The 72,089-nt window shown below is 38.1% G+C and overlaps 1 pseudogene; it reads left to right on the top strand.

Moving 5' to 3' along the window:
- The first annotated feature begins 52,907 nt into the window (after window positions 1–52,907).
- On the top strand, window positions 52,908–53,156 carry LOC117015277 (TP53-regulated inhibitor of apoptosis 1-like; annotated as a pseudogene).
- The last annotated feature ends 18,933 nt before the right edge of the window (window positions 53,157–72,089 follow it).

Genomic DNA, 72,089 nt, shown 5'->3' with positions numbered 1-72,089 from the left:
ATAATTACTATTGTTGTTATTATTATTGTACCTTTGGCTCTTTTTTTCTACCACTATGCACATATTTTCAACCTGGGTATTTTCTGTTCTAAATTTTTCTTGACCTCTCACTCTTTCTTTGTTACCACATCTCTAGTTGCCCACAAAATAGTGATGTTCCACTTATCGTAAAATCTAACATTGAAATGATTCATTATCTGCCCCCCTCATACCGTCACTTTAGCCCACTTTCCTCATCGCTGTCAAGAGCTTCAATATCCTTCTAGTCCACACCCTTATCCCTAAAGACATGGAGCCACCTCTCCTCTGTTTTTCTACCTACAACCAGCTCCGCACAATTCTTTCTTACATTGGTTCCTTTCTATCATTACCATCAAATCCTAGGAATTACTATCTTGGGTTTTAAATCACTTCCACAGCATGAACTATTAGGCTTTCTGTCTTCAATCTTCTAATTCATCCTGTATGCTGCTGCTCAGATCTTTTGCTTTTGAAGACTGATTTCATCATGTCACTGGATAACTCAAGAATTTTCAAAAACTCTCTGCTCTTTAATGCAAAGGTCTTAACTTTTCAGCCTTGTCTTTAGTTTCAAGTAGTGACAAAAATCATTCCCAATTTATCAGAGACAGTATTTTCAAAGGAGATGATTAGTCAACTATAAAAGAGAAACAACACACACACACACACACACACACAGATTTTTTTTTTTTTCTTGTTTAATTTTAGGAACACCATAATTTAACCTACTGCAAGATCTGAGCCTTGGATTTCTTTCCTTCCTTCACTTCTTTCCTGAAGTTGGCATGGCCTCTAGGCTGGTAGAATTCTCCATCTCTCTCAGAACCTGTTTATTGTTCGCCCCTTCTCTGGGTGTAGTCCCAGGGTCAACATCTCCTCAGATCCAAAGCTGGCTACACTTCAGCTCTGGCCAGTGAATTCCTCTGTTGGACCCGGTCAGCCTGTGTTCACCTCCTGTATGAGGAATATTCTGACCAGGACAGCCCACATCTCACTAGTACACGGTGCGCAGGGGAAGTGAGCACCACCATGTTACCAGAACATGTTCACTCCATGCTCCTATTCCACAAAGTCCATGCTTTGTAGGAGCTTCCCATTCTTTCCTACTTCTAGTCTGAGTGATGCTAAACAAAGGTGATAGACATGCCCTGATCCCAATAAATTACCATACTCTTCTAGTCTGTTTGAATGTCATCCACCTCTCCATGGACTCTCTAATGGGCTGTCCCTGGAAATTGATCTTAAATAATTCTACTTCTTACAAGCTATTCCGTTAACCAACACTGAGGAGCTCCTTTCTTTCTCTGTTCCAAAAACATAGTGACAGTGTCATTCAATTTTGACTTGACCCTACTATCTGCTGGCAACTTCTTAGCGACAGGTTACGGATGAGCTTTACCTAGCCCAGTCTGATTTCCCTTTATCTGCTTTCTCAGCTGGCGCCAGAGCCCTTATTTCTGTAACTTGCTGAGCCTTGTCCTGTGCTGGTTTCTGTAGCTGCTGCAGGGTCTCAGCTGCATGTCTTCCGCAACAATTACTGAGGAAGACAAGTATGTTTCTGCAAAAAGAAAACAGTTTGCAAATTTCAGCCCTGTCAAAATCACTGGGGGAGTAGATTCCCACAGTGACGCTAAGTGTCTCCATTCAGAATGGTGTTCAGGGATTTGTCCATGCTTCAACAAGTGGACTGAGCTTCTTCCACCCTTCATTTCTTTCTTTCCTTCGTTCCTTCCTTCCTTCCTTCCTTCCTTCCTTCCTTCCTTCCTTCCTTCCTCCTTCCTTCCTTCCTTCTTTCCTTCCTTCCTTCCTTCCGTCCTTTCCTTCTCTCTATTTTCTTTCTTTCCTTCCTTTCTTCCTTCCTTCTTTCCTTCCTTCCTTCCTTCCTTCCTTCCCTTCTCTCTCTCTCTATTTTCTTTCTTTCTCTCTTTCTTTCTCTCTCTCTTTCTTTCTTTCTTTTTTTAATTGCTATAGTAGTCCCCCACACCCATCACTTCAGAGAATAAATTTGAAGTTTGTGCTGAAGTTTCCAACAGGTTCTTTCACTGGAAATTTTTTAAATAACAATTTAATTCAGTTTTAATGTCATGAGTTCCTTTGAATTGTTTGCTGCTTCTAACTTGAATCAGGACCTCCAGTTTCTCAGCTTCCAGAATCCAGGTGAGATTCAGGCTGAGCAATGCTGTAAGTCACTAGCTAAGCCTCCCTACCCCCACTCTTTTTCCCACTTTGCCCTTTCCCTCTGCCACTTGTTGTACCTATTTTGCCCGTTTTCTTTATTCTTATAGGAGCTAAGCAAACCTGTTTTTCATTTCCCACACTCCCCTGTTTTTTCATTTCTTCTTCCGACTATAGTAGATTTTGTTTCTTCTCTAATCCCCTCTGCCAAATCTGTAGACCTTACTTCCTTCCAAATGTGGTTTGAAGCTGATATGTCTCAGGAAGATAATAATAACCACAGTGAATATTACTGTAGTGATGTGTGGTTCACAAAACACTTTTATGAAGTTATCAAATGAACCTCACCTAGCTCAGTTCATTCTTTTCTTTGGTGATACCTCAGGACTTAAACACTCAGTACTATTGTAATTTGCACATAGAGATGTTATTTGTTATTTTGCACTGCTATTTATTTTTGTGTGTAAACTCAATCATCCCACAGAAATGGTAAGTTTCCTGAGAACAGTAATTTTAAAATTTATTTTAGAAATGCCAACATTGAAAAAAGAAAAGAAATGCTACGTTGTTTTACTCAATTAGTATTTTTTTATTTATTTTTTTAAATGGGGGTAGTGAAGGGAGGTCTAAACAGGAAATGTGGCATCGGAGATTCTGAATGAGGATGGTATGACAGAGGGCTTGTGTCACACGGGGCGGCCTGCGGGGTCTCTGCTACCGCTCCCCACATAAAAATGCAGGACATGGTGAGGCCAAAAAGGAACACCCACGGAGCCATAGGTAGGGGAGTCATACTACTATATTCTCGCTGCAGCTGGGTTGGAGAAACAGGAAGCAGGAGCCACACTGGTCTCAACCCTCACTGTGCCGCTTGCTGGCTCAGCCACCATCTTCTTGCTAGCCCCCATTTTTGCTAGCCTAGCCACGGCAGTTATATTAGTGCCCAATGACTCACTGGTTACAGCTGACGGCCAACTAGCCACAGCTGATGGCCATGCAATCACAGTGGATGGCCATTTACTACCTGAGCCAGCACCTTTCTATGTGAGGCTGAGAGCCTGGAAACTGCTTTTTGGGGCTCTGTCCCCACAGCATGTGTGAGGGTCAGGAGAGAGGGATGGAACAGGCCGCAGTGAGCCTAGTCCCCTTCCTGCCCTAATTCCTGCCCTGCCTCCCCACCAATGCATCAGTTTCATTTGGAGGCCTGCTTAAAACAGACTGTGGAAACCCACCACCTGATTCAGCAAGTCTGGTTCCACCTGAGAATTTGCGTTGCCAATAAGTTCCAGGTGAGGCTGATGACGCTGCGTGGACCACACTTCCGGAATCACCGCGGATGGAGTAGGCGCTCAAGGTCAGCTCCCTTTAGTCTCTGACTAAGTTTTTCTTTATTTCTGTTTGTGTGTGTGTGTGTGTGTGTGTGTGTGTGTGTGTGTGTGTGTGTGTGAGAGAGAGAGAGAGAGAGAGAGAGAGAGAGAGAAAAGCAGTAAAAACAAAGTAATGAACCCAGTTACAGCTAACCTTATTTAATTAAGACAATTCCCAACGTTTAGTTTTCTACGACTTTTTTTCAGGAAAACATTTTTATTGACTGTCTGAAAGAACTTTAAATCTAGTTTTAAAGTGTAAATCTCATAAGTTTTTTTTTGTTTCTTTTTTTTTGTTTTTAAAAACGGACTTTAGTTTTTAGAGCAGTTTGAGGTTTATAGAAAAATTGAGCAGAAAGGAGTTCCCATAGAGAACTATCCTCACCTCTACCCCCAAACACACCCAATGTCTCGCGTCGGTAACATCTCACATTAGTGTGATACGTTTGTTCCACTTGGTGAGTCCACATTAGTATTGATATATTATTATTCACTAAAGCCCATAGTTTACATTAGAGTTCACTGTGTACATTCTGTGGGTTTTGCAAATGTATGACATGTATCCACCATGACAGTATCATACAGAATAAGTTTCACTGCCTTAAAAATCCCCTGTACTCCCCCTCTTCACTACTCACTCACTCATTCACTCTCTCCCTGCTCCTGAACCTTTGGCAACCACTAATCTTTTCATGGACTCTATAGTTTTGCCTTTTCCAGAATGAGATGTAGTTGGAATCATACAGCAGGTAGCTTTTTCAGATTGGTTTCTTTCATTTAGCAATATGCATTTCAGGTTCCTCCATGTGTTTTGTGGCTTGATAGTTCATATTTTTAATTGCTGAAAAATATTTTGTTATATAAATGTACCACAGTTTATCAATGCATCTATTGAAGAGCAACTTGGTTGCTTCCCAGGGTTAGCAATGCTTCCAAGTTTTAAACATTCCTCTGTAGGTTTTTGTGTCAACCTAAGTGTTCACTTTTGTGGGGACAGAGTCAGGAGAGCAGTTTCCAGGCTCTCAACCTTATGTGGACAGGTGCTGGCTTGGGTAGTAGATGGCCATCAGCTGTGACTAGTTGGCTATCAGCTATAATCAGTTAGCTATTAGCCACTGATATAACTGCCGTGGCTGCATTAGCAAGTGCGGATTGCAGTTAGCAAGTGAGGTTGGTTGGTTGGCAGAGAAGCGGACAGTAGGCTGCAGATCATGTGGCTCCTGCTTCCTGTGTCTCCAACCCAGCTGCCAGCTGGAATATTGTGGTATGACTCCCCTATCTATGGCTCCATTGGTGTTCCTTTTTGGCCTCACCATATCCTGCGTTCTCGTGGCGGGAGTGGGACCACAGTCCCGGCATGACAACTTTATTTGGGTAAATATCAAGGAACAACAATGACTTTTTAAATGTCTTTTTTTTCCCCAGGAAAAATAATATTTTTTCATCCTGTGTTTCTGACAGGGAAATGGTAGTGAGGGCATACAGTCCTCAAGCTGAGCACTGCTATTCCAGTGACTACTGCTCACTACTTTTTTATGGAGTAAATGAGTTTATTTGTATAAAGCACTCAGAAAAATGCTGCAATATTTAGCATTTATGAAAGACTATCATCATCGTCATCAGTACTATTACCAGGTTCCAGATCCTGTGCTAAGGGTTTCATGCCTTTTATCTCTTCTTTTCAAACAACTTGGCAAGTTAGGACTTCTTTTCCTTGCATTGTATGTGGATATTTGAAGCTTAGGGAGGGTAAGTAACATGTCCAATGTCACACAACTGAAGAGGGGCAGAACCAAGATGGAAACCTGGGTCTCTCTGATGTCAGAGCTTTACAAACACTTCCATGAGAGGGGGAAGAAGTTATACTAAAAAGGTTAGAATGAAAGGAAAATACTAATAATGAGCTAAATATTGGGATTTTTAAAAAAGGCATTATGAGGAAAAACAAAAATGGATTTTATCAACCCTTGTAAAGGATTATGCTATAATAACATGTCATAATCATGGGCCTAAGTATTGTAAATAACTCATTATGCATATTTGTACAAATTACAAAATGAGTGGTAATTATTCCCATGATATAAATAAATGATGTGACTAAATGCTACCTAAGAAACATACTAGAATGATTTTTCAAGTACATTATTCTTATTAAAGCAAAGGAATTCCATGTTTGTGGAATTAACTTCTACCTAATCCAAAGGTTAGCATTCCAGTCATAGCCATCCCTTTCTAAACTGCCTTGCCTATCTCTACCACTTCACGAGATGAATACGTTTGTTTACTAGTTTCTCTCACAGTCCAGGGGACTCTACCTTTAATATAGTGTCGTGATTAAATGCTTAGGCTCAAAGACAGAAGGATATCAGTTTAAATCCTATGTCTACCCCTTATTATCTGTATCTAGACATGGGACACATTACTTCTAGGCCTTGATTCTTCACATATGCAGTGGTGATAAAATGGTACCTGACTAATGGACGGTTGTGAAGATAAAATAACTCACATGCACACACACGTAGCTCATGATCTGGAAGATAAAAAGGATATGTTAGAACATGAAAGGATAGTGCATCTATGAAAATCTGGCTTTGTACAGCAATATGTACATATGGCTATCATACTGTTGTCAAGGCCAGATTTTCATAGATGCTCTTTAAATACTGAGCTAACCATTCGGTATCCTGGGGAAATTGGAGTGAACATGTATGAAAACAAGAAATATTTCATCTCATACCAGCTCAGTAGGCTGTCTGCTAAGTAATCTTATTCTTTTTTATTCATTAAACACTTATTAATCAAAAATGTATTTCCAGACATTCTGCACAGTTCTGGGGAAACATAAAAACAATAAGACAGCTCCCCTGCTCTCACAGAACTCACATTCTAGAGGAGGAAGATAGACATGTAAACATATAAATTGATAAATGATACCTTGAGTGCCATAAAAAAAGATACAAACAATGGGGTGCTGAATATTTTTGGTCTCCAGTGATCATAAACCATGTAAGAGCAATTCAACTTGCTTCCAGTCCCTTCATAGAGATCTGCAGCTGAATTCACATCAATGCAAAATGAAGCCTTTAGGAGCCAATATTCCACCCACATACCTGGTGCACATACCTGCAAATCCAGCTGGGAGTATGAATGCAAAAGCTGTGACATTGGTGCACACAAATGGGGTGACATCCAGGTCTGGATATGGCGTAACTCTACTTTCAGTTGCTGATGTTACTCACCAGAAAAGAGCACAGTATCAATTATCAACACTGGGTCTTATACCTTCAGAGCCACATTTCAACCCTCCATTAACCAAAAGAGCCACATGACTCCTGGCTACCTGAAAATATAGCCTAATAACTTGAAACAGAAATGAGAAGTTGACAACCACAGGCTAACTGGAAAAGATACGCATGACTCTCAAGAGATGGTGAGATCCTTATATAGACACCAAGCCTCCCTGTGAATTTCCTGGGAGCTGCATCCCTGTCTTATTCATCTTTGTGCCCCTCAGGTTCCTGTCACACAGATGCTTGTCAAAAATCTGTTGAATCTAAGTGAATTGAATTATCAGAATTTAAGATTTGTAAAATACTGACTTCGTTCATTAAAAATATTAATTAAAGCACAAGAGGCCTATGATATAGAAATAAGAATTAATGCCTAGGTAATTCAGTATTTTCCATGGACTGTACACTCTATTATAGACATTAGAATAGAATTAACACTCTATTATAGAAATTCCTTTTGGCTAAGTGCTAGTTACTGTGTTCATTAATAATACAGTAATTAATCATGTATAATAGTAGCATTCTTCCTTTTTTATAGGGATATAATGTAAACAACTCTCTGTTCATGGGAAAATGTTTTAATTTTTTTCTTCCAGAAGTGATGAATAGTGTATTGCTCAATTGCCTACTTTCTTGACCAGTTCTATTTATTTTTACTATGAATTTGTGTTATTTTAAATTTTTAAATTATAAAAATTACAAAAATTAATACTTGCCTGAAATAAATGTAGAAAGTGAAAAAAAGAAACTTTATTTTCCTCTACCTGCTGTTCTTGATTCTGAACTTTTGGTTTGAATCTTCCAATCTTCTTTCTATGTATGCATAAACCTGTATCTATAATGCATACTTTAATATTTAGTATATAGTATTTTAACACAAAACTAATCATATTATATATTTGTTTTTTGCAACTGAGAGGCCTTTTCTTAGGACTCAGTTTCTATACAGAAACATTATTATCACTATAAATTTATTTTTATGTTTACTTTGTTGTTTATCTTCCCCACCAGACTGTAAGCTCCATGAGAACTATTATTCTTCAATGTATACCCAGTGCTTAACACAGTTTTAGGCTCAGAATAGTCCCTTGATTACTATTGATTGAATAAATGAATGAAAAACATTTTCACCAACTTCACATGGTAGACTTCCTTCCAATGAGTGCTGCAAGCTCCCCTTAAGTCTTTCCAGAACCTGCAAGATTCTGTTACATGGATACATCACTAGATATTGGAGGACCTACTACCAATTCCTTGTTGGTGAGGGCCCACCCTCATTTTATTTTCACATTTTAAGCTAGACTTTTATAAAAATTAAAGTTTTAGCTAGGCATATGTCTTAGTCTGTTCAGTCTGCTATAACAAAATACCACAACCTGCCTGGGTGACTTATAAACAACAGAAATTTCTTGCTCACAGTTCTGGAGGCTGGAATTAAAAGATCAGGATGCCAGTATGGGATGTGAGGGCCCTCTTCCCTGTCACATTGTATCCTCACACGGTGGAAGGGGCTAGGGAGCTCTGTGGGGTGTCTTCTTTAAGAACACCAGTCCCATTTATGAGGGCTTTACTTCATGGCCTATTCACCTCCCAAATGCCCCACGTACTAATACCATTACCTTTAAGGGTTAGGGTTACAACATAGGAGTTTTGTGGGGATACAGACCTTCAGACCATAGCAGCATAGTAAAAGTATTTGAACCATAAGGAAAAATATGAAGTGAAAAATAATAGTTATCTTTCCCTACCCCTAATTCCATTTCTCAAAGAGGAGTATGGATAATACTTGTAACTGCTTCTGTTTTATATCTTTTGGTGCTTTTCTTTATAATTTAAATAAAAATGTATGATTTATAATTCAAAATTTACCATTTAGATGGCACCTTTTAATTCTTAACCATGAAAAATGAGGAATTTAGGACCTACAGTATCTCAACCACAATCTTTTCAATTTCCTGCCTTTAAAAAGATTTTTATTTTTCATGGACAAAGTTTATAACATTTATAATATGATCTTTTCCTCCTATCTTTCTAATGAACTTACACATAATTTTGGTTAGATCAATATTATATTTTGATGGTTATGACCATGTAAACTTTATTCAGAGCTCTCTTGTACATCTTTTTGCTCTTCCTGGAGTTATTCATTTTCTTTTTCATTTCAGTTTTTAAAATATATTTATCCTTTATTTATATACAAACTTTCCACTAATCATTTAAATATCCTTCTGATACGTATATTTGAGCACATGTGGAATGCTGTGCTCTATTTTGTGTTTCTGGAGAATTCTCTACTGGAAATTTCTGAACTTTCTCATTTGAACCTGTTTTTCCCTAAGATTTGTTTCATAGCTGTCATTCCAGGCTTTGTCTTTGCCATCATTTGTAGAATTTCCTAACCTCACTTGTGTTGAATTCCATGTTCCAGAATTTCATACATTATTCCTTATTACACTTACTCATTTTGGAGAAACACATCCTCCAGTAGCTTCCTAAGAAACACTACGTGGTATATAAGTTTAGACACCTAACATTTCTGAAAACATTTTTATTCTACCCTTAACTGATAATTAACTAGATTTGAAATTAATTCTGAGTTGGAATCCATTTTCCTCAGAATTTCTGAAGGCATTCTCTTCAGGTTTTCAGTTTTGTCATTAAGAAGTCTGATGCAATCTCAGTTCTTTTTCTTTTTGGAAACCTGTTTTTACTTTCTGAAAGTTTTTGTTTCCAGTGTTCTGATATTTATCCATAATGTATCTAATTCTAAGATAATTTTGCTCTGAATGCAAAGCATCCTAATTTTATTTTATTTATCTGAGAATGGTAATGATAGTATTTTTTCAAAGTTTTCTTTAACACCTCTGAGAATAGTGATGATAGTATTTTTCAAAGTTTTCTTTAAAACAGAATGTTTCCTCCAACTTTTTAAATTCTGGATATGGCTTTGATCTTTCCTATTAGGCTTTCTTCAGATATATATTGATTCTTGGTTTTATGCTCATTAAAAAATAGGGCAACAAAAAGCTGATAGAAAGCTTTGTGAACATGGTTGGGACTTTTTGCCTGTTGGCCTCTCAGCAGGAAGATCGACCAGGCAGTTTAATTGGAGAATCCCTGATGTCAGTATCCTTGGGTCTTTTCTTTGGGGCTCTTCTTATTTCCCAGAGAAGAATCTCCTAATGTTCCGCCTGGATGGTAAAACAAAAAAAAATTAAAAAAAAAATCACTAAAAATATTCTGGCATCCAGCTGGGAGCAGGGCAATGGGTCTCAAGATTCTACATGTACCTAGACTTTCACATCTGTTTTTTGTATGGTGACCCATCCCTCGGCCATGCCCTGTTCCCCCAGTTCAGAGACTCTGTTTTAATCTCAGGTATGCTAAGTCAGTAACCATTTATCTTTATGTGTCCATTGTCCAAAATTTTCTTCTTATAATCTCTCTTCTTGTTCTTTTTAATTCTCATTAGACTCATGTCTTTTATTTTAAAGCTTTTTACACCCATTCATATTTATTATGATTTAGTGATATGTTTGGATTTATTCCATCTGCTATCTTATTTTGTTTTCTAGTTGCCATAATTTTAAAAACTTTTTTTCATTCTATTTACCCTTTCTTGGATAGATCATTTTCCTATTTAATTTTCACCCCCATTCTAAGGTTTGGAAATTTTACAATCTTTGCATTATATTTCTAATATCTGGTGGTTCTTAAAAATTGAATGGTAGTAAACATTTTTCTATCAATGCCATTAATCAATATCTATATGATTTTTCCAAAAAAGATAAGAAACTTTGAATGCTTATATTTTCTTATTTATTTCTACCCAGCTATTTCCCTTGTTGAGATTATCTGAGATTTTAGTTTCAGATTGTTAAAATATTTAGAGTATACTTTTACTTATATTATTAATTATATAGTATAGTATATATTATATTCTATATATGTATAAATAGGTATTACAGAATATTTATGTAATATATTATCATACATATAAGATATACATTATTATAGTATTGCTATTATTATTGCATATCATTGCTTTTTTTGGATCAAAGTCTTGGATTTATTTTTTTTGTTTGGTTGTTGTTTTTGCTGAAGTACAACTTAGTAATTCATTGAGAGAGGGTTCATTCGTTAAAAAAAGTCCTGGTTCCTTGTGTGTTCAGAAATGTCTTTATTTTGATTTACTCTTGAATGAAATTCTAGGGCATGAAATTCTAGGTTTGAAATAATTGAATGAATTTTCAAGATATAATCCCAAGAAGACATTCTTGCATACACTGTGTGGGTGATGAGATGGCCCATGTCATTCTAATTTTTGTCCTTTATTTGGAATCAGGAATTTTTCCTCTCTGAAGCAACTGAGATTTTGTCTCTGTCTTTGGAATTCTGAATCTACATCATACTGTGTCTTTTTCAGTCATCCTGTTTGGCACTCAATGGGTCCTTCTGTCTTGAGCATGACAGTCTTCGATTGTGGAAAATTTTCTTCCATTATCGCATAGAATATCTCCTCCCTTCAATACTATGTAATCTCCTTTCTGGGATAATAGTTAAATAAATATTGGAATCTCTGGGTTTAACCTCTGTGCCTCTTAATCTTTTTTTTTTTTTTTTTTTTTTAGTAACCTTTTTAGTATGTGCTTTGATTTGTGGTTTCCTTCTTTGATCCCATTTGACTACTGTCTTTCAGGATCTTTAAAGTGTCTGGTTTTATGAAGGCATTCCTTGCTTTTCACCATAGCAATGAATACTAAAATTGTTTTGTTGCTGTTATTTCTGGGAATGGTGCAGGAAGGTAAGGCTGCGGCTTGTGTTCAATCTGCAATACTTAATCTGAAGCTCTCCAATTTCATGAAGGAGCACTTTTTCCTGGCCTTCTGTGGCTGTAAACCACAGCATGGCGATTAAAAACATTTTTTTCTGCAGCCGAACTGCTCCTGGGTTTGAATTTCTATTTTATCACTTATTAGCCATTTTACCGTAAATAAGTTATTTAAGCTCTCTGTGCGTCAGTTTCTTCATTGAACAAATAATAATGATAATAATAATAATAATATCTACTTCAGAGAGTTATGAAGATTCAATGAGTACCTGGCTTTTTGTAAGTCCCCAATAAATATTAGCCAAAAATTGGCTCAGCTATTCTGCATTCAGTTCTCTATTGATTACATTGATAAGTGCTCCTGTGTTCTATATCGGTTGACCTAGATCTTGAAGTTTCATTAAATGCTATTTTTCCTACTTTGTTTTCTTTGTTCATTTGATTACATTTGCTTTCTCTCATATCACTCTGCCTGTAGCAGAATATTCCTGGTTTCTTCAGACTTTCTGTTCTGCTTGATTTCTTTCTTATCTTATTATAGGTTCATTAAAAACAAACAAACAAAAAAAAACAACTAGTAACTTTTCTAACACTTAAATAGGACACAAGAGGAGGAAGTATAGGTTGCTTCATGTGCCTGGTCTTGCATTTTGAATCTGAGTCCTGTCATGAATTCCTAAACTTTTGGTCTGGCGCTGGAGTGTAATCTGTCACCATTGGTAATGAAACATCATTTTAGCCCTGTTTAGTGCACTGAATCACAGTTCTATTTTTTCTGGGTTTTCATTTATTTGTTTTTTTTAATTTGCTTGCAATTCAATGACTCACAGTTTTTCCTTTCTGTGGCTGATCACACAACAGCATGGATATTTATGAAACTCAGCTACCCATTCAGACCAGAATATTGGCACTTGCAGATCTTTAGCCATAAGGCTGAGCAGCAGGTTCTATTTCCAAGTTACCCTTCGCAGTGTCTCACAACCCCACACATTCTGTTTCCCTATAGTTCACAACTAAGAAAACATGATTCTTTCAGGAATTTTTTTGTTGCATCTCTCCAAGAGCAAACACAAAGTGTAGGACTAAATAAATCCTTTAATGTAAGCTTTATGATGATAAAAGGGTAAAAAATAAAAGAGCAGAGTGTAATAGGATCGACCTGAATTTATTAAATTAGAAGCCACTCATTGATTTGAAAAGGCCCATTTTTCAAGGGAATGAAGCAAGCTGTATTAACGGATAACTCTCTATGTAGGAAATAGTGCAGCTTGTGTATTAACACTTGACTTTTATAAATAGGGTTTGCATGGATATGGATTTATGAGTGAAAATAGTAATATGTATTATTTAAAATAAGAGCTTAACTTCAAAATGTTGTGTAGTCACTTTCACTCTATTTAAAGTGTTTACCTTAATGTGCTGGGGAAAATGTTTGGGGCTACAGAGGATTAGTACAGATACTCTTCTTTCTGCTTCCAACCAAATAAAGAGGGTCTTTTGCTTCCAACCAAGTAAAGAGGGTCTTTCTCCTTTCTGAAATATAATAATCTTAGATTGAACTTGTCGAGCATACTTCTGTAAATAAAGGTATCGCGGGTAGTCAATCTGAAAAGAAATACAAATAGTTACTGGGAAGCTGTTATCCAGATCCTTAAAGCCTGATTTTAGCGAAAACTTTCTTACAAAAGACATTGTGTTCACAACTGTAATTACTAAGGTGCATAAATAGCCCCCAAATTAAAACACAGTACTTTCTTTATTCCTTCCGCTTGGGAGACTGAAGTAAATTTGACATCAGGGCAAGGCCTCGTCTATAATATTCTTATGTCACTGTGCCTATTTTGCTCAACATAGACCCAAATGGATCATGTCTCTCTCTATAGTATTTTGAAGGATGTCTACAACTAGGTGATAACGATTAGATACATTTAAACCTGCAGAATATTGAATCTTGCAGTTTTGCTGTCTTCTGCCCACATCAAAACTACCTTATGTGACTTTCATTTATTTCACTTACCAACAAACTAATACTAAGAATGTGCTAACAAGTTAGGTTGAAATGAATCCCACCTTAAGCCTTTATTAATTAACTGAGCCAAAATAGTTTTAAAGATCTCAAGAATTTGAAATGAAATAAGGAAACAGACCTCTATTCGGTTGTGATGTCTCTATAGACGGTGACCCCACTAGTGTTTAACATCTTGATTTTCCCAGGATTACGTATATTTTCATTTGGCTGAGGAAAGAACAGGATCATAGTCATGAGTCCTGTAGCAGAATATTCTTGGCCACTTTCCTCCCCTGGCATGGGAAAGCTCACTTGTCCTTTTAGAAAAGAAGTTTTCAAACCATCCTAGGATTTCTGGGCGTTATTGTGTGGGCCTTTGCAGGATGTGGAGGTCAGTGGTTGGAGAGAAGACAAGCTGGCTGGAGGCCAGACCCTACCCAGTTCCACCATCACACACACACAGATTTTACTGATTTTATAGAGATTGTGCTTCCACATAAAATTGCAGTTTAATACAGATTGCCTTCCTTGAAAATAAATAAACAAATAAACAAACAAAATCCTTGTGCATTCAAAGAAAATATGTGATTTTTCACTATCTGAGACTAAAGTTAAGAAGAATTTTGAGATCTTCTGAAACAAAGCTCACTCAGATAGATTGAAAACCCACTATTCTCAGAATGCTACTCCAGGGATTTAGGGTGGGGTGAGACCAGTAAGGAATTGGAAGCCACCTTCAAGGACTGGACATGTCTAGCTTCAGATTCAATTCAGATTCAACCAATATTTACAGGAGTCTTATGGAACGCCTAGCCTCATATTGTGAGTTTTTATGCATGTCATGTTACCGATTCCTCATGGTGCCTTTTAGTTATGTGTTATTCTTCCCATATTATAATTGAGGAAACAAAGGCTCATGAGCATAAGTTTTTGTGCAAAAACACACAGATCATAAGCGGTAGAGCCAAGATTTAAACCCATCGCCTCATAGCTTTCTATTATGATATGATTTAGGTCTTAGACACTAAGACTCCAAGAGTTTATACATTACATCCTACTTTCATATTGTTTGTACTATTTGTGATTAAAAGTATTGTTATCCTTCATTAGGTGAATAAAGAAATAAACTGTGGCACATCCAGACAATGGGAGATTATTCAGTGTCAAAAAAAAAAAAAAGCTATCAACTCATGAAAATATCAAGTCATGAACCTTAGATGCATATTACAAAGTGAAAGAAGCCAATCTGAAAGGCTTCGTACTGTATGATTCCAATTACATGACATTCTGGAGAAGGCAAAACTATGGAGACAGTAAAAGATCAGTAGTTGCTAGAGGTTGCTGTGGTGGTAAGAGATCAATAGGCAGAGCAGAGAGGATTTTCAGGGCTGTGAAAATACTCTGTATGATACTATGACGGGGAATACCTGTCGTTATACATTTGTCTAAACCCATGAAATGTGTAACACTAATAGTGAACCCTAATGTAAACTATGGACTTTGGGTGACATGAGGTGTCAGTGTAGGTTCATCAACTGTCACAATTGTACCACTCTGGTGGGGGTGTGGCTATCAGCAGAGGCTATGTGTGCATGATGGCAGAGGGAAAATGTCTGGACTTGCCCTTCAATTTTACTGTGAACCTAAAACTGCTCTAAAAAAAATACACATTACATCCTACTTTCATATTATCGGCACTATTTGTGATTAAAAGTATTGTTATCTTTTATACATTACATCCTTAATTTTTTAAATTAAGTATATTCTTAATTTTAATTAAGCATAATCTTAATTTTTTTTAAAAAGTATATTATTATTGGAAATAAAATTCTACTTTGAGTGAAATGACTCATTTATGCAGTGATTCTATAGAGATGCCTTTGCATTTCCCAGACCTTCATATGTACTGTAAGGCAATACAAGTCACTAAGACCTGGGCAACTTTTGGAAGTCAGAGTATAAGGATACTCAGGTTCCAGAATTCATGGGGCTTTAAAGAAACATCTTGTAACCCTCCCCTTAAACTTCTCCATTTTGAGGTTTTGCAAATGGATCTAACACTAATAAAATGCATTTTAAAGGGCTATTGATTTTAACCTGAAGTAAATTTTCCATCTAGTTTGCAAGGCAGGTTGTAATAAAAGGTAGATTTTATTTATAAGCCTTTATTTAGGTTCTAATAAAGTTTTCTGACTTCTCAGCATGGTTATATTTGGTAATGTCTTAGTAGTTTATGTGTACTTTCTCAAGTTCTAAGACGAGAACTATGCAAACTGTACCCAGAAAAGTTCTTTTTTATACATCAAATATATTGTACGAAATTATGGGGCTTTCTCAGCACTATCCAGTATTATTGTGTGTTCTTGCTTTTTAAAAATTTTGTATTCTCATTTTGTATTTATAAAACACTAAGCACAGGCTGGCTTGTTAAATATAAGAGATACTGCAAATATGTCTTTGAAGAAATGAAAACACTGCATCAGCAGTGCTACGGCAAAGTTGGAATCACATGGAGACTGAATTTGTTTTCTCTCGCCTCTCACATTGTTGAATGGCCTCTGCTTTGTTCTTAAAGTGTCCCCTCAATGTCACTGCAGATTTTCTGTTCTTAACCTATCTATAATTTTCTTAGACCAAAAAATTGTAGTTTGACATACAAATATACACATACATATATGTGTATGTACGTATGTACATGTATTCTTGTGTAGTTTGAGCTATAAATTGACCAAGTCAGACCATAATTTCCTGGCCACTGTAGGATGGTGGGAATCGTGTCAGTTCTATGCCACCAGAGCCAGGAAATAAAGCAAATCTCAGTCATTCTGTGTTACTAAGAAATACATTTCTTGGGTTGTGTGGAAGATGAGTAAAAAAAATGAAGAGAAAAGGGCCACAAGGCAATGTGGTAAAAAGTGTCCGGGGAGTCAGTGCCCTGGGTGCAACGTCTCATTCTGTTTCTCATTGAATGGTTTTGGCAATCCCATCCTCCCTTTTTTCCTTATTTTCCGCTTATGTAAAAGGCTCCTATTTCAGAGGGGCCTAATACTAATAGCTGCTACTTAATGAGGGCTTTCTCCATGCCAGTTGCAGTGGAAAATACTCTCGAACATTAGACCATTTAATCTTTCCAACAAGTCTTTGAGGTAGGTGTTACCTGAATTTTACAGTTTTCAGGGATGTTAGTCAGCCTTGCCCAAGGGTACATGGGCAGTGAATGCCTGAGCTAAATTCAAACACAGACTAGTTTATCTGGGCTCCCAAACCCATGTGTCAGGACAACTGTAACACTGCCTTGTAGACTGGAAAACATTTTCATAGGTAAGGACTTTTCTCTGGGGGGAGAGGAGAAACAGTGAGGAAGGTGGCATGGAGCAGAGAGGACAGGAGAAGAGAGAAGAGATCTGGGAGCAGGACTGGAGCAGGAGCTCTTGTTTCTCTGTTCATGCCTGACATGCAGCCCTGAGAGAGCACTAGGTGAGAGAGTGCTGGGTGCTGCTCACGTATCAAGGGCTCACAGTCAGGTGCATATACATGCCCACAGTGTGTTAGGGCAGCTTTTTCCAGTACACTCCGGGCACCTCAGTAGGCAGTTAGCTTCCTTGGGAAGGATACTAAAATCTTCCAGGCATCTGCATCCCACCCTACTGGGCTTTTGCTAAGGTGCTGCCGCACTTTGCTAAGTGGGTCTCCTACATCCGCAGTCCAGATAAACAAGATGTGTGGAAAAGGAAGTGTTCACAAAACTCCTGCCTGATAGAAAACCTGTTCATCAGAGACAGATGTAGAAGGAAACACGAGCTCACCAGCTACATCAAGAAACTCCTTGCCTGGCACACTGGAATATTCACACACGGATTATTTTTCAGTACTTTTTCCATGATATTTGAAATTTTAGTACATGATCAGTTAGCTGGAAATCGGCCACCTGCACAAGAAATTCTAAAGATCCTCATGGATTACTTTATTAAAACTTTCTTATAATCTGCTTAAATGTTCTCTGTCCTCTTATACTTTATGGATTGCAAAGACCTCCCCTATCCAAGTTCTTTCTCTGCCTCAAAAGGAAGTAGCCTCTTGAAAAGTAACTTCCATTCATAGAGGTGGGGGAAAGGAGAATCTTTGTTTTTTTCCATTGCAGTTCAGGGCAACATGAGTCAAGGAGCCTTGATAAGCTGAGGAATCAGTCTTCAACTGGGTATTTTCTGTGTACATAGAGGACAACTGAATTGCAGCATTTTGCAGAGACTAGGAAGTATCTGATAGCATCAACTAGTAACTGACGTTTATATAGTATTATAAAATGTTTCTACAAGTCTTATGTAATTTCACCTCTAGCGTTTAATATGATTTTAAAAAGTAATAGCTTTCGTAACCCCGTGGCCATCTTGTGGTTACTGACTGTGCTTTCTAATCCCCTCACCTTCCCCCTTACCCCCACCCCACCTCCCATTTGGCAACCCCAGTTTTTCCTCTGTGTCTCCGAAACTGTTTCTGATTAGTTCATTCACTTATTCTCTTCTTTAGATTCCAGATATAAGTGAGATCATATGGTATTTGTCTTTCTCTGTCTGACTTACTTCATTTAGTGTAATGTTCTCTAGGTCCATCCATGTTGTTGCAAATGGTAAGATTTCTTCTTTATGGCTGCGTAATACTCCATTGTATAAATGTACCACAGTTTCTTAATCCAGTCGTCTACTGATGGGCATTTCGGTTGTTTCTATGTCTTAGCTATTGTGTGTAGTGCTGCAATAAACATAGGAGTGCATAAATTTTTTTGAATTAGAGTTTTGGATTTCTCCGGATAGACACCTAGGAGTGGAATTGGGAACGTAATCAATAATGTAAAGATTTTGTAGGGTATCCAATGGACAGTTGTCTCGTTAGGGAGACCACCTCAGGGAAGATGTAGATGCCTGATCACTGCACTGTACACCTGAAGCTGAAGCTGAACAATAATGAATGTCAACTACAAGTTTATATATATATATATATATATATATATATATATATATGTATAGACTTACAAGATGCGGAGTACAGCATTAGGAATAGAGACAGTGGAAATGTAATGGCTGTGTGCGATGTCAGAGGGGTAGTGGATGGGGGAAAGGGGTTGACACAGTGTGAGGGATATAAATGATAAATGTCTAAGTATTACTTTTTTTTGTGCACCTGAAACTAATAATATATATGTATATATAACACACATTTTCATGTAAATGGAAATCCTACATTTCTAAGAGCAAGCAAGATGATTATGTGTGACAAATACTTATAGGCAAATGAGAGAAAGTAGAAAAAATGTTCCCCCTTCTAAAATAAACCAATTTTTTCTCAGCAAAAAAAAAAAAAAAAGGAACAGCTAATATTCCTTGAGTATTATTATGTGTCAGGCAATTATATTAAACTCATTCAATGCGTTATTTCATTAATCCCCAAGATGCCTCCTCCATCTCATAGATAAGGAAACTGAGGCTCAGAGGAGTTAATGACTCACGCACTCAGTCATCAGCCCCTGGCATCTTTCTCTTTCTTCACATCCACACTGCCTGCAGATAGCTCTGGTTGAATTATTACCTAACAGGCTAATCCACATCTCAATACTGGGACTGTCTTGGGGATAGTGAAGGGTGGGAGGGGTCCTTAACCTGTGTCACCATGTTTTCTGTGAACTGTGAATTCTGCAGGGTGCTACCGTATTTCTCTGAAAATAAGACCTGACTGGAAAATAAGCCCTAGGATGATTTTTCAGGATGACATCCCCTGAACATAAGCCCGAATGTGTCTTTTGGAGCAAAAATTAATATAAGACCCGGTCTTATTTTTGGGGAAACATGGTAGGTGTTGTATGGAAAAAAAGGCTCTGTAGTTAAGTGAATTTTTGAACTGCTAAGTGACATGAGACTAAAGAAGTTTTGTTCTTTTTGAAAAGGTTATGTTTCAGGAGCCTCATGTTTCCTCAAATGCCCTTTGGGGGATGCTGACCTGGGTTATTCCCCCAAAGGAAGAGGCTCTAGAGGCAGAGTGGGAATGTGAGTTGCTCCGACCGCCCAGGGTATGTGACCCATTCCTCTTTCTAGACTAAATGATGGTTGGAAAAACACTAAAATGGAAACAGCTTTACTTAGGAAAGGTGAATAAAAAATACCGCTGCCCAGAGCCACACCCCGCATCTGCTGTCTTCACCGGCTCCAATGTGAGCCTCTGATCGGGTCAGAGCACCATGTAGAGTCACCCCACTCTCCCCAAGGAGTCAGTTTTGGGGCAAATTGTGGGACTTGGGATCCAATCCCATCTCTGCCACCCTCCAGCACTGTGACTTTAGGTAAGTTATTTATTCTCTGTGCTTCCATTTCAATATCTATAAAACAGGACTAATACTTACTTCGTATGGTGTTTGTGTGCACTAAGCTTATATAATAAGGCAGCCAGTATGAAGTCTGGCACCAAGCAGGTGATGAGTAATGGTAGCTATTCCAGCAAGCTAGAAATACTGCCTTCAAAATAAAAGCTGATCTTTGCTATGGCTTTGGACCTGGCACATAAAAGAGGTTCGGTAAATATTTGCTTTGCTGGCTCCTTCTTGCCTGCAAAGTACATTGAATAACATTCAGCAGTATTTTATATTAGCCACAAATGGCCATGTTGTCCGTTAGCTAAGAAATTAAAAAATATGATATATTTCTCACACACACAGTAATAGGATCATAGTGGGCAATCCTTTTGGGGATCCTTTTGGATGTCCCTAGAATGATAAGTGATTCTAAATGGCCTTATAGGGAACATGAAATAGAATGACCACTCCTTCCAATTCCATAGCATGACACCATTTGTAAGCAATTTCATCCTCAGTGCAAACCTTACCCATCCCTGCTCTCAAGGTGAAATCTTACTCTTCCACAGAGTCTTGTCCCACCCGCAGAGACTTAGAGAAGGGGACTGGTCAGCCTCGCTCAGGACATGCCTTCCAATCTCTGACAGGAGCTGTCATGTTCTCACCATGTCCTCCCCATACGTAGATGGGGAGAACAAAGGAAAGGCATCTCGATTACTGGAATGGTCTTCTAACTAGTCGACCTCCAGTACTTACATATTTCATATCCTTTTCCACATCGAAGAGATTGTTTTTCTAAAACAGGAAAAATCCCTGCCCTTCTGGATCCCACTGGCCCACCAAATGAAACCAAACTCCTGGGAAAAGCCTTCACAATTTAGTCACAGCCTGTCTTTCGAGTTGCCCTTTCTGGCTCTCTCCTCTTCCTCCTCTCAGCCTTACTCCCATAGTAGACCCATTCTTTCTTTTCTGAATACGGCACGTATATTTTTATATATTACTGTCTTTCTCAAGGTGCTTTCTTTGACAAGAATATTGTTCTTAAGTTTCCGCTTATCATATCCTCCAACTTCTCCAGGCAGTTATTTACTTCTTGCCATGTATTACCATCGGGTATGAACACATTACTACAGGTATAGGACTGACAACACTCTCAGTAACTTGGTTCATAGTCAGTCTCACTAGAATGTGAGCACCTGACAGATATGGGCCATGACTTCTCTTTGTTCCTGGGACACATTTGTTAGATGCTTGATAAACGTTTGTTGAATAAATGAATAGAGAACAGAGGAGTGAAAGCATCCTTGTACTTCATGAGTTGACAGACAGCCAGAGGCTGGTTGGAGTCAGGAGGGGCTAGTGATTTGAGACTCTAATGTTCTGCGTGGAATCATTAATTTTGGAAAAATTACCTCCAAGATCTAGCAACACTAGGAAAATTGGTGGGTAAAGTATGGAATGAAGGGAGAGGTGACTGTGTCCTGTTCTTCTGTCCTTGCTGACTGGGGGGAGCAGGAGAGCCTAGCTCCTGATGGAAGACCTGTGCAAGAGTGTCCACTGCAAGAGGATTGGAGCTTCTTGAAAATGCAGTCTTTGGGGCTCTCTTACCCAAGGCTAGTAGCCTAGCCCTGCAAGTTTCTGAGACTGGAAGAGTTAGCCCCCCAAAAGATGGGTCAAGCAATCCGATCAGGAGGCTCAGATGAATGGAGAGGGAGATGCAGAACTTACCGAGAGGGCCAGCCTCCCTGGGTTCGTGCACATTGGCCCAACTCTTTGGTCAACAGCTCCTCTGGAGGGTTGGACTCGCTATCTTCGTTGCTCTGTCTCACTTCAGCAAGTTTCCTTGGTGGTAGAGGAGTCAGGACCAAAAAACAAGTCACGTCCCAATTAAGTGATGCTAGAATCTGAAACTGCGCCAGCTGCCACAGAACAAAGCAGATTTGGGGGGACCTGAGGGCCCCTAAGGAAATCAGGACAAAGTAGTTTCGTTGGAAGTACGTAAACAACCTTTCTCATTTGATGAATAGGCATGGCTTTAAGTGGTCAGGCAGAGGGATTTGTTACCTTGGGGGTGGCTGTGGAATTTTCTTTCCTAGGGATTTTAACAGCAGGTTCCATTTTTATGTCCAGAGTTGTTCAGCTGTGAGCCATGCTGGACGCAGGGAGGGGGTGGCAGTGAGGAGAGATTAGTCTACCCTTAATTAAGGAAGCTGCTTTAAAGGAGGTATGAGGGGAATTGTGCATAATATATGGGTATATTATTACCACAGGCAAGTTTTCCTTCGGTTAGCCATAGAGGAATGACTTGTTTTCTGTGATGATTCAGAGTTCTTGGGATTCAGCATGCTAAATGAGCCTTTTAATCAGTATCCGGAATAGTGTAAGAGTTCCAGAAGATGAACAGATAGATATAAACAACAACAACAAAAAGTTGCTTTAGCTCATTCTGTAGGCTAAAAACAACTTTTAAAAAGCCTGAATTAGTAAGGTTATAAACAGGTTGTTAGAATAACTAACAGCATATTTAATGCAAGAGGCAGCATGGTATAGCAAATTAGCTCTGGAGCCAGAATTTAGCTTCATAGCTTAACTACCATTTACTGTGTGATCTTGGGCAAGTTTCTTAACTGCTCTGTGCTTCAGTTCCTTTTATAAAGGAGTAAATAATAGTTCCTACTTCATGAGGACATTATAAGTATTCAGTGTATTCATTCCTGAAAAGCACTAAGTATGGTGCCTGGTATATGAATGCTACTAAATAAAGTATAATATGTTAGCTGTTATTATATGTGTGCAAATATTCATATATACTAGGCCTCTAGATTTTGTGTGGCTAAATTCTATTTACATTGAAAGTATGGAAATGAATATCTTAAAGATTCCCACATGGAGTAAAAAAGGTATCAGCGATGACTAGGTCATTTGTCAAATTTATATAATTAGCATAATTGGTAAGCATTTGTTTTAAAATATTCAACTTCTTCAAATGGACTTTGGAGCTTTATACTATTCCATTCCTTCCCTTCGTGCCTTATGCACTTCAGTCTGATTGGGCTGTTCTTTTCCTGCAGGCGTCATACTCTTTCCTCTTTTCTTTAGTCTTTTTTTTTTTTTCTTTCAGTTGTCTGTTCTACCTGGGAATCCCTCACTTCCTCAACATGTTTCTCTGCTTATTAATATCTCACCTTCCAGATGTCCTCACTTCCATCCTCTTCCAATGTCTTCCATGCAGCCTTTCCCCCAGGCCTCTCTGAAGAACTAGTTGTTTCTTCCTCCATATCTAATAATCTTTTGTATGTGTTTTAGGGTACTTATCTCTTTCTGTATTGTTTTATAGTTTATTTGTGCACTCAAGTCTTCTATATCATAAGTGTTTGAAACCATTTTGGAACTAAACTGAAGTCAATCTTGTTTGCTGTAAAAAATTTGTATTTTTTTGGTCAGAGTTGAGTATAACTACCTATGTTTCTGATAACAGGCTTTACTAGGGAGAGTGAACAAAACTTTTATTCTCATGTATGAAAATGTGTGTTCTCAGAAAAGGGCAGAAGCCTTTGCATCCAGGCCAAAATGTCAAACTATCATATCTGGTCGGTATATTTTAACGTGGACATTGACCAAGTAGGAGATAGTTAAGGACAGTGTCAAGGGGGAATGAAGGTCTCTCTCTAAATGAAGAGGTGTGGAAACTGGGATGGTACAGCCTGAGTTCAGAAGGCTCTCACAGCCTTCAAATATTTGTAGAGTTGTCATGGCGATGAGGAGGGGTTAGGCTCTGAAGTGCTTCTAAGGACAAAACCAGGACCCATGGGTAGAAGTTATCAGGAGGCAGATCTCAGATTAATATTAGAACATTTTAATAACGGTTGCTCTTGAGCAGTGGAAGGAGCTGCCTTAACACAGTCGTAAGCTCCTCAAGGAGAGGATTTTGAACACAGGCTGGATAATCTCCTGGCTGTGGGAGCACTGGGTGGGAGGTTGGGCTTCACGACCTCCAAGGCCCTTCCACCCATAAGATTAATTCATTGTATGGAAATCTGTATTTGTGCAAAGGGTGGTAGAAATATCCTGCATTATACTGCATTTTGGATGCTGGCTAAGTTAGGGACAAAAAAAAAGTCAATGGCTTATTTCTTTGCCTTTTCCAAAGAAAAGGGATATAAGTTTTCTCATGTAGGGTTTTTGTAAAATATGTTGAGCTTGATTTTCTTGTCTCATGGCTTATGTGCCAAGAGGTACTGTGTTTCCTCAGAAATAAGATCTAGCCAGGCAATCAGCTCCTATGCCTCTTTTGGAGCAAAAATTAATATAAGACCAGGTCTTATTTTACTGTAAGACCCGATCTAATCTAATCTAATCTAATCTAATATAATATAATATAATATAATATGATATAATATAACATAATATAACACCGGGTCTTATATTAATTTTTGCTCCAAAACATGCATTAGAACTGATTGTCCAGCCAAGTCTTATTTTCGGGGAAACGGTACTAGCTGGGTTTTCTACCTGGTGACAGGCTAAACTTGTTGCCACAAATTGTTTCCTGTGAATCTTGTTTTGAGTCCATATTTATCTGTTGTATTTGACACCAGGAATGTATTTCTACACCTTGATAATTAGTGCCAAGATGCTCACGCTCTGCCTGTTGGGGAGGGAAGAGCAATTTGTAATCTCATGCTACCCTGCGTTTCCTCAGCGACTCGAACAGTTTTCACACACTTTCTACACTCCTGTGGATAATGACGTTGTTAGCTTGCTCCCATGCTGTTAATATAGTCTTGTGTATTCTGTTTAGGAGAAAAAAAAGGAGTGTTGTGCCTGACGGGCTCCCTTCATTTCCTCCTCTTCTGTCTCAGACAGAAGCACGTCTTTGCTGCCATTGATAAAGACCATGTTTGCATTTTCAGAGTAATTAGCAGTGGCTTATTAATTTTTCAAACAATTTTTCTATACTGCTTGCAGTTTATCATCATGGTATCAGACACAGAGCTCACATTTATACCGAGTATTGACTAAATTATTCAAATCAAAGATGTGCATGTCCCTACTATAACCTAACCAGTAGACAATCTGTACTAGACATCTTCTCAGTTGCCAGATTATTGGAAAAGTGGGAAGCATTTCCTAATTCTGATTTAAAAGAAAACAGTGTCCCACCTCTACCCCCAGCTGTGCACTATATCTAGGCTTCCTCTTGAGTTCTAAACAGTAAGATTATTCTGGAAATTCTGGGTTTTTCAGGGCAGTTGGAAATAGGAATTGGCTTTAATTAAATTTGAACACAAAATAAACAGTCATTTGGTAGAGGGGCTTCCCCTTGCTTTTTACCTGCAACAGCTGCAGCAGAACAGTGTAATTGCTCTCACTATACTCAATTCAGAGAAAGCTGTGTTGCTGCCAGTGTTCTGATTTAATTAAACGGAAGGACCCAAAATAGAATTCAGCTAAGTGACAATGAGGGATATTATATATATATATAAATATATATATATATATTTATATATATATAAATAATGTTTCTATTCATTTATACTAGATTTAGAAGCTATTCTCCTTAAAATAATGATTAAACTTTACAAAAAGAGCTTCTGAACAAACAAAAACACTTCAAGCTCTAACCTAGAAGGAAAGGCTGAGAGAGAGAGAGAAAGAAAAGAGCCTTTGGTAATCAGTCACCAATTAGAGCATTCTCTGCTCTGCTTTTGTTGGGAGTATTTGTCCTTTTCACAAATTCACTAACAGAAAAAGGAAGAAAGGAGAGGGTTTCGTTCTCCGCCCCCCCCCCCCCCCATCTTCTGCTTAAACCAGTGGACAAAGTTGTAAAAAACAGGCTCAATTTTCTAGTTCTTCCTTAGAATCAGGAGGTAGCCATATAACACATTTCTTCTCTCCACGCTTGCATTTTGTGCTGTTGTCAGTGTTTTATTTTGGATGTGATTGGTTTCACATACCACCAGATAGAGCCGAGAGAGAAATAATTTCCCCAGGAAGTCTTCAAGCTGTTAGGATATTACTATAGAAACAGTCTGCCAGCATTGACTTTCTCACACATCAAAATTTGTTTATATAGACAATGAACTATATAAAACCATCCTATTTGCCCTTGTCCCATGCCTCCAACTAACTGAGGCATTGTCTGATTTGGATTTCGATTTTGGTGCCATTCTCACAATTATTTATTCCACTAAATTAAAACCAGTAGGTTTCTCCTTGCTTACAATACATCTGCATTGTGTACTATTGCAACCTGCATACAGTTATCTTGAGCGTCTTGCCCAGCTTCTGCAGTGTGATCAGAAATGCAGTCTTATTTTGTCAGTGTTGGATCCTGTTACCTGAACTTTACTTAGATTTTTATGAGCAAAGTTGGAAGCTCATCATCACCAACTTTAATCCTTAGAGGTCAGGCTCTCATCCACTTGGTAGCAGGGAGGTGTTTTGGAGGACATGCTGTCGTCTTCACAATAAAATCCATAAAGCTCTAAACTCTTAGTTTAGATATTAAGCTGAGATTTATGTGCTTACTAAATCACCACAGCTTTCCAAGCATCATGGTAGTTTTATTATCCCTAACTAAGGGAAAAATTAAGAATGAAACTTTAAAAATACAGGATAGATCAAAAAGGAGTAGGGGAGTTCAGATTTCTACAGTTGGGTTTACAAAATCAAAGATGTTTAGTACTTTAAAAGGATAAAACATTATTCTTTGTTTGCTGGCATATGTTTTTATCCAGTGACTTCTCTTAGCCTTTTTAGCTCAGTACCTCATTTTTGGCGATGAAGTATTCTGCCTGTGAGAGCCAGGCTGTTGAGAGACTGTACAGTGAACGAAAGAGATCTTGGGAAGAGATTGTTTCCTTCTAGAATTACTGGTATACTTCATAATGCCACCAATCTCTGTGTCATTGACATACTAACAGCACAAATAGCTAAATATGTTATACATGATATTTGAACTTTATTTCAATCATTGTTTACTTACGGTCAATTCAACATACATAAAAGAGAGTTTTTCTGACCCCGATTTTTAAACCTGTATCATCTGCTAAGAAGTTGACACCATTCAGCTCTCATTTACTCCCTTTATCCTACGATTATTTGCTAAGCGAAACTGTCTCGGGTTGCCAGGTGTCACTTCTGGAGTCAAAGTCTGAATTACTTATTGTTTGGAATTGAAGTGCAGGATTTCAAGGGAAACAGGATGTCGAGGTTAAGACTTTTCATTTTTTGTAGAGCGTGGACACCACGGGTCCTGGAGGTAATAGTAAGAATACTAGACACATGCATGCATAGAGAATGGCTCAGTGCATGTCAGGGAGAGTAGATGAGACTAAGAAGGAAAATTCAAGGAATGATGCAGAAGAGTATACAAAATGCTGTATGGAGGTGGGGATAAACAGAGGTAGGTAGGGGCAAATCCAAGATAGAGCCATAGAGGTTTAGTTAGCTAGAGAACTCAGTCCTATTGTTCTCCAAGTGAGAATCAGGTTGTAAACAATAATGTCTGTGGCATTTGTCTCCACTGTCCCTATCTGCCATTTCTATGCCCTTTCCTTTGGTAGCCTGTGTGCTCTGTCGGCTCTGTTTTTATACCGTTCTGTATTCCAGTTGTACCACATGTTGAGTGTTCTGTATTTCAGTTATGCTGTTCCTTCATAAGCTTCTCTCATTTTTCTTAATGTAGTTTATCTCATTTTGAGATACTAGATTACAGTTGTTAGTTGTTTTTATGACCATATATTATTTTTTTATGCTATGTGGTAATTGTGTCAGTATATGACTTGGGCCATTTCCCCTTTTTTATTATATTTACGTGGGGCTCCATAAAGATGTTCTTCTGTTCCTTGTGGCAAAATGTGATGAATTTTCCTGTGCTTTTAGGAGTTCCTCTGTAGAGGGTGAAAGTGGCCCAGGAAAGCTTTCCCAGCCTCATGGCTATTGCCAGGCATTGAAAAATATGGCCTCTTCCTGGAGCCACCTCTGAGTCCCTCTTTCATGAATAGTTGAACCATCTGTCTCCTTCATTCCCAGCATGCCTGTTCTGCTCTTGGGATCTATTCCCAAGGGTTTATCTCAGGATCCAGTTTTGTTCATCTGGAAGGGGTTTAGTTGAGAACTCTGAGAGCTTTGATGGAGATGGTTCAAATCACCCTCTTTCTGCTCCATCTTCCGTCTTCCCATATGCTCTCTTGGGTTCCTGGAACTTTTCCATGCATACACCCTGCAGGTTAGTGTGGTGTTCCCAGATCCCACTCGGACTGCTATTCCTCTCTCTGGATGTGAGCCCAGGTATGCTGCTTTGGGATTCCCTGCTCACTACATCAGATCTCCTCTGCCGCTTTCCTAATATCACTTACTCTATAGGGTCAGGCTGCTGGGGAAGGGGGAAGAAGGGAGGAGAGAGATACCTGCCCCCCAAATCCCACTTGTTTTGGGAGGATTCCTTTTCATAGATATTCTCTCTCTCCTTCCCTCCTTTCTTCCTCCTCCCCTGTCTTTTTTGTTATATTACTCTACTTTATGAGGGGGTTTGTACCGATGTGAGCTGATGGATGTTAACTAAACTTATTGTGATAATCACTTCACAACATATAAATATATCAAATAACTATGTTGTGCACCTTAAACTAATACAAAGTTATATGTCAATTATATTTCAATAAAAGTGGCAAAAAATTTTAATTAAAAAATTGAAATAGAAAAATGAATTCTACTGCTATGTAGATGACCAAGTTAATACTGCCTTAACACCAGTAAGGTACAGCATAAGGAATCTACTCAATAATATTGTAATAACTGTGTATGGCGTCAGATGGGTACTAGATTTATTGGGGTGATCACTTCCTGTCTAATCACTATCCTGTACACCTGAAACTAATATAATATTGCATGTCAACTGTAATTGAAAAATAAAAAAAATTACAAAAAAGATAAATTGGGCCTTTACATGTTTTAGATAAATGTATTAATAAGAAAGGTTTAGTAAGCTATTGAATTTTTACCAAAAGTTGAGCTTATCTCATTGTATATCAGCATAATTTTATAAACATCAATTTTTCACATTAACAGTTGTTTTTACAACTTACAGAATTGAGCACAGCTTCAGAAACTTTTGAAACAACTAAAGGCAAAAGAATTTAGCAGGAAAGTAAGGTGGGAAATGTATTAGCATGAGATGAAGTCTCGTCTTCAAGAAAATATTGCTGTGTATGGGATCAGTCCAATCCATAATATTGTTGGGAAATTTTTTGTAAGTGTAAAATATCTTTTTTTCTTTGTCTTCAATTTTTCTGGCAAGCAAAACACTGTTCAGAAGTTCACTATCATACAAGAAAAAAAATATTTCTGATCTTTTTCTTCCCTGAGTCAAGAGGAACTTATATGTTCCTCTTTAAAATTCTCTCCTCTTGAAGCTTATTTATAGCCCAATTTCCTGACATCTAAGTTTTTTGAAGGTAAACTTTTTTTAAAAAACATTTCTACCCACACACATGCAATTCTTTTTTAACATATGAAGAGCTTCTTTCATTTCATCACCATTTTGATGTATATTAGCAAACTTAGCATTGTTATTATACTTTGTTTATTTTTCCCCAAGACTCTGCCATTAAGTTTAAAACCCAGAGTGGTGGATCTATACCTTTATTCTGAAATAATTTAGTCTTATACTTTGGTTGTGATATCTCTAACCTTTGTTATTTAATTGGGACGGTTTGGTTGGCATCATCTTTAGTACATGAAAAGTGATATTTACAGCTAGCTGTCCTAGTATTATAGATCTATAAAATTATTTTAATATTAATTTAGTTTTTCAATTTTATTTTTTAAGGATTCCCTTGAACATCCTTCTTTTATTTTTCAACTGTAAATTATTTTTTTTGTTTTGATAAGAAAATCTGATAAAGATAAACAAAATTCTCTGAATTTAAATAATATAACTCTTTTTAAATGAAGTGACTAATGATACATCAGTTGTCTAACTGACTAATGACACATCAGTTGTAATCCAATGCCATCTTGGAGTTAAGGAAAGCTATTCTAACATGTTTTGCAGACAGCAGAGCATTTTCGAATAGACACGCCAAATTAATTCCAGAATGGAAATCAGCCACTAGAAAAACTTCAACATTCAGTACTGCCTTCTATAAATCTGATAAAACCTCATGTTAAAATGAGCGGAGGGATCAGGAGTTCAACTTTTTAAAAATAGGGATATTTAAAACTCTTCCCAAACAAATGGGAATATTTAAATTAAAAAACATGATTAAGAACATCTAATGAGCCTTGCTTATAATTGGTAAATAAAGAAGTGCGTCTGATTTTTGCATAATCCATCATCCTTCAATCTTTTTTTTTTTTTTTTGCAAGAATGCTAATGGAGAAGAATGGATACTTCTTGAAATTCAGTTGGCCTGAGCCTTGAAAGCTTCAGGATCCACTCCTCAGGAATTGGCTGAACCAAATTATAACTACCAACTTGTATCCAGGAGTATGTTTTTAAAAACTAAAACTTTCCTTGTGAATATGCTTATAATGTCTTTTCCAGGAGTTGCAGGCATAGCCAGATATGTCTTTCCTCAGATCTTTAGAATACTTGTATACGTACATTAATATTACCACAGGGAAACATTTTAAGCTTTGGATTCCCAAAAGAGATATGATACAATTTGTAGTTTAGACAGGGTGATAGTCGTGATGTGGCCAAATGAAAGTTAAGTACCGTGTTTCCCCAAAAATAAGACCAAGTCTTATATTAATTTTTGCTTCTAAAGACGCGTTAGGGCTTATGTTCAGGGGATGTCATCCTGAAAAATAATGCTAGCGCTTATTTTCCAGTTAGGTCTTATTTTCGGGGAAACACGGTAAAAAAGGAAGAATGCAAAGATGTGGAAAAGTGACGATAACACCATTTTAATAATTATTTTTACATCAACTCCTGATTTCTCCCCCCCAAAGTAACTCCTCTTGTCCCATCCGCCTGTCAATTGATCCTGGCTCACTAACACCAGACATTTGGTTCCTCAGGCCCCAAACTTCTTTGAGTCATCATTGAGTCTTCTGTCTTTCACATCACATATCCAATCCACAAGTAAATCCTGTTGCCATTGCATCACAAATGTGGCCATTTTTCACCACTTCCACCTCCACCACCCTGGTCACTATAATCTTTTTCACCAGGACTCGCAGTCGCCTCCTAATTGGTATTCCCTATTTCTGCTCTTGTCCCCTTACTTGCTTCCTTGTGCCACACAGAAGCCAGAGTAATCCTTTAAAAAGGTAAATCATTATTTCATTCCTCTACTCAAACCGACTATGCCTTTCCATCACATTTGGTACAAGTCCTCCAAATCAGTACTCAAACTTGTCTGCCCACTAGAATCAGCTGGGGGGTACTGAAAAATTATTGCTGCTTGGGTACCACCCCAGATCAACTGAAATCAGATCTTTGGGGACATCTGTGAATTTTTTTAAATTAAAGTTTATTTGGGTGACAATTGTTAGTAAAGTTACATTGATTTCAGGTGTATAATTCTATAATACATCATCTATATATCACATTGTGTGCTCACCACCCAGAGTCAATTCTCTTTCCATCACCATATCTTGGATCCCCTTTACCCTCATCTACCGCCCCTGTCTGTACTAGTCCCTGGGGTGTAGCCACAGTATGCCCTTAAGAACTGTTTCTCAGTTCACTTGTGGGTCTCATGGATGCAAGCCCATTGGTTATCAAAGCTAAATGTTTTGGGAGCTTGTCTCTCAGGTAGCATAATAGTTGGGGTGCCAGATGTGGGGTTCAAACCCTTAATCCTCAGGGAGGAGCTTGGAGTTGTGGTTTCCTTCCTGATTCTGGGTTGCCATGCCAGGGGTGGGTTTATTATGAAATTGTGTCCCTACTTGTTTTGAGGTGGGTTTTTTCCTCATTTGCTTGATATGTAGGAGTTACTGATCTAATTTTTGGATTTATTTCAGAGGAAATTGTTCTATTTGTAGCTGTAGATTTGGTGTGTCCATTGGAAGAAGTGAGTTTGGTATCCTCTTAAGTTGTCAGACATATTTATTGAGTTCTGCCTCAATAAATATATTGAGTTATTGAGGCAGAACTCAATAAATATTTGTTGAATGAATGAGTTAAACAATAATTGCAGTTTAATTCAATAAATATACATATTGGACACCTATTATGTTGTAGGCATTGTAGGAAGTTCTTCAAGGCAGGGGAGGCTCCCATGCAGATGGATAAAAATAGAATCCAGGCTACATATGTGCTATAAATAATGTGCTAGTGGGAATATAGGGATATTCATACTGCTATATCTTCAGGAAGTTCCTAATATATATTTTTATTGATATGGAACATACAGTAGATTGGTTTGTTCATTTGTTGCAACTTTTTGTACCTACCTTCGATGTGAAAGCTGGAAGGCTAATTATGTTTCCTAAACTCTTGCGTTAGGCTTTTAGATGCTGTTTAAATTCTGCCAATCCAATGCATACACGTATATAGGAGACAATATTTCAGAACTGAGTCAAGTGGGCAAAAAAGCAGTGATACATGAACTATCCATATTGCTAGTTTGGATTGAGCAGGTACTGCATGGCTCTGAATTCAGCAGTTCCTGTAGCCACTTCCCAATCCCAAGATCACTGTGTTTACCACACTCTGTGCCCTGAGAAGCTATGAACTTCTTCAGTACTTCACCTGGGTGTCATTGCCGTAGTTTTTGAAAGTGATTTTTGCTGGGCATAGCATTCTAGGTTGTCTCTCCCCTCTTACCAGCTCCATGTTTTACAGATGTTGCTCCACTGTTTTTTCATTTGCATGTTTCCGATGAGAACTTTGTTCTCATCTTTCTCTCTAAATAAGGTCCTTTTTCTCTGACTGCTCTTAAGATTTTTTCTTTATCACTGGTTTTTGAACAGTTTTATTATGATGTGCCTTCGTGTAGTTTTCTTCAAGTTTCTTATGCTCAGGATTCCTTGATCTTCTTGCTCCTGTGAGTTTATAGTTTTTATCAAGTTGGGAAAATTTTGAGCCATTATTCCTTCACATATATCTCAGACTGCTAAGAGGAAGCCAGAGACATTTGAAGCACATGAAGGATTCAATGCATTGTTGCTGGCTTGAAGCTAGAGGGGAACATACAAAAAAGATCTGAGAGTTGCCTCTAGGTTCCCAGAGTGACCCCTGGTTGATAGTCAGCAACAAAATGGGGACCACAGCCCTATATTCACAAGTGACTGGATTTTGCCAACTACCTGAGTGAGCTTGGAAATGAATTTTCTCAGCGTCTCCAGATTAGAGTCCAGATCAGCCAATACCCTCTTTTCAGCCATATGAGACCCTAATCATGGACCCCAGCCAAACCCTCCTGGACTTCTGACTGTTAGAACTGTGCACTAATAAATGGGTGTTGTTTTAAGCTACCAAATTCTGTATAGTTTTTTTTTTACTAGCAATAGAAAACCAGTATATCACACCTTGTAATTTTTATCTCTATAAGTTTAATTGGTGTAGCTTTTTATGTCTTCCATGCCTCTACTTAACTTTTTAAACATAAATAATGCAAGTATGAAAACTGTTTTAATGTTCTTGTCTGCTAATTCTAATATCTAGAACTGTCTGGGTGAGTTTCATTTGCTTGATATATATAGTACACATTGTGGGTTGTATTTTTCTGTTTGTTTTTTATGCCTTGTGAATTTTGATTAGATGCTAGACATAATGAATTTTATCTTGTTGGGTGCTGGATATTTTTGTTTTCCTATAAATATTCTTGAGCTTTGTTCTGGGGGTACAGTTAAGTTACTTGGTAATAGTTTCATCCTTTCAGGTTTTGCCTTTAGTATTTGTTAGGCAGCACCAGAGTTCTGTTTAGTCTAATGCTAATTATTCTCTACCTGACAGCAACACCCTTCTAAGTACTCCACCAGTTCCTTGTGAGTTGTGAGGGTTATCCGTTTGATTGGTGGGACTAGGCACTATTTCTTGTCCTGTATGAATACTGGATACTATTCCCCCTAATTCTTTTAATTGTTTCTTTTTCTCATAGCTTTCACACACGCATGAGCTGTTCCATGCTCCGGCTTTGAATTTTAGACTTCTCTGTGAAGCTTTCTCTTCTCTGGTATTCTTATTCTCTAAACTCTAGCTTACTTCGTCTTCCTGGGCTCCAGCTCTGTCTCTTAAAGTCAAGGAGTCGACTAGGCTCTACCTAGGTTCCTTCTCCATGTACCGTAGCCTGGAAATTCTCTCAAGGCTGTAAGATGGTCAGTCACAATGCTTATGTCATTTGTTTACTATCTGTCAGGGATTGTTGGCTTTCAGTGCCTGATGTTCAATGTCTTGAAAATTGTTGTTTCATGTATTTCTGCAGGTTTCTTTTATGGTGTTATTTCAGGTTCAATCATAAATCCATTCCCTCTTTCTCAGCCAGCAGAAGTCTATTATTGATCTTTTGACATGTAATGGTGTGTTGAGATACACTGCTCTTATCTAGAAAACATATCTTATATACTATATATACATTTAGTATGCATTGTAAGGCATAAATCAATGTGTGGCATGTATTGCACACCACATCTATTTACAAAATTATTTCCATGCTGTTTTAACATCCAAATAGAAATAGGTAACTATGCGAATCAGATGAAAGTGGTCATTAGAGGACAGTAGAGAGAAAGGCAAGTTGTGAGAATAACTAGGAGTTGGTGTTAGAGCATATGGCAAAAACAAAATTATGAGGAAGGAGGAAGGTATATTGTAAAGACCAGTGAGGTAGTCATGTGTGAGGCATGGAAGTAAAAATGAAGGGAGATGTGATCATCTTTGGAGAGCATCCTTTATATGATGAATATGTTTTATCATATTAGGGGAGGTAAGTCTTTTGTTCTCTTTTTTTCTGTGTCCCTATACCGCTCCTATATACCTCTTTCCTACATTCATCTGTAGGCATGTAACTCTAAATAGAGGATAGAATAAATGAGGACTTCCTTCAGTAAGTAATTTTGATTTATTATCTATTCTAATCCAGGCACTGGGCTACAATAAAAGATGCAACTTTTCTTTGTCTCAAGGATGGTAGAGTCTAGCAAGGGGGACAGGTAATAGGCCATACATTTGTTGCAAAGACAGGAGTAAACAGGGCACTAAAGGGAGTCATAGAAGGCCTCCTATCCCAGAGTTGGAGTGGGAGTGCTCAAAGAAAGCATTTCTGAGGTGAAATTTGAAGGATGAAAAGTTGGCCAAGTAAAGGGAGAGACGGAGGAAATAGGCAGAGGCAGCAACAAGTCTACTAGCATCAATAGAGAAGGGTTTTGCAGAATGGCAAAGCTCAGTGTAGCTGGAATATGGAGTGTAAGAGGTAAGGGAATTTACGGGGAGGTTTGAGAAATTTGGGGGTAGATTTGGCACTTGCCAGGTGTTGGTGTACGTGGTACCAAGAGACTAAAGAGCACTTATGCCTAGGGATTTCTAGTCATTTCCTTCAAGGCAGGGCAGCTAAGTCTTTTGAGAGCTTGTCCCTTGATCCACAGACATCAAGATGTGAGGATGAAATAGCAGCCAAGTTAAATAATAAGTGAGGATGTACATTTTAGAATGTACACCAAGCAATTTTTTAAGTGTCCAAATATATGGAATCCAAAGAACAGGCTAAATTACCTTCTTTGAGCAGTGATAAATCACTGATTAAATATTTGAAGTGTTTTTTTGTTACTTACAGAAGGCTCACAACTTTTAATTTGCATAATGTCTCATAATAGTTCATTAAAAATGATGCACAATGTAGGCAATGTATCATTTAAATTGCTTATGAAGTAAAGCTATTCACCTCCCCCAGCCTTGTATTTTATTAGAATAATTTTGGTTGTAAAATAGCATTTTCTTTAAGAGAATAAGATGATGGGAAGGAAATTTTTATCTTGAGTTCTCTATCCCTTGGTGGCCAGTTCTCCAAAACAAGGTAGAGGTAGTATTAATGGGATGGTCTTGAACACCTGTCTGGGCTCAGACTCAGCCCTTCAACCTTAGCTGTGCAAACATGAGCAGGTTATTTGACGTTGAGAATCTGAGCATCACTTTCTTCACCTGTGATATAGGTATATCAATAATACTTTTATTGTAATATTGCATTGAGAATTGATTTAGGTCATTCATGCTAGTACTAGGCACACCTTAAAGGCTCAATAAATAAGGGTACTATTGTTATGTCTTAGAAGAGTGGGGCTAAATGTTTTGGTTCCCTCTGAGATTTTTATGAAAGCTGTGGATGTTTGCTCATAAAATACTAATACACAGGACATTTTGCATGTATTTTCAGGAGTCTAACCAACCTCTTGAGGCTCTTTCATAATTAAGAGCAGATGAGAGGTGGTGAGATTGTACAAGGGGAGAGATTGGGTAGATAAGAGCAAGACTGTTGATACATATGAAAAATTGGTAAATTTGATTGTGGGAAGATATGGCATTCTCTTCTGTTTGCATCTATCTTCTCATTGAAATAAGAAGCAAAACCATTGGTTGGGAATGAGGAGGAAGGGCGCATTGGAGACCTAAGGAGCTTAAAGTGAGTAATTGTCTGAGAGATTAAGAAAATGAATTTCATAGGGAAATACAGCAGGGTTGCCAGACAGCACTGAGAGTCCACTTGAGGTTTGTAATCACAAATTTAAAGTGAGACCAGGCAACTGCTTGAGCACAAATGCAGAGAAAAAGGATGGTTGAGTATAACCAGGGATGGGTATTTCCAGATGAGTACTATGGAAGAAGAGGCAAGGGAATTGTGGTATATGCTTCTCATGTGACTTCACCTACCCCTTGTTATAGCCTTTGTATGGAGAATCATGGGTCATGTGGTGACATATAGACCCTCTGTTACTGGAAAGTGGTGGGAGGTCCATCATGGGAGAGGCAAGAGTGCCCTCTCTTCCTCCACCTCCACTCCTCTCTTCCTTAACGGGAGCTAGAATACTCAGAATCTTCATCCTCTGTTGCCTTGGGCAGTGGGGGGAGGTACGCTTCTGAGATGGGGCAGGGAGGGAATGTGTGCTCTATTAATAGAATAGATGCTCAAGCCTCTTTCCACCTATTACTATCTTAGGTAAGTATATTACTTATGCTAATTCCATCTTAGGTAACTACATTTCTGTTGGGTTGTCAAAGTGTTCTTTGATAATCAAAGTACTTATGCATTTAACAAAACATTTTCCAAGCAAACATTATTTACTGCATAAAACGTCATGGTCATAGTAAATTTCCGTAACTTAAAGGGGGAAGTATATGCCTATTTCACTTAGCTCAAACAGTAGGAAAATAAAATCAAATGAGGTTAAGGGGTATAACTTTCCTTGCTCTTTTTGGAAAAGTGCACTAAATTTCTCTACATATTTGAATTCACTGGTAGCATTTTATTTTTGCCATCATCTTATTTCTGCTAAAACTTTGAGAATAGAAGTTGCTAGCAGCTTCCTTCCCATTACTGCCATAATTTGCACTGTGATAAAACATGGCCCTGGGTAGCCGCAGAACAGAAGGAAGGCCAGCAGTTTCTGCCTCCTCCACACACCTCCGTAGAATCTGGGTTTCTCCTTTCAAGATTGGTTCCAGGATTAGTACTCTTTCCTTTCCTCTTATGCACAGTCCTTTGTTTCCCAAGAAAAAGCTACTTCACAAGCTGGTGTGGAGATCCAGGGCATAACACTATTCAGGCAGGAAATTAAGAGTGTGCTCCTTTCTGCTATTTACTGTAGAGAGGCAACATGAGATGATAGTGGGAAAAGAGAGGCCTTCCAAGTTAGCTAGACCTGAGCTGGAGTACTGATTTGTTGCAAGTTGCAATAAATTTTCTATCTTACATATAATTGTAATTTTTCCTCCTCCTCCTCCCAGGATGTTCTAGATACATATGACAAAAGCATTCACGTCAAACTGAATAAGAATTTTATCGGCTTCTGAACTTGGAAGTTTTAGGTAGGACAGCTTCCAAGAGGTCTAATTCCATGGCCCTTGATCCCTATATTTGTATTTCTTTAGCTCTTCTGTCCTTGGTAGAATGACTTTATTCCTAGGTAAGAAGCAGATCTGGGCCTTGCATCACAAAGAACAATTTTTTAGGAATGTACAGAACGTCTTCCAGAAGGTGGGGAAGAACTTTTGCAGAAGCTCCAGGAAGCCTCTCCATGGTCTCAATGGGTCATGGGACAATTTACCAATCTTTGGAAAGGAGGATGGGATTTCTTTTAGACAACTAAAACCCTCCCTGAGAACTGGGGATGGGGTCAGCTTTCTTTGAGGTTGCATAGGGGAAGAGAAAATCCATGGAAAGAAACTGAGATTTTTGTCAGGAAGAAAGGAGGAGGTAATGGAATCCGGGGAGATAACTAACAATTCATTGTATCCAGAGCTGATGCATTGCTGTCTCTTAGCTCTTCTGCTTACCAAACAAGTAAGCTCCCTTCTCTATTTGATTCCAGCTAAAAATTTCTCAGCCACCTGGCCCCAGAAGTCTCTTATGTCTCCCAATAGCATTTGCCTGAAGTAGACTTTCTGGGCATACAGCCAGTACTAGAATCTTAGAGACTCTGCCCTATTCCGTTGTCACTCAGTCTTTCTTTGTGCTTTTGGTGGCTTGGCTTTCCTGAACAGGATTTTGTATATTCTTTCATTAATCAGTCCTCTCCTTGGCACTGTCACCATCCGTGGCTTCCAGGTCCTATCTGAGATTCCTGTACTCTGCCCAGTGAGTCACTTGTCCCAGGAACTCATCTGGTCTTTTCTTGTTATTGACTTTGGCATCTACTTTGAAAAATCTAAAACTTAACTATTTTTGATTAATCTCCATCCATTACACGAAATTCTTTTCAATTCCCATTTTATTTTCATTGTCATCCAGGACATGAAGTGAATAGAGCAAAAAATGTGAGGGTAGGAGAAGCAGCCCAGGCATATTCAGCACAGACCGCTGCTGGAGGAGCCCACAGTTAAAATTCTTTTAATGTGCCAAAATGACTCCACTGAAGGGAAGCCTTCACAGCTTATACGTTGGAGGATGAGGCTCCACCGTCCCCTATCTACACCGTAAAGAATGGGTCTGCCTCCTCTGTTTTGGGAAGTTGCTGCCATGGAGGCAAGGCGAAGCATTATACCCCTGTAATCACATCCTCACTGGTGAATAATTTCAGAGAATTTTAAAGCATAGTCCCAATTTTTCAAAAACAAATTAAAAATTGATTTACTACAAGGTTGTTTTTCACTCCGGACAACAACTATATGTCATAATCTGTGAAACTCTTTCTCTCCTGGAAGGATCATGTGTCACTATGAATGAAGAGCGTGAAGCAGGCTACTTGACTCTATATTCTCTTCCAGAGACAATACTTTTTTTGTCCCTTGGTGAGAATAATGGCATTAAGTTGGCACTTACAGATGCAAATTTTAAGATTTCTTACATATGTTCAAGATACTAATAAAAGGGTCAAGGATCCAAGTGACGTTATTAGCATGATATTAGCCACCTTTAACTGAGTACATATGGTGTGCCAGGTATTTAACTTACTTAGTCTTCACAAATTGCTATGATGGAGGTGCTGTAATTATCCATCTGTTAAATTTAGGACCCAGAGAAATTAAGTAACTTACCCCAAGTTAACCCAGTCGGTGAACAGCAGAACTGGATTCACATCTGTCTCCAAAGCTCTGGTCTTAACCACTCGCACCTTAGTCGCAAGTCTGCCCCACCCCCACATGTACAACCTGTTCTTTGGATGACAGTGCATTGTGCTACTTTAGGACTATCCCTTTGTTTCTTTTTTCTTGGCTCCTTATCTCTTTCCTAGTTCTTTTCATGATTTTTATGTCCTTTCCATGTGGAGGAAAGTTTATGCCAGCAAAGAGAGGTCTGACAAAGATGTCTGGGTCTGAGGGAGGAACTCAGCAGAGTCATAAAAGGTATGTTGGACTGGATGAATTCAGTGAGCAAAAAGTTGATTCCAGTGGGTCAGGAAGATCACAAGGGCCTGGAAAAAGACTGGTCCAGATTTGGGCAGTTATAAAGTTCTGTGTAGTGGCCTTAGTAAAGAGTTAGACATGAGGAGATGGCCACAGACCTTCTGTTTCTCACTTTGTCTTGTCCACTACCCAATTCACTCTATTTAATCAAAGTTCTAGTGACCAGATCATCTACATGACCTTCCAAGCATTGTTCCTTTGACACATCTTTATTTTTCCTTTGTCAATCCCGTGTTGGCTTCATTATGTTGAAGTACTCCTGAAACCTTTTGGATGAAATACAAACAAATTCGAGAGCAGAAGCTGTTGCTTAGTTTTTCCATGCATCAAGAATTTATTGAATACCTTCTATAAGGTCTTACCTTAATTCAGGAAATTATTCAGATGATAAAGACATCTTCAGCCACTCTATAGAGGAGGCAGAAAACTGGAAAAGAAGACGTTCTAATCCTACAAATGTCTGTCCATGAGACAAATCACATTTGTCTCAACTCAAATCCAGACCAGGTGATAAAATCTGTTTCAAAACCTTAAATCCAGACCATTTATTTTCATTAGGCGATTTAGTTTTAGTCAGTTGTCACTAGATTCAAAACTCCAGGGATCAGGTTTGTGTCTTAATCACTGCATTTCAGGACCTATCACAGCAGCAACATTTACTGAAAAACACCACTGACTGTAAACCACTTTGTAATATTAGTATGCTCTTTGTATGCATTTCTTTTGTTTTTTCTCTCATTTTGACTGTAAATTCTCTCAGACTTTTCTCTCAGACCTTCTTATAAAGAAGGACCCAGGAAATAAAGAGATTCTTCAGGAACTGAAAAGCAAAAAACAAACAAACAAGCAAACAAACAAGAAAAACAAAACCTTTCTGGAGAAGAGGTGACAGGAGGGTGCTGAACTCCTCTCCTCCCACAGACACACTGCATTGATAGCTACACACCGAGCAATTACCTCTGAAGAAATCCAAAACCTGAGCAACTCCTACACAATGGAGAATGAGAAAATGCCTACCGTGTTTCCCTGAAAGTAAGACCGGGCCTTACATTAAGTTTTGCTCCAAAAGACACATTAGGACTTATGTTCGAGTCATCCTGAAAAATCAGGCCAGGGCTTATTTTCCAATTAGGTCTTATTTTCGGGGAAACACGGTATATCAAAAGAAATAGGGTAGGCAGAGACCCACTCGTGTCATAAACCCCACGCCCAGCACAGCGTCATGCAATCGGGAAGAAACTCCTTCTCTTAGCTTCTCCTTGATAAGCAAAGGATATGATCTTATGTAGAGGAAAACCTCAAAGGCTCCACCAAAAAATTGTTAAAACTAATAAACAAACTCAGTAAAGTTGCAAGATACAAAAATCCGTTGTATTTCTGTATATTAACGATGAGCTATCAGAGAAATTAAGAAAACATGCCGATTTATTGTTTCATCTAAATCATAAAATACTTAGGAATAAATTCAACCAAGGGGGTGGAGGAACTACACTGAAAACAATAAGACATTGGAGAAAAATTAAAGACACAAATAAATGGAAAGATATTTTGTGCTTATGGGTTGGAAGAATTAATATTGGTAAAATATCTCCACAACACAAAGTGATCTGTAGATGCAGCTCAATCCTTATCAAAATTCCAATGGCATTTTTTTCACAGAAAATTCTGTCACAGATAATGACAGATATTGCATGGAATCACATTTATGTGGAATTTTTAAAAAAATTTTAAAGGTCAAACTCATGGAAACAGTAGAAAAGTGGTTGACAGGTGCTGGGGGTAAGGGGAATAGAAAGGTTGCTAAAAGGGTACAGACATTCAGTTGCAAGATGAATAAGTCCTGAAGATCTTATGTATAACGTGGTGACAGTAGCTTATAACACTGTATTGTATAGTTGAAATTTGCTAAGAGAGTAGAACTTAAATATTCTCACCAAAAAAAAAAAAAAAAAGAAAAAAGGAAAAAAAGGTAAGTATCTGAGGTAATGGATGTGTTAATTAACTTGATGACAGGAATCTTTTCACAGTGTCTATGTATATCACTTCAACACAATGTGTACTTTAAATATCTTACAGTTTTATTGGTTAATTATGCCTCAATAAGGCTGCAAAACTCCAAAAACTTTCTGGAGACTTTTCCTATGAATGTGGGAGAGAGATGACCTAGGAACAAATTCTGTGTGAAACTTTTGCTTGGAGGCCCCTGCAATTAAATTTTGATTAAACTTGCATCACTGCATGTGAAGGGATGTTAGGTTTGTCTAATGAGCTCTTATACTTTCTCTCATTTTTCCTTTGTGTTCAGCTATAGAAGATCTGAGGCAGGAGAATGTGAGAGAACAGAGATTTCAGAGACTGAAGGTACATGGCATAAATGAATCATGACTGGAAACACGGCCTAGCGTCTTCACCGGTGTGTGAGAAGAGAGACAAGGAAAAGGTAAGAGTTGGGCAAAGGCTGTGGGAGGAGGTTAACTATTTTGCTACTGCATGTTTTTATACTGTGGTAAAAATGTTCAACTACATAGCGTGCTGATTGAAATTCGTTTTAGTGCCAGAGATAAAATTCTCAGAATAAAGATGATCAAATTGCCTATTTATTAAAACTCAAGCAAGCTGTGGTTGAAAATGTTTAACTAAAACTTGGACTCTTTGAGGGAAACCATGCTGAACTCTCATTCCTCAGGGGACCATGTGAAGGTTCCCACTACTGCACTCGCTCCATCAGTGGGAGTGACACCATTTTCTCCTCTGGCCTTTCACTCTATTAGCCATTCTCAAGGTTAAGCTATGAACAAGAGTTTTGTTGATTGGAAGCCTGAGAGTGTGAGACTCTTTCACTTTTGGCCCTAATTCTGAATAATGTTCACTAGCTATCCAAGCCTGTCTTTTCATCCATGTGATTCTCATGCATTCATTCTTTTCGCCCTACTGAGCCTCAGTATTCTCATCTATGAGATGGAGAGACTAGACTTTGCAGTTTCCTTCCAGCTCTAATCTCCTATGGCGTCTATGATCTGCCTATCTTGGGAAGAGGACTAAGGGAGATCATCCCTTAGTGGGAAAGGGACCCCTCATTTTAAGTAGCAAATGAGTTTCTGAAAAAGCATCTGTGCCGAAAACTGTATTTTAAACCTGCCAAGAACATTTTTTGAAGGAAATTTTTAGTGACTTGCTTTGGAAAGTTCTTTGCTCCAGTCTCACCTAATTTGGTGTGTTTTGATAACGTAACTTGAAATAGCCATTTATCTATTGTTTTCTATCTATAAAATATATACTCGTTTTGCCCTGCGCTTGTTAAATGATAAAAGCACCAGTAAAACGCTTTAGCTTCATGGCGCTATGTGGAAGTCATCTCAAGAGAGTTAACTATATGGTACTTGCCTTTGGGAGACTGTCTGATATAGCAGTTGTGTGTATAGATAATCAAATGACAAAAACCAAGTTCTTAAGTCACAATATTTTAATTGAGTACAAAGAACAGCAAATATATCAAGTTATAACTGAGTGAATTTTTATTCGGTGCAAGGGAGAAGGCACCGTCTCCTACAGCATGAAGGACATCAGAATTTAGGAACCACACAGGGAGAGGGAGCTGCCTCATCAGTTTGGGGAGAAGAAGGCTTGGGCTTCTAATGACATCTCGAAGACTTGCAGACAGGTGTGGGCTTAATTAATTCTGAAGAAGATCCAGTTGTCTTGACAGTGGTAGGCAGAATAATGGCCCCACAAAGTTGTCCATACCTAATGCCTGGAACCTGTGACTATGTTACTTTACATGGAAAAAAAGGGACTTTTGCAGATGTGATTAAGGTTAAGGACCTAGTGATAGGGAGATTCTTTTAGACTGTCTGAGTGGGCCAAGTATAATCACTTGAGTTCGTAAGATCAGAGACCCTTTCCTAGAGATGTGATCACAGAAGAAGGGTCAGAGAGGTGAGACGTTGCTGGCGTTGAAGATCGAGGAAGGGACTATAATCCAAGGTATGCTCACAACCTCTAGAAGTTAGAAGAGGCAACAAAACAGATTCTCCTCTAAAGCCTTTAGAAAGGAACCCAGCCAAGCCGACGCCTTATTTCACTTGATGAGATGTGTACCTTCTGACCTATAGAACTATAAAATCATAAATTTATGTTGTTTTAAACAACTAAATTTGCAGTGTTTGCAGCAATAGAAAACTAATACACTTACTCAAATTCATATCCACTTAAACAAACCTCCTGGCATTTCAATGTCAAATGACTTTTTAAAAAAAATCTAGATTCTATCCTCAAAATCCCTATGTTATCCTCCAGCCAGGAAGTGTTTATGTCTTGCAATGTTGAAACCAGATCAAAATAAAAGCCGGGTGCTTCTTTAATTTCTCTGAGTGCCTATGGCAGGGGTGTCCAAACTGCGGCCCGCGGGCCAACTGCAGCCCACAATCCATTTTTTATTGGCCCGCAGCAAATTCCAAAAATATATTTAGTTTACTTAAAAAAACCAGGTGAGGCAATACGTACTTCACCTCGAGTGAGTGGCCCGGCTGTTTGTGTATTTTACCGCATATGGCCCTTGGTAAAAAACATTAAAAAAAGTTTGGACACCCCTTGCCTATGGTCTTTCCTTGGCTTATGCAGGCAGACCTTGTGTTTTTCTTATCCCTTCCTTTGTGTATACAGAAAGCTCTCTTTTGGGGATGACAGCTCTCTGCCCTTTATCATTATGCTGTCCTAAAAGTCCTTCAGTTTGTATCTTGCCATTTGACTTATTTTTGCTAAATATTTCAAGTTATTTAATGGAGTATTGGGTATTCTAATCTTTTCCTTGAGAATTCCTACATTAACTTATCTTGCTTATTATTTTAAAAATACATTTCAAATGACCTCAATTTGCTGAGTCTTTGTTCTTGCTCCTTATGTTCAGATACTCTTGGCCTGAATATTGAGACAAGATGTATCTGTCTCATGTGAACACATTTTGTGATTTGATGTGGAACTAACTCATCATTGTAGAGATTCCCAGGTTTAAGGCCTCCAGGCAAATGTTTTCTATAGATTCCTTCTGGGTCTCCCACTTCAGGGAGACTAGATAACTTAGGCATATACATCTAAAGGCTTTCCCTTTAGCCTCTTTCATCCAAAGGCAGGAGTAGAGCCAGCCTAAGTAGCTTAGAGTAGAGTCAACCAATGCCTCACTCTTGCCTTGCTTACCCCAAAGGTAAGAGAAATTCCAAAGCAGTGGATTCCTGAAACTCTGTGTTACCTCCCTTGGTGTAAAAGAAGAATGAGAGTAAATTGTTCCAACCCAGTCTTCCATGTCAGTGAATGCTAGGAACATGGAAAACATCCTAAGGCCTTAGAATTCATCTCTGTAGTGCACCCACCCCATTCACCTCAGTCATAGCTATTTTATTTGCAAAGAGCAGAAATCCCCTGCTATGGTCTGAATGTTTGTGTCCCTTTCGCCACCACCAAATTCATATATCAAAGTCTTAATGCCCACTGTGATGGCATTAGGAAGCGAGGCATTTGGGCTAAGGTTAGGTCATGATGGTGGAGATTAGTGCTCTTAGAAAAGAGAGCCCAGAGAGCTCCCTAATCCCTTCCACTATGCAAGAACATAGAGAGAAGTCTTCAGCCTGCAAGAGGGGCCTCGTCCAACCATGCTGCCACCCTGATCTCAGACTTCCAGCTTTCCAAACTGAGAAGCAAATTTCTGTTTCTTATAAGGCACCAAGTCTGTGGTATTTTATTATGGCAGCCCCAATGAACTGACATCCCCTGAAACCATCTCAATTTTAAAAAGTGTGATTATTAAGGCTACAGAGAAATCTCATGGAAAGTCCTGACAATGATGAACAACTAGTCCTTAGGAAGAGTAGGCACTGGGGAGCTCAGCAATCAGTTCAAGGAGTATCTCGTACTTTGTCACTCAGTAAGTTCCCCTTCTCTTTGTCTTGCAACAGTCTAAGGCTCTCAGAATCCCAATGAAAATTCCTAGAAGAAGAGGATGATTGCCACCCACCTGTACCATGATGGTCCCTAGAACAACCATTTTACTTGGGAGAATCACAGGGAATAAGCACAGCGGTCTAGGGCTGGTCCTTTTCCAGAGGCCATGACTGGCAGCAACCACTAGAGAAGGTGCTTTGGGTGGAGCTTTGGGTGGACATGTCTGGTCAACTGATCACGTGGCCTACTCTTACTGTTCCTCCTCAAACCTTGTTCTACACTTTAGTCTCTTGCCCCTCAGTTGATATCTCAGTTTATGCTTTGGTGTTCCACTTTAACCTTATCACTTTCTTCAGGATACAACTTCAGGTTTTCTGTTTAGCAATTTGTTATCACAATTTAGAGGCACCCTGGCCTATGTCCCACCTTGGACCCTATATACCAACAAACGAGGTCCATTTCTTGTCTTGTCCTTACTACCATGAGGAACTGTAAGGAGTGAGAGACATTTAATTCCTCTGTTTCTTTTAGCAACAGCTCCTCCATTCTATAGGCTTACGACTGTATTTTGTGGATTAAAATGATCTTTCTGGCTGCTATGTGATGAATGTAAGCCATAGGAGACAAAGTAGCATGAGTATCTTAGAGGCTACTGGGGAGGTCCAGGGGAGAGGTGGTCATAGCTTGAACTAGGATGGTGCAAGTGGGTATTATAAAAAGGGATCAAATTCGGCACTTATTGTGAAATTGAAGTCAGTAGTATTTGCTGTGGATTGGATGTGGCAGATGTGAGAAAGAGAGAAGTCAAAAATAATTCCAAGTTTTTTGGTTTATTTGAGTAAAAATGTTGATGCCATTTGTTCAGACAATGAATACTTGGGAAGGAACAAGTTTGGGGGACTAGGAAATAGTCATCTCAGTTGAGTTCTTGGTAGTATTTACTCCTTTCTTGAAACATTTTCTTCACTTGGCTTTGGGGAGCATCTCTTGGCTTTTTCCTGCTTTACCACTCGTTCCATTTCTTTTCCAGATCCTTCTCCTCTTCCCAGTCCACAAAGATTACAGTAATGTAAGGCTACCCTCATTATTTCTCCCTAGGTTATCCGTCATCCGAGGTCTTAAATACTATCTGTTGTGTGATTTATAAATTTATTGGTCCAGTTCAAATGTCTTCCTTTAACTCCAGAATCCTATAAATAACTTCCTAAATATCTCTACTTGGATATCTAATAGGCAGCTCAAATTCCTGACTCCTCTTTTTGAACAAAGATTGATATTTCTCAACGAACTTCAGATAGTATGTATTGGGGCTTTCTGTTTCCGGCTGACTATGTCCTTAGATTATACTGGGAGCTTCTCTGAATTTTTTAGATCATTAAATATATGCGTTTAATATCACTGAATAAGGCTTTTCCTTGTCCATTATATGTCAAATATGATTAGTCTAAGAAATGCTGTAGGAGAGGTTTATTAGGCATTTCTTATCCGAGGCTACTGCTTTTATAACTGGTCTTCCAAAGTATGCTCATGTGGAAGTAATATGATTGATGATATGTTATTATAATAATACCTCACCAGGCTGATTTTCTTGGTGAAATGTAAAGCTCTTCATTGTGATTTTTGGGGTTTGTGATGGGTGGTTTATAATTTCACCAAATATCCAAGTTTGTATACCCACTGGATTTTCTCACTGATTATTTACTTTAATATGAAATGAAATATTTTCAGCATATGAATAGCAGGAGGCAGAATGATTGGTATTTATTTAATAATTTGCTAATTTTGCTTCATTGTAGATAGACTGTATTGTTCATACTTAAATTCCACAAGGTTTTAAATTCAGAATAAATTTCAAAATATTGGCTTTGGGGGAGTATTCTCAGGAAGCACCTTGTTTGCCAATGTGGTGGAGGAAAAGGGCATGGAAATTTGGGAGTCAGATATTCCTGGATTCAGATACAGCTCCATCCCTTACTAGTTATGGGAACTTGGGCAAGCATCACTTTAAGCATTATCACCCTTCATTAAGCATAAGTTTTCCTCATTTGTATAAAGTAGATAATATTAGATTGAGTGCAAAAGTAATTGCGGTTTTTGCAATTAGTTTCACCTTTTAAACCACAATTATTTTCGCACCAACCTAATAGCTGCTTTTGGAGTGAGGATTACCTCAGTTGGTATATGTAACGGGCCAGAACACTGTCTGGCACTTGGTTATTTCCTTTCCTTTTCTCCCTCCTTTGTTTTTAGTACTCAGGTCCTTTTATATTGAGTTCATACAAATTTCAGTGGGGCATTTCTTATTGAGTTACTTGAAATTAGATTTCTACTGCCTGCTGTTCAGCACTTTCTTATTAAATAGTATCCCAATCTTGTTGCCAAATGATAATTAATATTTTTTTAATATCTTGGGTAGCAGGAGTCCCAGATTATATCTAAATTGTTTCTGCTGTAGGATTCTAAGGGGATTTGGTGGAGGTTTACTTTATCAAACCAAAGAACCTAACAGGAAAGAATTCAACTTATGAGAAGAAGAGATAGGGGTAAAAGTCTGGTTTTGGGTCAGTGGGCTAGGGCTCAAAAGGACCAAGAGGAAGCTGAATATGGAGCTCTAGGCTCAGAGCGTGGTTTCAATCAGGGAAGGCTTTTACTCATTGTATTTTCTTAGAAGATTTTTTTTATTAGAAGAATGGTTTTACACTCTAGAAAAGTTTGAATACTATGTCCTTTTGGTATATGACCTTGGGACCTGGAGACAATTTAACTCAGAAGCAAAAATGAATATCATGCTAACATTATGCTCCTCATATAGCCTATAGTGTTTTACAGGACTTAAGATTCATTTTTATCTAACATTTGACAGGATTATTATTTCTAATTAAATTTATAAGTCATGGTTAATGTTCATCAACCAATTAATATGCACACATGATCTCAAAGTTAGTAGAGTTTCTAGCCATACTTATAAACCTATATGTTTTATTATTAACCAGCTATTTCTAAATTTTCATTAGACACTATTGCTCTATCAAAATGACTTTCTTGAGTCTGCAGAAATTTGTGTTTCTCTCCACTTCCCAATATTACCTTTAGAAAGCATTCTCTTGACGTACTACCTATTTCTCTGGGATATGAAACCATTTCTTCACTTAACAATTGCCTTGGTTAAAACATCCCACTGCTTTAGATCTCCATTAGACATACAGACATTTCCCCCGTTTCTGTCACTTCAAAGCCTTGGCTACATACTCAGAAACTGAAAGGACAAAATAGGCTGTACAACTCAGAATGAACAGAGGAGGAACAACAGCCATCAATACTAGCCCACAAAGAAATGTGAACTTATCAGATATGTTCATAAAGTATGATTAAGCAACAAGTTTTCCTGTTTCTTTTTCTTGAAAGAAAAAGTGTCATAGCGACCGCAGGAGGGATCACTATGTTATTGATACTGCTCAGTCATTATATGCCGTCTTTTATATGAAGAAGTAAAAACAAAGTTTGCCTGAGGTTCTGAGAAATCCTAGCTATATCCTAGAGCATACTTTAATATTGTGGTACGTCGAGTTGTGTTTTACTCATTGAGATCTCTTCTGTGTAGCAGGAGATCTCAACCCTTACAGTCACCTGAGGAACTTCTAAGAAATACCGATGCTCATGCTACACTCCAGACAAATCATAATTTAAACCATAATTTTTCCTATATAGTTCCAATTTGCTGCCTGGGTGAGGGCCACTCAGGGGTTGAATCCAACATTCATTCATTTTTGAGGACAACAGATGGATATGACTTAGAAGGCAGATGGTGGATTTTTTTTTACATCTAGCCTGGTTGCTTACCTCAGGAATTCAAAATTTTATGCAGAGATGGTTCTAAACACTTATTTATGAGATCTCCTGAAATATTAATTTTAACCCTCCTAAGGAGGGTTGCTGCTAGACAGAAATATTGTTCATAACCTTTTTTTTCTTTTTTTTGCATTCTAATCAGGTTTTAGTGAATTCAGATTCACACGTTTGGCCATTCACTCATACAATGGAAAACAACTGGCTAAAGAAACCCTCAAGCTACTGTGTTTCCCCAAAAATAAGAGTGGGTTTTGTATTAATTTTTGTTCCAAAAGATGCATTAAGGCTTATGTTCAGGGGATGTCATCCTGAAAAATAATTATAGGGCTTATTTTCTGGTTAGGACTTATTTCTGGGGCAGTTTCTTCAAGCTGCTCTGGAGGCTGCTGTGTGCTGTCATGGGAGGTTTTCGGCCAAAGCCATTAATTAATACTCATTACAGTAGTCAAAATGGGTTGTCTGTTTTGCTTCCATCTTTATTTTTTTGCATCTCCATTAGTTTTACAGTCACAGCCTTGGCTGCCAGTCCCTGACTTTCAACTTTTATTTGCTTTCTTTCTGCATAGATCAGCCCAAATCACCACTGCCTAAGTCTGCCATGCACCCTCAACATACTCACCTGGTTCCCTTACTTCCCAGGCCCTGCCACTCATCCAACATTCTTTGGCTTCCCAAACTTAACACCCTATTTTGCCATTCTTGCTCCTCTTGCTCACTTGACCACATCTTCCTTGCCTATTTGACATTCATCCATTCTGATGCTCTCCATTCTCAAGCCTGAGCTCTATATCCGTTCCCTGTCTTGACCTCTACCACCACTGCTAGCTAGCCTCCATTCACTCAGGAGACCAAGTTGTGAATTTCTACCAAATTATGTGAAAAAAGCATTAGTTTTCCTTTCCTGAAAGTGATTTTAATCGAGCTCTGTGTTTACTGTTGCTATGAAAGTCTTTGATATCTATGCCTGCCTGCATTTTTCTAAAATAGCCCATTGGTAGATAAATGGAAAATTCTCTAATGTGTAATTAGAGTATAATGTAAAATTACATATATTCATAGAACACTGGGGCAGCTGGGAGCAATCTGCATGCAAAATACAACTTGCAATTACAAATAATAATAATTACATATAAGAATAATTAATTTTTCATGGCTTATAAAAACCAGCAAGGAAAATAAATCAGAAGCTGAAGTCTCAGGTCTGACAGAAGTTTTATCAACCTTAGCAAGCATCAGTCACTGAATAAGTTAGATTTTAAATAAAAAGGCCATATCAATGAACACTTCTGCAGACTAACTGATATGTCCTGCCCTTATGAGCGTCATTTCTATCCAGTGTAGGACTATGTCAAAATCAGGCTTGTGGATAAATTTGAGGACCTGTGTAGTTCAGAGCTGTGTCAGACATTTAATTGGAAATGTCATGTGCTCTGAGAAAGAAAAAGATAGGCATTTGTTGCTCAAATATTATTTATCTGAATTCAGTTAGGTATAATTGCAATTAATGGCTCTTAGGGATCTTGCAGAAAAAAGGGCATTTAACCATTTAAATTTCTAAGTGTTGGGAGACCACATGGTTAACAGAATATACACCATTATAAAGTAAACCTTTTTTTTAAATGGTGATCCAACAAAATATGGGTGTCTTTATACAGAGAACTAATAGAATTGGAAATACAGATTAGGAAAGTTCAAGAATAATCTTTCTAAGAAAGTTATGGTCCAACATGAATATTAAACATTAATGTTTAAAAGTAAAAAACCTCACATTTTTCACAGAAGATATTCTTAATTAACAGTGCCTGGAAAACAAGGCAAAAACCTGGTCCCTTGTGGATACTTGATATAATGTGAAAACTGTTATTTTGTTGTTTTCCCTGTAGGAGTAAAGAGGTAACAGGACAGGTTCAGATTCTCAAAATGGATTTTCCTCCAGATAATGGACTCTTCTTTATCCACTTTTCAATCACTCCAGAAAGGGTGGCTTGATTTTTGCTTTGATGTGATATTAAAGGAAGCTACTTTCAGGCAAAATAATAGAAGTCCTACCTGTGGCTTTTTGATCTTATTGCATCATTAAAACGTTAACCCGTGAACGGAAAATGATAATTCACATTTTATTCAGAAGTCTCTGATTCTTAGACTTCTGAGTAAAAATTCCTTATTTTCCAGAAACAATTTTCAATGCCTATAATTTATGCTATTAAGTTGCTCTTATATGGTATGTAAAAAAACAAAACAAACCAACCAACCAAACAAAAACACCACACACACACAGGGAAACATTTTTTTCTAAAAGCTTCCAGAAAAATGGTAGTCAAAACATTCAAAGGCATCAATCTGTTTTGGGTTATAGTCAAAGTATTCAGGGGCTTTCCATATTTATCTAACCCAGTAGTTCTCAGAGTGCACCCTCTTCCCCTACCAACAACTTTGGTATCAACTGAGGGGTTGTTAGAAATGCAAATTTTCAGCCCCTACCCCAGATCTACTAAATCAGAAACTCTTCAGTTGGAACCCAGCAATCTGTATTTTAATAAGCCTTCTAGGTGATTCCATGGGAGGCTAAAGTTTGAAAAATGGATGGGTCTGTTTGACAGTTCATTCATTCATCCAACAAATATTTATTGGCAACAAATATGTACCAGATAGTGTACTAAATTGATATGAAGGAATGAAGGCAAGGAAAATAATGGGGAAAAGAAGGTCAAGATTGTCTGTCTGGACCACCTTTGAAGATTTGTCAAAATAAAAATGCCTGGGCCCTACTTCACACCCACTGATCCACCACCTTCCTTGTATTAGCCAGGCCTCCATCTAAGGGATAGGGGGAGGCAGAGTGGTGAAAGCTGTCCTGGTATCTGATCAGAGGACAAAATATTGATGGAAATTTCATTCTCTGTGGGCTAAGCCTGAACACAGAGCAAGAGAGTATTCCCCTCTAGAGGCATAATTTGATGGCAAGTCTATTTACTACTTTTGCAGGAAGGGACAGGAAGTGGAGTCAACAGGGCGTCTAAGGAATGGGTATAAGTTTCCAGGCGTCACTCAGCTCAGAACATATTTTAAATATCAGAGTGAGCTGCCACTGCTGTCACCATGAATAGCGTAGGGGAGGGATGCACAGACATGAAGCTAAGTGTGACCAGTGCTTCAATCCCTGGTTTTCCAGGAATTTCCTCAAGGGGTGATAGCTCCAGGGACTCGTGCACTGACCTCTACAAGCACAGGCACTGTGTTCACAAAGCAATAAAGGAGAAGGAGATCCCCATTAGGGGACTGGAGTTCATGGGCCATGGCAAGGAAAAGTCTGAAAGCTCTTCTTGACCTTGACAGTCACCTTGAAAATGGGACTCCTCCAATCAGGAAATTGAGCACTCTGGATTTTATCAATTAAGGCTGTGAAGACAGCCATCAACTTAATGAGAAGTTTAGGAGGGAGTTGTTTTACTTCCTCCTCCTCGATATTTTCCTCTCACTTGTAAAAGATGATGAACCATCATGCTTTGCTTTGGGATGATTTCTCACTGCTCTGGTATCTTGGAGGAACTCAGTGTGCTAATACTGAATTTCTTGGGATTATGTTTGCAGTACTTCATCTGTGATCAGTTTTAAATATACTGATAAATTTGTCAAGGTGATCAGGGTTGCCTGACCTCTTGAATTATGCTGCGAAGGATATTAGGTACACTGTACTGGGGTCATTGTTCATGGATGTAATTGCTTAGGATGTCCCTTTTCTCCCACGGAGCTAATGCTCTGAAAAGAGATCACAGCACAACAGTTTCAATAAACTCTTGGGAACACCGATTTATTTTGATATAGTAACTTAACTGTTAAGATTGCTGGTGGACTGGGTTAGTCAAAAGGAAGCTTTTGACAGACAGTTCCTTGCCTTAACAAGAGGTGTCAGATGAAGACATAAAAGCTTCAAGAATGTTAGACTGAACCCCATTTCAGAGCTCATAGCATAGATGAGTAATTAAGATCCTTGGAGTATGCTTTGGAGGAAACTTCTAGATTGCAAAGGCTTGTTGTGGCCACATTTCAACCCAGGTTAATGACTTAAGTCAACCTATATGTCATCAAAATACTGTATCTGGTTAAATGGGTGGGGGAGAAAAGAGTTTGTTTTATTTGCCTTGTTTATCTACCCTGCTCTGTAATGTCTGTAATCATGAAGATGGAATAAATTGTAACATATATATAATTATATATATAATTATATATATATACACATGTACATATATAATTATATATACATACACACACACACACACACACACATATATGTATAGGGGTTGCCAAAAAAATGTACACATTTTAAGACATGTTATCTATGTATTACTTTCTGAAGTTGAATTGAATTACTGTAACAATGTGTAGTACGACCTTTGCTTAAAAGATGGTGTTAATCAAATGAATGCTAGCATCATTTACTGTATTACAATTTTAATACAGTTTTTTCCTTTCTTAAAATGTATATACATTTTTTTGGCACCCTCTGTATATATTTATAGATATATCTGTATATACATATATGTATATATATACATATATATATATATATATATATATATAATTTTTTTATACAGTACTATTTACAAAACTTTCCATCACTGAGGTACAAAGCACAGGGCCCTGGCAGAGCATGTGTGCTGTTTTAAAAGATAACCTTAGGTTCCACCCAAATTGGACCATCTTTTTTTCCTGAACATTTCTCACCTCCTCCCATTTCCTAGACTTTGATGAATCTCTTTCTGCCATCTGAAATGCCTCTACCTCATTTCTACTTGTCAAAATCCCATAAATTCACTAAGGCACACAAAATTCTGTTAAAAGTCCTGTTAAAAATACTCTGCCACCCAATTTAATACACTGTCTTCTTTCAGTTACTTCATGGCATTTTGTGTGTACCTTTGTGTTGTGGGTCATGTGTACACATGCCTCATGTACAAATATAAATGGCTTCCCATAAAAGAATCTAATTTACTCAGCAACCACCAATCAGCTGTAGAAAACACTTGATAGTGCCACTTCAAGTTTACTCAGTCACTAGTCAAATCAGGATTAAAATTCAGTCAATTAAGGTTTACACCCTTACCGGGGTTGGTGTCCCCTCATACATGTCCTTCCTTCTCCTTTCCAGTGCCCAGAAAGGAAGTACAGGTGGCTGTGCCTGGCTGGCTTTCTATGAAGTCTCACTGTGTCTGTTCTGGAGCTCTCTCTGGCTGGTGTTTTTGCTCATCATCTGTTTGCTTGTTATGGTCACAGTCTCTTCCCACTATCTTCTGTCTCAGCTGTACTTCCATCAATGCTGCTGACCCTCTCAGGCTCACTGATGACTCACAGTTCCCCAGCCTTGCAGCTTCTGCTAAGGGTCCCCTTTCCCCATGACACAGCATTCTCAAGTAGTCTGAAGGACTCTCTATATGCTGAGTTTCTACATTCTCAGATGTCTTCCTTGCCCCTCCGAGGGTCTTTGGCTTCAAACAGAAAAGCATTCAAGCGTGAGCCAAATAATAAAGTGAAAGCAGTTTATTGAGAGGTAGTCTACTCCACAGTCAGAGTAGAGGCTGCCCCTGGACAAGAGACCGCCACATCCTCCTTACAGCGGTGGTTTTTATTAGTCAGGCTTTTTAATATGGGACTACGGGGGAGGAATATCTTTAATTAGTTCTCAGAAGGGGTGGTTTTTTCTGAGAATTTGGAATACATCCTTTTTCTGTCCTTATATGGTTTCTTTTGGAAGTGTCATGGTGTGGAGGGGTGTGTCATTTAGTATGGAAATGTATTATAATGACAATATAATGTGGCTGGAGATTACTTGGAGGTGAGTCTTACCTCCATCTTGGTTTTGGCTGGTTCTGGCTGGTTTGTTCCCCACCCTGGTTCACTGGTTTTCTGCCTCCAGCAGACTGTTAGTGGTTGTTCTGGAGGATCTGTCCCGGTCCCATCTCAAAAGGACTCTAGAAATTTTCTGGATGGTTTCACTTTGTGCTAGAACAGAGAGTGAGGGTCTATCTCAGACTCTCTCAGCCTAAACACAATTTGCTACCAATTCTACTATACCCGCCCAGGATGGCTCAGTTCACTGAGTGAGGAGGTCTCCTCTAAGAGTCCAAGAGTTCTAGAAGGAAGTGATGCTCAATCCTCCTGCACTCTGAAATTCTCAACCTCCATGGTTCTGCATCTTCCCTCCCCACCCAAGGCTTTCAGCCCTACAAGGGCCCAAGACAGAAGCATCTCAACTCTCTGGCCCTTCTTCCCTTTCCCAAGCTTTTCCCTCCAGCCTTAGCATAGGCTTTCCTCCAATCCCTGCCCTCTTTTTCTACCCTGCATCTCCTTACTCTGTGTTTACAGTTAAAACTTCACAGTCCAGTCCTTGATCGAATGATATTTCAGTGCTCATATTTGAGATTTCTGAGAAAAAGGGGAAGGGATGCAAAAGTTCAGATGGGTAGTTACCAAATAGTCATGAGGATGTAAATTACAGTATGGGAAATGTAGTCAATAATCTAATAACTATGTGTAGTATCAGATGTGTACTAGATTTATTGGAGGGATCACCTTGTATGTTATATAAATGTCTAATCACTATGTTGTACACTTGAATCTAATATAATATTGTATGTATACTATAATTGAAAATTTAAAAATCATTAAAAAAAGATCTAGCTCTTGCAGTTGAAAACGAGAGATTTTCATGTAAATTGTGAACCCTCTAAATTAAAAAAAAAAATCATAGTGTGGCTGTAACTGCTTTATTTTAGACAGATCTACCTCCCCATGAAAACAATGAGCACTTTAGCCACACTGTGTGAATAGCCCCAGGATGGTATGTTTAATTGGAAATGAAAAATGGAAACATTGAAACGCAAATGAAAAAGATTTTTTCTGTTAACTTCTCTTTTGGTTTATCACATGCTGCCTTTTATCATAGTTCTACATCTTCTTATTTTCACATGCCTCTTCCGCTTTCGCACAACCTGTCACCCAGATTGTCAATTTGAGGTAAGAGTGGGACCAAAACTCTGTTCATCTCTACATACTGTTCAGCACCTAATGTGGTATTGTCCATATCATCGGCTCTTGAAAGTATGTGTTGCACTGTAGTGAGTTAATTCTCAATATTTTATTTAGACTTATTTCTATAACATACCTATTTGTTATTGAAAAAAATATTCTCCTTTGCCTCTCTCCTTTTTAGGTTGCTATTTAAATCCTGAATAGAAAATAAAATTCTCTCAGGAATTTACTTCTGATTCCCTGACGCTTGCACTACCTTTATTTATAGTAATAATACCTAAACCACCACCTGGATACTGTTTTAAAAATAAAGGGCACCAGCACTCGTTAGCTTTGCTTAATTAAAAGAGTGCTCAAATATGATTCCCACAGGTATTAACTACCTCTATGCGTTCCCCCACTCCCTCTCTCTTCCCTCCCCTCCCTGCTAAATGTGCATTTTGAAAGCAGGTATATAGACTCACAGGAGGGCCTTAAACACACTGGAATCTCAGGACTGGATCTAGACAGTTATGGCGAGGAAGGCTAGTTGGCTTGCTCATTTTGTGTCTCAGTGTCCCACCTTCTAGTTGGGCTAACAAGAACCTTGAGTCAGGTCCCTAAAATATGCACCATTAGAAGAATAGTAGCAGTTTTTTCTTGGAGTAGGACTCTAAAAACACAGGCTTATGTGGTTCAAGCTAATAAAAATTCCATGGATACCAAAAGAAATACCCACGTATCTGTAGTGTTAATATAGATATACCTTCCTGTCTATCGTATTTGCTATTTCGTAGATCAAGATTTGCACTTATTTCTCATAGTTATTTCAACCATCAAAATGTGAAACCTGCGTGTGTCACTCAGTCTTAGTTCCAGCTGACTTGAACAGAAAGGGAATTTGTTAAATGGATAATGGTTTGTGAAGAGAATTACCCAAAGTCTGGAGGAACTGGCTCAGGCTCCGTGTCTCCCTGAGGACCTTGCTGTCACCGATGGAGTATTAGGTGCTGCACTTAGGTTGCCCTTATGGACCCCATTGGCACAGAGCTCTGCATGCCGATGACACTGCTGTCTCCTGGTGATATGATCTCACTGTCACAGCTCCCCCAGAAGTGGACTTCACCCCCTCCCACGATCCTTTGCTCTTTTACACTGCTACATAGCAGGAGCGGTGTGTCTGATGTGGGCAGGTGCCAGCACCCTACCTGCAAGGTTGGCTTGGGAAAGTGAGAATCTTACAGGCTTAGCCTCAGTAGTGGGAGATAGCTTTGCCTCTCAACTGGACTCCCAAGGTGGTAAATTTCTCAAGCAAAGGAAGAGTGGGAGAGGGTTCAGATGAATGGCAGTCAAATGCGAAGTGACGTGGACTTGATCAAATCAGAAGGAAAGTGGGGGTGGGCATGGATGACAGCTATTAGTGTGAAACAGGCTTCCGCTCACCTAGTGGAAGATACGTACTCATATGCTTTTGTTCCTAGAATGTAATGTTGAAAATACTGTGAAGAAATGAATACCTTGGTAAAGTTTAGTATCAGTCTCACCAAATCCTAGGTAGTTTTATTTCCTCATTATTTTCCTCTTTTTTTCTTTGGTGTTCCAAAAAGCAAACTTAGGGTTGAAAGCTTGTGGTCTTCTCCTGGCATAATGTCCTTCAGCATTTTGGCTTTATGTGCTTATCTTAGTGTGTGTCTCTCTCTCTTATCTAATAGGGATAATATACGAAGCCCAAATTGTTGAAGGGAGAAAGAAAAAAGAAACAGAACTTTTTGATTTCTTACCATAGATTTTCTGACTGTCTACGTATTAGGCATCTAAAGAAGGAAATAAATCATTTAAGTGAGAATTCATGCTGAGGATATGAAGAAATATAAATATGACAGGCTTTTTCTAATCAGAAGAGAATAATTTTCTATCCTCACTTAAAACTAGACAAGGATCTTACCTATACCGACTACTGATGCTCTCTCAGTTATACAACGAGAATTAAAAATAATGATGTCTCTGACCAATTCTCAGAAGTGCCCACAAAACAAGAACAAGAACAATAACACAAGGTATCATACAGGATGGAAGAGTCAGGAGGCTGAAAATAAGAGGTCTACTTGTTTAAGGAGCAATTAGACCCCAGCCCTCATCTTTTTTTCTGAAAATTAGATGACTAGCCCTCCTGTTTCCTATGAGAATTGAGAGAGATCCATTTATTGGAGAAATCTCAGAAGCAGTTTTTGGACTTGTGGATACCAAGCACAGAAGAGGGCAGTGATTTGATTCTGGGTAGAAAATAGAGGAAATACAAGAAACTCTGCCTATCTAGTAAGGAGGCTTCTAGCACCTTTCCACAATCTAACTTGGGAATACTAGCAGCCAGACTCCTATCCCAATGAGGAGATTGAAGGATTCCTTTTCTAGAAAACTTAGAAACTGACCAGACCTACAAATAAAGACATTTGGGGAGTGTCTCAATGAAAGCTGTAGATCCCCACTTGGTTACCCTACAATGAAATTCACTAGATATCAAACCTTGCTCGGTCAGTATTTTAATGCCTCATTCTTAAATATGAGCAAATGACCTGACATTAAGGAAAGGTTCCAACCTGAAAGCCCCCACCGAAAAAAAAAATTAAAAAGAAACTCTTAAGAAAGGCAATTCAGGGAATTGAAGAAAAAAATGGTTAATTAATGAAATGAAATTAAAATGCAAAGATCACTTAGAAATTTAAAATGATACTTGAAAGTAAAAGTGCTCATCATAATATGGAAGATAAAGTCAAGGAAAGCACCTGGGAAGAAGAAACAATAATACAACAATGGACAGTAAAGGAGAAAAGCCAAGGCTTAATCTAGGAGGTCCAGTATCCTAACAAATCCTAACAAATAGGAATTTCATAGAGAGAAGATAGAGAAAATGATGGAGAGGAAATTTTCAAAGTAATAATGAAAGAAAATTTCCTTGGACATAGGTCTCCAGATTTACAAGGTCCATCACGTACCAAGCACAATGAATGAAAACTATACTCATATTGAGCACATCTTTGTGAAGTTTCAAAGTAACAGGGATAAAGATGTAATTCTAAAAGCTTCTAGACAGAAAAAACAGGCACAGATAAAGGATTATAAATCAGTGTGTTATCAGCTCTCAACAACACTGTAAACAGGAAGAAAGTCTTCAGAATTTTTTGGGGAAACTATTCCTTCCATACTTGCAGATTTATAGCTGTTTCTGTTTTCCAACTCGGCCAATTCTTGACCCAGTTAAACTATCATTTAAATGTGGGGATGGAATAAAGTTATTTCAGACCTACAAAGCCACACAAAAGAACTTCACTACTCATACAACGTTTTCCCCACCAACTCCTGAAGGGCATGATCCACTAAATGAAAGAGTAGACTAAGAAAATTTCATGAAATGTAATCCAAGAGCGAAGGTAATTCCCAGGGTTCTAGCTATTCATCTGGCCTGGAGAACAAACAGATTGAAATAGGAAGATGGAGAACTCCAGGAAGGTGGTCCCTCATTCATTTGTCAGATTTGACCTTTAAGAAAATTAAATGAGAAGCATTTACAAAGTTGTTGGACGGTGTATGAAAATTTAGCCTACTTTCAAATAAAAGCAAGCAAATGAAGAAGAGGAGGAGGAGAAGCAATTAACTCCAGGGGAAGACAGAAAGCACAGGAGAAGAAATGTAATCACGATATGTCATGGCTCATCAGTGAATGATATTTACATATTATGATGTTATAATAATGAAAACATTAAATAGGGATTTAACTGAAAATCGTGATATAACTGAGGAACATGAAGGAGCAGAGGGGCATTATAAAAGAGCTAGAAACCCCACCTACCATATTAGGAAGTCAGTAGGTATGTGTAATCTTTTTAATTAAGAGAGAGCAATATACATCATTACTTAGAAATAAGGAGGTAAATGACAGACAAAAAAAATGCTAGAGGTGAAAGTGTTTGTCTGGGAAGGGGATTAGAAGGGTAGTTGAGTGCAAGGTAGTTTTTTGTTTACCTCTGTTGGACTTTTTAAACCATGCGCATGCGTCAGTTATAGATTGATTTGACATAGTTTTGATTATCTACTAGATGGAAAGTTGTAAGCTGTGGTTGCTCGGAGGAAGTTAAAAATGACCACGAAACAGATTTGACCCTGAAGGAGCTTCCAAAAGGAAATACACAGGTTTAAAAACAGGGAATCTATAATTATAACCTGTATTATAATCTTAATTTGTATATGAAATCCATGACTAAATGACCTTAGATATTAGCTGTCCAATAAAGTAGACACTAGCCACATATGAACACTTAAATTTAAATTGATTAGAATTCAATAAAATTAGAACTTCAGTCTTTATTTACATTAGTTGCATTTCAAGAACTCAGCAGCTATCTGAAATCAGACAATTAAGTTTGCAAACTGTTGCAATGATGTTGCTAACCTTTTTTGATGCCAGAGGGATTATCAAAATTGGTACATTATGAATTTGTACCAACTGGACAAACTGTTAGCCATGTTTACTATTTGGCAGTGCTGAAAAGGCTGCATGAGAAAGTTAGACGACCTGAACTTTTCACCAGCAATTCAGGGCTCTGGCATCATGACAATGCACCAGCTCACACGGCACTGTCTGTGAGGGAGTTTTTAGCCAGTAAACAAATAACTGTATTGGAACACTCTCCCTACTTAGCTGATCTGGCCCCCAATGGCTTCCTTCTTTACCCGAAGATAAAGGAAATATTGAAAGGAAGACACTTTGATGACATTCAGGACATCAAGTGTACTATGATGACAGCTCTGATGGCCATTCCAGAAAAAGTTCCAAAATTGCTTTGAAGGGTGGACTGGATGCTGGCATCGGTGCATAGCTTCCCAAGCGGAGTACTACTTCCAAGGTGACCGTAGTGATATTCAGCCATGTGGTATGTAGCACTTTTTCTAGGACGAGTTGGCGAACTTAATGGTCAGACCTCATATGTGCCTAGCGACTACCGTATTGGACGCTGCTGATATAGAACATCATAGAAAGTTCTATTGCAGAGTGTTGCCTGAGACCATCTGTGTTTGCCCACAGATCCTGAGTTGAGGGGGTGCAAAAAATCTGGCTAAGTTTATGTTTACCTATTTGTTTGGGGGGCCCACGGGAGTAGGGATTGGTAGACTCAGTCCATCACATTGGAGGTGAGCTGCAGAGCAGTTACTTCACAAGAAAGTTCTGCTGAGTTCCCACATCAAGTATGCTCGAAACTGGGAGAATGAAAATTGCTCTCTAGCACTTCTGCTTGAATAGCTAAGCTGTGTTCTCCTTATTATACAACTGCCAGTGAGCCAGGCTGAAGCCCCATCTACAGAAAAGCAGATGCGTTTTTAGGATGAGCTCATCTTTCTCTTGTTGGGGAAGGTTGGAGGCATAGAGTGAGGTGGGCAAAGAAGAGATTAAAAAGGCAACCCCCCTTGTATTGTGTGCTGAAAGACTGGTCCTCTTCCATCTGTGTCAGGCTCTCCTCAAGTGTGTGTGTGCAGGGCGTGCAGCTGTAGTTGGTGCGTGTGCATTTGTTTGTGCATGTGCTTTGTGCAATGGCAGGTGGGAACTGTTAGAAAAGTTTATTACCAGGTCACACTCTGAACCTGATGAATTGGAATCTCTGGTGGTCAAGACCAGAAATCTGTATTTCTAAACAAATTCTCCAGGCAAATTTTTATATGTTAAAATTTGAGAACCTTTGAGTAATTAAGGGTCTATGCTAGGTTCTTAGTGAGAAGAAACTTGAAAGTTGCTATCAGCCTCCATTGAATGGTGTTCCTACGTAGGCAGCTATGCTTTAGTAAAATGTATCTGCTTGTCTTTTCTCTTATGCTTTTTCTATTAAAAACTATTAAAACAGCCTTCTAATTATTAAATATATGTTAAGTAGCAGTGGAAACTTAACTATAAAGTATGGCATCCAGCGAAGATAAACTTTAATTATTTATTTATTTTTTTAATGAAGACCTGCCCTTTTAGAGACTGTAAAACATTTTGCCTTTGGGATAAAAATTAACAAATAACTTTGGGGCATACCATCCTTTCAATCCGCTCCTTGAACACATCATCTTGGTTGGGCAAAGCCCTGCCTGTTCTTGGGAAATATCATGGCTTGGAAAGTGCCTGAAGATTTACATTTTGTTGATGTGTAGGATTAAGGGGTATCTCATAATTATCTCTGAATTTACATGGGATAAAGCAATCTGGTCCCTTGTTTCTGAAATTTAAAGTTATTAAAACATGTATGGTGGACTGAGGAAAGACAGGGTCCAGTGAAGCCAGACAATGGGAAAGGACAACAAAGCCCCATAGAGAAAATTCACCTTTAGAAAGAAAGATAGAGAGAAGGACTGGTTAATCCTGGAAACACATTTGAACCAATCGTCATTGTTACTGGAACAGACATGACTTCGTGGAAATGGATTATAACTGAAGGTCTCTTAGCACTAGAAACTATGCAGAGCAAAAGCAGCATGGACAGTACGTAAACGAATAAGAATGGCCGTGTTCCAACAAATATTTCTATTTGTACAAGTATTTAAAAATGTCAAAATCATGCATAATTCCTATAGGGCCTGGCAGTTTCAATCTGGGTATAATATTGAACTGGGTGTCTACAGGAGAAAAGAAGCCTTTTCTTTCCGTTTTCAGGAAGCATTGGTGAATTTGCAGGTATCAGTCATGAAAGCTATAAACATGAATGATAGGATATTTAGCTATGGGCGGTCCATTCAGGCTGTATCTAGTATTTCGAAGGGCAGCAGGGAGCAAGTTCTGAAGTTGTGATTTCCTGATAGGTAGTAACAGAAGAGTTATGAGGAAGACAATTCCTGGGCAGAATAAGGAAACCTAGGGTCCTTAGTTATACAATGAGTCTATATTAAGTGCTCAATTAATATTTGTTGAATCACTGAAAGTACGCTGATATGATGGATGATGTTGTATTGGGTAAAAACACGGAATATGGACATTGTGACACTTTGTTGAACTGAATAAAGCATTACAATTTTCACTTTGTGTTCTAAAAAATTTTGTAATCTCAGATCCCTTAGAAAGAGGTTGATATCTAGAAGGGATTAATCCTGGAAGTCAGTTGGCAAAGAGAATTGATTATGTATAGATTGAAAAGTAATAGAAGGGACAGGAAGAGGACTCCTGTGAAGCATGGGTTGGCAGTATTTGTAAATATGTCAGGCTTTGCAGGTCATACGGCCTTTGTTGTGACTTGTCAACTCTGCAGTTGCAGAGCAAAAGCAGCATGGACAGTACGTAAATGAATAAGAATGGCCATGTTCCAACAAATATTTCTATTTGTACAAGTATTTAAAAATGTCAAAATCATGCATAATTCCTGTAGGCAGTATAAAACAGGTGGTAGTGTTTACCAGCTTGTACTCGAAGCTAGCAAGGACCAAGAGACTGTACTTCCGAGCAGTGTAAAGCTAATCACAAGGCTTCATAGTTTGTCTAATCATTCCTTCTTGCAGAGGCTACCAAATAATCCAGAACAGAAATGCAAATTCCTGTCTAGGCTATGGGGCATGGGGTCATTAGGACATTAGGTGGACAGTGCTAGGGCTAAGTAGGGGAAAGCATGATAATAATCAAATTTTTGATCAGAAAAAGCAGAAGAATTGGCTTTGCTAACTTATACCTGCTAAGGCATAAATAAAGCATTTGGCAGTCACATTTTTGGAAGATGCTAGTGACTCTAAGAAAAAAAATGGTGAATCAGACCTTTTCTGTTGACTAAGGGGATAGAATTTGAATGAAGCCAAATGAAAGACGGGAAAATAAAATGAATCATCTGGTTGAATTGAGGTGCTCATTTGTTAAAGAAATTTTGCTTCAAATAATTTATCAGTTTATGTAGAAACCGCTATGATTGTCTATAAGTATTCATTGAGAATAAAGTACACAAGGCAGAGAATTCAAGAGACATGAATTTGAGCCCTAGCTTTAGCAATTAGCAATATGTCTTTGGCAAATAATTTAACCTTTTTAAATCTTCAGTTTCTTCTTCTTTAAGATTAGGGGTTTGACAATATAATCTGTAAAGCGACTTCCAGACCTAAAATTCTGAATACAAGTATATTTAAAATGTTCAGTCCAAGGCACACACAAAATAGTATGCTCCCTTTTATTTAAGAATGTTTTTAGGATATGAATATATTAAAAATGAGAAGACAAAAAAATTAAAATAAAAAAGCAGGTAAGGAGGAAAGAAACAGAAGGGAGGTAAAAGGGGGGAGAAACTAGACTTCTCTGATTAAACTTCAGTTTCTAGATTTGGATTTGGAACCATGTAAATATTTTACATAATTCTAAAAGAAAATATTAGAAAAGCATTTTCAAAAATTGAAAGCAAATGAACCTGTTTATAGAGTTGCTGGGATAATTGAGAGAAACCAATTCAAGTAGCTATAAAACGCAGTGATTTGATGATATATCCTCGTAGAATATATCCTGAGGACAAAAAGAACTTAAAACATTTTTAAACTGTTTTCAATAAGCATATTGTTGTTGGCAATTTTTTATTTTTATTCTGAGTCTGCTGTGCATATATTGTGCATATAGTATCGTGTTTTTCAGAAATGAAAATTTTGGCATGGAAGAAAGAGATACAGTTATCAGACGAGTGAGATTAAGTACAAACGTATAGATCAGAATTGAGTTGGAGAGAACTGTATACAATCATGATTTATTCTCTCTTTAAAAATATATGTGTTTTCTTAATCTCTGTTAACCAAAAAAGTCTAAAGAAACGTTTTTGAAAAAGTCTGAGAAAACCCAGTAGCATATTAAGCACCCACATCAAAGTAAACTGCCATGCCAGCAGAGGGAGACTTTGGTGTGTAGGTTTATTGAGTCTCCTGGTTCCCCTGTGTGTGGATGGTATTTCAGAGTAGCCACGAGTCTGGCTAAAGAGTCATTCAGAGGGAGCTCCCATATCAAGGTTAACTGAATTATTAATGGCTGTGGCGTGACCTTGGACAGGGGACTAATGGAAATCATGGCCAGACTTGAGGGGTGACATGTTAGTGAGAGTCAAGGTGGAAATGACTCAGCAAGGAAAAATCGTAGAACTTTGGTGAGCTGAGAGTGAAGAAAAGATGCGTGCGCCACTCCCTGGCATTAGCAACAGAAAACAGAACACTGAGGGAGGCAAGACCAGTCCGAACTCACCACAGAGGCCTCTACTACCAGTTCAGAGTTCAAGTATATGAATAGCAGACCGGGTCTCCCTCTCGGACTAAGACCACAAGGTTTATCAGAGCCGCAGTCCCTTGCCCACACACCCAGAAGTCATTTTGTAACAGAGGAGGAAAGAATGAAAGATTCTTCGTTTTCCTGAATTATGTAAGCCAAACACGAGTTCCTTAGGGACACATTTTAAATTGTTGGATCGAGAGTATTGAATAGGACCAGACAATTTGTTTCCCCCCTGCAGCTCAGTGGATGGCACTCATGAACAAGACCAGGTCAGTTATAGATAAAATAATAGGCCTATATATTTTTTACAAATCTGAATCGTAAAGTAACTTTTCCATCTCACTACATACTTTATTAATGCAATAATTAATAATTTTCCTCTTTAATAATACATTCATTTACCAATTAGCTGTTGTTCTCTTAAATAAAATGGTATCTACTTTACCACCTAACTCTCTCTCTCTCACACACACACACACGCACACACACACGCACGCACACGCACACGCACTTGCGCGCGCGCTTGAATTGAATCGTTTCTCAGAGTATATACTCGAATAGGAATATGCCACAACAGGAAGGGGACCTGGGGCCTCTCCTCAAGCAGTTGCAAAGTCAGATGCCCACAGGTACCCAGACAGGTGAGAATGGAAATGACCGAATCCCACAGGGTGGGACTTTGGCAAACTGGAGAGCCCACGCCTCACCTATGGGGAGGATGCCAGTATCAGCTCTGGAGCTGCCAGATTTTAGTTGGAAGCCTCAACTTGCAGCTAAAATCTTTTTATTAATGTTGGCAACTAGATAAAATAAAAACTAAAACCTCACTGTGAGAGGAAAACGTACCATGTCTGCGGGCTGATTCAACCCAAGGACCTCTGGTTTATACCTTAGATCTAGTCCAATCAAAACAGAAGCACTTGGCACATGGGAAACTGAGGTCCAGAGAACCTGTGACTTGCCCAGCTATTGTCATATTTTAACTGCTTTAAAGGTTGTATTGTTTTTGGGGAAAAATGTTTTAGCTATTTGTAATAGGTGATATATAAAAAATGGTCAAAATTCAAAATGATAAGATATATATATAAGATATAAAAGATTAATGCCCTACATTAGCAACCAATGTTACCAGTTACTTGTATATTTTTGAGAGATGTTATATGCTCCTTTTTGTGATTATACTGTATTAAAAAATAAAACCGTATTAGCAGATGGTATGATCATTTTTGTAGAAAATAAAAAAAATCTAGATAATTTATTAGAAATAATAGGAGAGTTGAATAAAGTAGATGGTGTTGTACAAAGGTAAACTGCATTTCTTTATACCAGCAGCAAATACCTGGAAAATATCTGGAAAGTATCAGCAATATTAAGTTCTCAGGAATAAATCTAACAAAAGATATGCAAGTTCTCTAGGGAAAACAATAAACTGACATATATATTCAATATATAATGAAAACTATAAATGGGACATTAAATGAAGACTTGAAGGAATGATGAGATAAACTGTGTTCGTGGGTAAGAAGATTCAATGTTTTAGAGATATCAGTTCTCAAAATGATCTATAGCTTCAGTACAATTCCAATCAAAATCTCAATACGTTTTTTTCAGAGCATGGTAAGCTGATTCTCTTTTTCAGGCAAATTCATCAGCATTTTTTAATGATTTTGGTGAAGTAGTCTTGACTTAATGAACAAAACTATTCCTTTTTTCTCTCTTTACATGTTTTGTGATGTACATGTTTATAATGTCCATCTCACATCTAGATTTGAGCATCTGGTTAGATAACAAACTAACATCCTGGGACTCTTATATTTGGACAAAGTGCCCTTTAATTTTGTCCTCCACAAATTACCAACCCAAGGATAACGCAAATTAATTAAAATGTGGGCAGTTGTATTCCTTTTTCCATGTTTTTTGGAAATCTTCTTGGTCTGGGTGTGTCATCGTCAGTCTCGACATCCCAACAAAATTTTGGGTGGGGTCCATCCGGCTTCTGTGGGGTGGATACAACAATCCATTAATCAAGTTGTATTGATGCAGTTTTACTGCTGTTATTTTGTTTTCTTCACATTCTGTGAACACATGTGGATAGGAATTGTGGTCACGCCTATTCAGAGGCACGTGAATCTCAGATAAGTTTTTCCTCTCTACCTTAGGCCAGAGTGGTAGCTGCAGAAAATGGCTTCAACCGTAATGACAGCTATGCTGCCACTATAGACGGGCCAAGTTTAGTGGGCTTGGAACCAGGGGGAGGAGGTCTCTGGGTCAGAGATTATGTGTAGCTTCCCCTGTTAATACTAATTCCCAAATTTGTATTTGGAAAATTGCTTTTATTAATCAACTCCCAACAGTAGTTTAGGTATGACAAGCAGGTTTCTCCACATTCTAACCAACGCTGACACCAAACATATGGGTATAATTTAAAAAAATATATATTTTCTAGTTAGATAAGTGAAAACATTGATGCTTTGTTTGGCATACCTTTGATTATTGATGAGGTTGAACCTAATCTCCTATATTTATTTATTATTCAGATTTCTCATATCAGATACTATTAATACTTGTTCATGCTTGCACAGTACATTTTTAAGTTAGTCTCTTGAAGAATTTCGACCCATTTCATGTTAAAGCCTGTGTTAAGACTGAAATCTTATTTTTCATGTAGAGTTTACTTTTGGAGAAGTGCAGTAAAGGCAGTCACACGTGGAGCACTTCAGTGACAGCAGAAAGGTTTGTTTTCCTTTTTACAACAAGACAACTCTCTGTGAGATTACGGTTAAGGAAGGATTTTGGAATTCATCTGTATAGAAGATTCTAGAACTTCCTATTTGATACAAGTGGCCTTGGGAGATTTGCCTAGGCAAACAGCAAGGGCGGAGGGTCTGCTAATTTTGTAGTTGGCTTTGAAGCAGTGTGAAGCCCTGGGTATGCCCTTCAGGGAAGCATAGGAGAGTTCAGCTGAAAATGCAGACCACCAGTGTGAGGGAATGAAGACTGTCTCTGGGAAAAGCAGTGGGTAATGGAATTCTTTGAGAAACAGAGCTGGTAGTTAGCTTTATTTTTTCTGATTAACATGGTGATCTTCATACCTTCTGTCTGTTCTGCTTGACTGTGAGGAAAATCGAAAGTGTGAAGCCCCTGAGGCCTTAAGTCCTGTTTCTACATTGATGGGATGATGCATTGCCTCTCATCCAGCATTAGCTCTCAGGAGAAGTGAGACAACATCTTTTGCCTGGCATAGTTTAGTAAATATATTTGGTCAAAATTCACTTATAATTTCAACGGTGCTCATTCTTTGTGGGAGTGTGATACTGTGTTTCCCCGAAAATAAGACCTAGCCAGACAATCAGCTGTAATGCGTCTTTTGGAGCAAAAATTAGTATAAGACCTGGTCTTATTTTATTATAATATAAGACTGGGTCTTTATAATATAATATAATATAATATAATATAATATAATATAATATAATATAATGTAATGTAATACCGGCTCTTATATTAATTTTTGCTCCAAAAGACGCATTACAACTGATTGGCTAGGTCTTATTTTCGGGGATACACGGTAGTAAAACACATGTTATAGGAAAAAAAAGGTTGAAAGAAACTTCTTAAAAATATTAATACTGGTATAATATGGGTGCTGATATTTTCACTCCTTTCTTTTTTTTTGTTCATTGATTTTATTCTTTAAATTCCACAGTGATAAGTGAGATCATAGTATTTGTCTTTCTCAGTCTGACTTATTTCGCTCAGCATAATACCCTCTAGGTCCATTCATGTTGTTGCGGATGGTAAGATTTCATTCTTTTTTTTATGGCAGAATAATATTCCATTGTATATATGATGTATATACCACAATTTCTTCAGTCATCTATTGATGGGCATTTCAGTTGTTTCCATATCTTGGCTAATATAAATGAGCGCTGCAGTAAACATAGAGGGAGTGTATATCTTTTCAAATTAGTGTTTTGGAATCTTTGGAGAAATACCCAGGAGTGGACTTTCTGGGTTATAATGTAGTTTTATTTTTAATTTTTTGAGTAACCTCTACATTGTTTTCCATACTGGCTACACCAATTTGCAATCCCACAAATAGTGCACAAGGGTTCACTTTTCTCTACATCGTTATTGAGACTTGTTGTTTGTTGATTTATTGATGATAGCCATTCTGACATGTGAGATGATATCTCATTGTGGTTTTAATTTGCATTTGTTGGATTATTAGTGACATTGAAGATTTTTTCATATGTCTATTGGCCATCTGTATGTCCTCTATGGAGAAATGCCTACCCAGGTCCTCTGCCCATTTGTTAATTGGATTGTTTTTTTTGTGTTGAGTTGTAAGAATTTTATATATTATATATATAAAATATATATATATATACACACACACACACAGACACACACACAGACACACACACACACACATATATATATGATACTAACCCCTTATCAGATGTATAATTGGAGAATGTCTTCTCCCATTTGGTAAGATGTCCATTTTTCTTTATATTCCATAATGGGCACATTTACATATAGAAAGAAATACTAATAAATTGAATTTAAAATTTCTCTTCCTGGGTGAGAATCTGTCCTATTGCTAAGTTCAGGAAGCAGGAAATTCTGTCGTTTGTAAACACCCTTTTGAAGTTACAGCTTGTGAGTATAGGTTCTGTATTGGTTCATTGGTAATTTAAACTTTAATAGAAAAGGCAGCAGTTTAGTAGCCGTGATAATTTGAAGCCAGAACTGAGAATTCCGATCCCCCAAATCCTTGTGTGGACAATGTTACTGGCAGGGTGTGCTCTTGTTGGGGACTCTGAGTGCCAAAGGAACCCACACTAAGATCTGTTACATTTCTTCCAGCCAGTGTGGCCCTTTGCTTAGAGATTTAATTTAATCTCAGTGCGTGGGGATTTATTGTTTCCTGATAATTTATCAAAAAGGCTCTAGAAGGAGAAGTTACACAGAGAGAAATTTGCATCATGTGATGTCACTATTTCCCCTCATCACTGATCCCAGGACGGATGGCATTCATGGTGAAATTTAAAGCCGGTCACTCGAGTGAGCTGGGCATTATCCCGGCAGAGAGCGTCGAGGTGTAAAAGGTGCTTGAAACATGCATGAAAAAGTTCTTGAAAACTGAAAAATGTTACCATTTTATCTTTTGTTGGTTTGAAATTCTTGGCACGTTAATTAGTCTTAAAAAAGGGCCTTACCAATGTCATAAGGCAAATTCTAAAAGCCTCAGGCTTTTAAACTTGGAGCAGTACAGTGAAGGACGGATCTCACATAGAATGTTCACAGTGTATTGCAAAAACTGACAAAAGTTGATTAATTACTTACATTAAAACTAATCTGCAGTGATGGTATTAGTATTCTGAAGTAGTTATTTCCTTGAGTTTGCCTCTTGTGTTTGGGAACCTATCTTCTTTGTTCATTTCTTAAAGGTACCATCTTTCATTTTCCCGTGTTAAACTTTTTCTCCGAAGAACTATAAATACCTAACATTTACTTATGTAATCAAGATTTCTTTCTTGACAGCAGTCCTTAGAGAAATCAGTGGCAAAAAAAATGAATATTTTTGAATTGAGATCTGAAATTACTTAAAAAAGAAAGATAAACATGCTCCTTTCTTGGGCAGCATGCTTGGAACAACAGTTCTATTAAGCAGAACATGTCAAGGTCATTATTTCATACCAATCCCTTACTCCCTCCTGCCAAATTTTAATCAACTAATTCAATGTAAAGAGGCTTCTAGAAGCTATAGGGGTTACCAGCAAGTGTTCTATTTCTGAAAATTGTCTTTATACATCCATAAATGATATAGATGCTCAAACTCTTAAAAATTTAAGGTATGTAAAGTGCTTATCATAGTGTCTGATCTGTAATAAACGCTCAGTTAAAAGTAGTGATTATTTTTACTTGTTGTTGGAGGCATTTCTGTTCTACCCCTGGTTTGAGGGATGAACAAGGAGGAACTCCTTCTGTCATGTGCTCCAGCT

This window comes from Rhinolophus ferrumequinum, chromosome 3, assembly GCF_004115265.2.
Source record: "Rhinolophus ferrumequinum isolate MPI-CBG mRhiFer1 chromosome 3, mRhiFer1_v1.p, whole genome shotgun sequence".
Taxonomy (NCBI): Eukaryota; Metazoa; Chordata; class Mammalia; order Chiroptera; family Rhinolophidae; genus Rhinolophus; species Rhinolophus ferrumequinum.
Note: the sequence above shows the minus strand (reverse complement) of the source record. Positions and strands in the feature narration are given on the sequence as shown.